The sequence below is a fragment of the Oncorhynchus nerka genome, linkage group LG21 (genome assembly GCF_034236695.1).
Source record: "Oncorhynchus nerka isolate Pitt River linkage group LG21, Oner_Uvic_2.0, whole genome shotgun sequence".
Lineage (NCBI taxonomy): Eukaryota > Metazoa > Chordata > Actinopteri > Salmoniformes > Salmonidae > Oncorhynchus > Oncorhynchus nerka.
This window is the reverse complement of record NC_088416.1, coordinates 24,211,861-24,282,536: the sequence shown is the minus strand read 5'-3', so window position 1 is coordinate 24,282,536 and position 70,676 is coordinate 24,211,861. Positions and strand designations below refer to the sequence as shown.

The window sequence follows — 70,676 nt, the reverse complement described above, 5'->3', positions numbered from 1 at the left end:
CCCACATTTTGTTACGCCTTATTCTAAAATGGATTAAATCGCTTTTTCCCCCTTATCAATCTACACAATACTCCATAATGACAAAGCATGAAATGGATTTTTAGAAATGTTTGCAAATGTATTTTTTTAAATTAACAAAAAAGTTCAAATATAACATTTACATAAGTAATCAAACCCTTTACTCAGTCCTTGTTGAAGCACCTTTGGCAGCGATTACAGCCTTGTGTCTTCTTTGGTATGACGCTACAAGCTTGGCACACCTGTATTTGGGGAGTTATTCTCTGCGGATCCACTCAAGCTCTGTCAGGTTGGATGGGGAGTGTTGCTGCACAGCTATTTTCAGGTCTCTCCAGAGATGTTCGATCGGGTTCAGAGATGTCTCCCGCCACTCCTGGGTCTCTCAGATGTCTGGGTTCAAGTCTGGCTGTGCCACTCAAGGACATTCAGAGACTTCTCCCGAAGCCACTCCTGTGTTGTCTTGGCTGTGTGCTTAAGGCCGTTGTCCTGTTGGAAGGTGAACCTTCGCCCCAGTCTGAGGTCCTGGGCACTCTGGAGCAAGTTTTCATCAAGGATCTCTCTATTTTGGTACCCTTCCCCAGATCTGTGCCTCGACACAAGGGTTTGAATACTTATGTAAATAAGGTATTCAACTTTTTAAATGTTTTAATACATTTCCAAATTTCCAAAAACCTGTTTCCGCTTTGTCATTATGGGGTATTGTGTCCCCAGTCCACCTGACTGTGCTGCTGCTCCAGTTTCAACTGTTCTGCCTTATTATTATTCGACCATGCTGGTCATTTATGAACATTTGAACATCTTGGCCATGTTCTGTTATAATCTCTACCCGGCACAGCCAGAAGAGGACTGGCCACCCCACATAGCCTGGTTCCTCTCTAGGTTTCTTCCTAGGTTTTGGCCTTTCTAGGGAGTTTTTCCTAGCCACCGTGCTTTTACACCTGCATTGCTTGCTGTTTGGGGTTTTAGGCTGGGTTTCTGTACAGCACTTTGAGATATCAGCTGATGTACGAAGGGCTATATAAATACATTTGATTTGATTTGATTTATAGATTGATAAGGGACATTTTTCCCCAATCAATTTTAATAAGGCTGTAATGTAACAAAATGTGGAAAAAGTCAATGGATCTGAATACTTTCTGAATGACCTGTATGAATGTGTTATTCAATGCGTTTCTATAGTAGTAAAGGCCAAATTCAATACTTTATCAAATCTTTCAAACTATATATTTTGACACATAAAAGGGGCCCTAAAATTCTAAATCAAATAGCTAAATGATCCTTCTTAAAACAATTCCATATGTCAGTTTAGAATCCCCCCCCAGCTTAGACTTATCAGAATGAATATTTCTCACCTTGGCTTGTTCTCGGATCTGGTCCACGATGAGACGGTCCACTCTGGAAGGGTTAGGTGGGATTTTGGGGAGGGCACTGCTGGTCACCACAGAAATCCGCTTTCCAGGATAACTCATGGTAAGGACGTCCTCTGTCTAAAACACATCATATAAAAAACCACAACTCCAACCAGTCGAACTATACATTTGAATCCTAGTTCGGGAGACATTCTTACCAAGTATTGTATTGCAGCATAATCAGATAAATAATAAGGGTTTCAAGATGATCACAAGAAGCAAAAACATTCCCACTAAATGAACCACTCATTTTTATTGCTCACCTTCTTCCTCTCCTTCTCCAGGACTCTCCACTGCTCATAGCACTCCTCCAGGTGGAAGTGGAGCTGGCTCATGGGTCCTCCCTGGTTCCTTATTATCCTCGGGGAGCGGAGGCCTCCCATCATCCCTGGGTAGGGGTTCTCTCCGCTGGAGCCCATCATGTCATTGAGGTAAGGGTTGAAAGCTGCAAACTCCCCGTCTGGCAGCAGGTCACACAGGTCCATGGGGGGGGTGGAACCGCCGTAGGGGAAGGAGGATCTGGAGTTGAAGCTGGCAGAGTTCAGAGACATGTGGCAGGAGTTCTGTCTGGGGTCATTCACAGCCTGATACATGCAAGGCAGAAAGGCTGGGTTCTTTCCTGCGTTGACGGTGCCGTTTCCTCCACCGAATCTCTGAGAGCCATACATGCTGCCGGGTAGGTCGAGGTAAGGGTTTTGCAGGAGCCCCTGCTTTTTGTCCCCGTCTCCTGTCATGTGAGTGCTGGTCTGGGGCCTTGTCTTCCCATCCAAGCGCTGAGTGGAGGAACAGCCATCAGCCACCAGTCCAGCCATGTGCATCCTGCTCTTGTCCAGCTGCATCTCAAAGTCACTGTCGCTGGCTCCCCTCCTCATCCCGCCCATGCCCATCCCGACCTGGTTCTGTCCTTCCCTGCTGCTGTGGAGGTTGGGCCCGTCCCCCTGACTGTAGTCCTGGATGCACGGTGGTGGTCCTCTCTGCATCTGGTGGGAGTGCTGAGGTACAAACTCAGGCACAGAGTGGGACAGCATCTTGGACGGCCCAGAGGATAAACAGTTTCCCCTTGGCTGCTGATGCTGCTGCTTGAGTTTGTTCTGCAACTGGTTCTGCTGGCTATAATGGTTAGAGTGCTGGTTCAGACTCAGGCCCGTAGAGAGGGGGTTGCTTCCTTTCTGGACAGCCATCTTGTTTTGGTGAGAAATTGTAGGATTAAAAGACGCTGAGAATGATTTTGGTTGTTGGAAATACTCAACGTGTTGTGGACCAAATCCAGATAAGTCTTTGGAATCAAAGTCTCTCTGTAGCGGCTGTTTGCTCTTCATTCCTCCATCAGTCTCCCTCTGCATGGCTCCATACTCCCCTCCCAGTTCCTTCTTAAACTGCAAGGCTTGAGTGCTTTGCCCAGGCATCCTTGTGTTGGAGAAGTTCCTCTGTTCGGCCATGATGTTGTCATACTGCATCTGCACACTCTGCCGGTTCTGGGGCTCCCTATCACATGCGTTGTCCTGCTCACCCACCATCAGGGCCTGGATGTTGCTGGCCAGCCTGTTGACCTCTTGCATGGTGTACTGCTTGGTCCTTCTGGGTTTGGCGCTGATCTGGCCTGGGAACTCTCCATAGTAGTGGTCAAAGCACTGGCTGTTTATCTTGCTCTGGGGGCAGAAGGAGGGTGCAAAGGCATCCGTGTGGTCAGAAAGAGCGTTCCTAGACCCACAGAAGCCTCCAAACTTCTCAGCTGTGTTGTACTCGTGTTTACTTGGCCTCGTGTTTGAACGGTAGGCGTTCCCCACGTTGGGCAGTGGTAGCCCTGGCGGCTTCGGCAGGTCTTGGGTCTGTAGAGAGTATCTAGTGTCCATGTCTCCATTGCAGGAAGAGAGGAGCCACTGCTGGTCACTGGTATCAAAGCTGTTGAAACGCTGGTAGAATTCTTCGGAACCTCGGTTCATTGGCTGCCCTTGTGCTTTACTGAAAGACTCAGGGTAAACATGGTTCGGCAGAAAGTTGGACTGCACTTTGGACTCAGACTGGAAGTACTGCTGGCAATCGTCGCTCATTGACTTGGGAGACCAGACAGATTTCAGTTGGGATAATGTCCTAAAAGGAGAGTTGAGAAGTTAAAGGTTAAATACAGTTTTTTAAACACAATTGAAAGTCTCAAAGTCATTACTGGCAAACATTGCGGTTTCCATTTCCAATTCCCATTCATTTGACTCCCAACACAATGAAATGAGCTCATATCACTGAAGACAAACAATACCCTCCTAATGAATAACTTACTCTTCAGTATAGTAACTGTCCATTTGATCAGCCTCCTCCAAGATATTTGACACCAGCCCATAGAGATCAGCTTCACTTCCACAGTCATTTCCATCTGGGAGATTCCTCGGAGATTTAAAACATAAGAATTTCAAAAGACGTGAAAAAGAAGACCATTTACATTTCAAATGGAGTGGGACATACAGTATATGACAAAGTCCAGTGGTTATTAGAAGTTCAACTGAATTTCAAATGGACAGTGTGTTCATGAACACCTTGTGTCTTCAAATCACCTCTATGATTTCAGTACAATTAATTAGAATAAACAAAAATGCAACAATTTCAAAGATTTTACTGAGCTACAGTTCATATAAGGAAATCAGTCCACTTAAATAAATTCCTTAGGCCCTAATCTATGGATTTCACATGACTGGGAATACAGATAGGCATCTGTTGGTCACAGATACTGTACCAAAAAAAAAAAGTAGGGTAATGGATCAGAAAACCAGTCTGTATTTGGTGTGACCACCATTTGCCTCATGCAGCGCGACACATCTCCTTCGCATAGAGTTGATCAGGCTGTTGATTGTGACCTGTGGAATGTTGTCCCATTACTCTTCAATGGCTGTGCGAAGTTTCTGCATATTGGCAGGAACTGGAAGACACTGTCATACACATCGATCCAGAGAATCCCAAACATGCTCAATGGGTGACATGTCTGGTGAGTATGCAGGCCATGGAAGAACTGGGACATTTTCAACTTCCTGGAATTGTGTACAGATCCTTGCAATATGGGGCCGTGCATTATCACGCTGAAACCTGAGGTGATGGCGTCGAATGAATGGCACAAAAAAGGATTTAGTCACGGTATCTCTTTGCATTCAAATTGCCATTGATAAAATACAATTGTGTTTGTTGTCTGTAGCTTATGCCTGCCCATACCATAACCCAGTGTTGTAAAATCCTTAAGTAAAAATACTTTAAAGTACTACTTAAGTAATTTTTTGTACTTTAATGTTAATATTGTTGACTACTTTTACTTTTACTTCAATACATTTCTAAAGAAAATGTTGTACTTTTAACTCCATACATTTTCCCTGACACCCAAAAGTACTTGTTATATTTTGAATGCTTAGCAGGACAGAACATGGTCAAATTCACACACTTATCAAGAGGACATCCCTGGTCATCTCTACTACCTCTGATCTGGCGGACTCACTAAACACAAATACTTTGTTTGTAAATGATGTCAGAGTGTTGGAGTGCGCTCCTGGCTATCTGTAAATAAATAAAAAACATGAAAATTGTGCCTACTGGTTTGCTTAATATAAGTAATTAGAAAAGATTCATACTTCTACTTTTGATACTTAAATACATTTACTTTTGATACTTAAGTATACTTACCTCCAAATACTTTTAGACTTTTACTCAAGTAGTATTTTACTGGGTGACTTTCACTTTTACTTGAGTCATTTTCTATTAAGGTATCTTTACTTTTACTAAAGTATGACAATTGGGTACTTTTTCCACCACTGCCATAACCCCACCGCCACCATGAGGCACTCTGTTCACAACATTGACATCAGCAAACCACTCGCCCACACGACGCCATACACGTGGTCTGCGGTTGTGAGGCCAGTTGGAGTTACTGACAAATTCTCTAAAACGACAGAGTATGGTACAGAAATTAACATTAAATTCTCTGGCAACAGCTCGGGTGGACATTCCTGCAGTCAGCACACTAATTGCACGCTCCCTCAAAACTTGAGACACCTGTGGCATTGTGTTTCTCCTGGCAACGGAGAAATGCTCACTAAAAGGGATATAAACACATTTGAGGCCGAAATTTGAGAGACATAAGCTTTTTGTGCATATGGACAATTTCTGGGGTCTTTTATTTCAGCTGATGAAACATGGAACCAACACTTTACATGCTGCGTTTATATTTTTGTTCAGTATAAATTAAGACTTGGTCTTCCTTTTCCCAATACATTCTTCAGACTGTCAATGATAAATACTAGTATGACAAAACACAGTATGGACCAGGTCAGTATACAATTCTGAGAGTTGCATTAGAAATAGTTAGTTTAGTTACCTGCTTTTAACATTGTTCTGGGTGCAATTAATGAGTTGGTATGGATCATCCTGTGCCGACCAGGGTGTGTAGGACATGGGAGGTTCTTCTGACAGTGAGAAATCGGGTAATGGGATGTAAGGATGCAATAGCCTTTCGGTGTCTGCAGTTCCACAGGTCTGCGAGACAATAAAAAAGGAAATTCATGAACCCTAGTGAAAACATCAGCCAGTCTGGTGAGAGATGAGAGATAGCATTCTGATTCCGTTTTGCCTACAATAGACAATTCATACCTAAGACTTACAAAACACTAGCTACTTATTATAAACCATTAATAAACACACCACTTGAATTATTTATCATCTATAGCGTACATTGTAATGAACTGCAGTCTAGAAAAGTAAAACACTTCTTTTGAATGTCTCACCTGATGCTTATTTGAGGAAAAGAATGAGTCTGAACCTGATGATGCACTCTGGAATCGATCAAACGCCATTCTCACTCCTCTTGAACTTGCACTTATTCTATTCTTCACTGCATTATTCAACTAAACATTACAAAGATATTCATACAAACATTCAACAGAACAATACAGTTTCATTGACTAGCTATCTTGATGATTACATATACAGCTAGCAGGGTAATAACATGTTGTTTTGCACATGGCTAACTCGGCCCAAGTCATATTGTAATTAAATGTACGTTAGCTAGCAACAGTAGCGAACGTTAACTAGCTAAGTTAGTTAGAAAGGTAGAAAGAAGGATGCTCGGCAGGTGTCTAGCTAGCTAAACCCAAAACACCCAAAACAAACAACTTTTATGAGTTCAATCGACAACCTATTCTGAATGACACAGTAATAACAGACACGTTTCACTTTTGTCCTAAGTTAGCGTTTGTGTCCCTTGTCTCCCTCAGTCACACGGTTTATGTCTAACTTAACTAAATGTAGCTAGTCAACTGGGCTAGCTAGCTAGCTTACCTCCATAAATTCACTTGTAAACAACGTTTCTGTATGATAATTCCCCAGGTGAAATGTTCACGATTTAAAAATCTAACTTTTCTAAAAAAATAATAATAATAATTAAATCAAACGGACTTTAAACAATGACAGGGGAAATCACTAGTACACTGCGGCTAGCTACAGAAGTATTGATCTCGAGCTTGCCAGTTGCTCTTCTCGCTTTTATAAAGTAGCGTCACGCGCAAGACCTTCAGCGGACATCTCACTCAAGACCTTCAGCGGACATCTCACTCAAGACCTTCAGCGGACATCTCACTCAAGACCTTCAGCGGACATCTCACTCACGACCTTCAGCGGACATGTCACTCAAGACCTTCAGCGGACATCTCACTCAAGACCTTCAGTGGACATCTCACTCAAGACTTTCAGCGGACATCTCACTCAAGACCTTCAGCGGACATCTCACTCAAGACCTTCAGCGGACATCTCAGCGGAGTTTTCACAACAACTCCCCGCGAATAACATGCTCTTCTTTTATCACTGACTGTCTCAAAGGTGATGATTGGTCCATAAAGAAGCTTTTTCACCCAATGGGTTCCAATAGGGATTGTACACATAAAGGGCATAGCAATGCAGGAACAAACACCATTAAAATATGGGGGAATAGCCAATCAACCAAATATGAATAAACTTCCCTTGTACAAGTTTACTATCAATGATGTCTTTTTTATTTTGGAACTATATCATGAGGCTTTGGCAATGTTAACATATGTTTCCATGCCAATAAAGCCTCTTGAATTGAATTGACTGGACATCTTTGGTTACAAGTGTTGCAAATGCATTGTCCTACAATACCCACAAGATGTCGCTATGTCTATAGTTTTTTTGCGTTGGCCAGATAGATAGATAGATAGATAGATAGATAGATAGATAGATAGATATGTCACAAGAAAAGGGCAACCAGTGAAGAACAAACACCCTTGTAAATACAATCCATATTTATGCTTGTTTATTTTCCTTTATGTCCTTTAACCATTTGTACGTTGTTACATATATGTATATATATGTATAATGTATAATATGACATTTGTAATGTCTTTATTGTTTTGACATTTCTGTATGTGTAATGTTTACTGTTAATTTTTATTGTTTATTTCACTTTTGTATATTGCTTGCTTTGGCAATGTTAACACGTTTCCCATGCCAATGAAGCCCCTTGAATTGAATAGATAGATAGATAGATAGATAGATAGATAGATAGATAGATAGATAGATAGATAGATAGATAGATAGATAGATAGAGAGAGAGAGAGAGACCGACAGACAGACAGACAGACAGACAGACAGACAGACAGACAGACAGACAGACAGACATTGCTTCAATTCAGCCACAAGAGCATTAGTGAGGTCAGGCACTGATGTTGGGCGATTAGGCCTGGCTCGCTATCGGCATTCCAATTCATCCCAAAGGTGTTCGATGCGGTTGAGGTCAGGGATATGTGCAGGCCAGTCAAGTTCTTCCACACTGATCTTGACGAACAATTTCTGTGTGGACCTCGCTTTGTGCACAGGGGCATTGTCATGCTGAAACAGGAAAGGGCCTTCCCCAAACTATTGCCTCAAAGTTGGAAGCACAGAATCTCGAGAATGACAATGTATGCTGTAGCATTAAGATTCCCCTGCCCGAACCATGAAAAACAACCCCAGACCATTATTCCTCCTCCACCAAACTTTACTGTTGACACTGTGCATTGTGGAAGGTAGTGTTCTCCTGGCATCCGCCAAATCCAGATTCATCCGTCGAACTGCCAGATGGTTAACCGTGCTTCATCACTCCAGAGAACACAGGTTGTAGCAACCTCATGGTGGGTACAGGGAAATTAGAGTATCATGTAGCAACCTAAACCTATCGATGTTACATTGAACTGGGTGAATGGAATATGAATGGCAGTTATCCAATATGCTGTAATAGAAATAAGGCCATGTCCATAAAAAAAAACGCCCTACGAAAAAAGATTGCAGTTAAACACGGTTGTATAACTGTAGTTAGAATGCAGAATAACTGCAGGATGCTGCAAATACTGCGTCCAATATAACGCAATTGTTTTTTTACTGCAGGCATTTTGCAGTGTAACTGCAGTTACAGTGCAATCACTGCGTCCAGAATACCACAGTCGACTGCAGTTACTGCACTTTTACTGCAATTTCAAAACCACTCTCTTTTTTTGGTAAGGGCCTAAAGCAGCTTATATTCCCTGGCCATACATGGCTAACTATTACTTCCCTCTCCCACAGACTATCCACACTGACTCTAGGCCCATCCACAGGTCTCTACCCACTCTGACACACGCACCTTCACTGTCACTTTTACTCACACACACACACACACACACACACACACACCCTCACAGCCGCACTGCTGCTAAATTATTATTAATTTGATGTATTACTACCATTATGCTGCAGTTCATTGTTCATTGATTACTGATTGCATCCCCATTAATATCGTCCAATTTATCCTGCTACTGGTCACTATTAATCCTGATTACGTGTTGATATTACCATTAGTATATTACCATAGTATTTAAATATTCCTGCTACCAGTCACTTTTCAGCCCAGTTTACACTGCTATATTGTTTATTGTTATTAACATTATTATTATTTATCCAGCTACCAATCACTTTTGCCTCATCTATGCCTGCCTACGTGTACATATCTACTACCTCAGCTCCTCGAGTATCCCTGCTCACTGTAAATTTGGTACTGACACTGTTTTCCTTTTTCTTCCTTTCTTATCTCTTATTTTTCGTGACAAATAACATTTGAAACCTAACTGATATATAGATAGATAAATAGATATATGCACATCTTGGCGTTGTGAGCGAGGCTACACTACAGTATGGTTCATTCAGGGGATGCATACTGTACTGAAGTTACTCAGACTCTCCCAAGTTGATACTGCTCTGCAATTCCATTGGCCAGCAAAACACTGGGAAGGGGTGGGAATCTGTTTCTAGAGCCCCCTTATCCCCATCCCTCCTCCTCCCGACTTTACTTTCAAACCAACCACAGAAAGTTGCAGTGGGGGACTTGAAACTGTCTGATTGGGCCATGCAAGTTGCACAAAGGAAAAGTCAAGCAGCCTCTTGTAGGCGAACAAACAGCAACAGTTATTCGCTCACCGGGACTACTGCAGAAGTTGTATCAATTATTCCATTATTTATAGCCAAAATACCGATGCTTACAGAATATAAAAAGTATCTGTAAATGGCATGACTTTATCGGGTTAAATTGAGGAGATTTTTTTTATTGACCAGCTCACAATGAAAATGGATTTTCAAACGAGTTGTGTGACTTTTTTCGCACTGATCATGCCGTCAATGATGGTATCAGCGCAAGGGGATAATGGCATTGCTTTCCCGGACCACGGATTTTGCCAGCCTATTTCAATCCCACTATGCACGGACATCGCCTACAATCAAACTATCATGCCCAATCTGGTGGGACATTACAATCAAGAGGACGCAGGACTGGAGGTGCACCAGTTTTACCCATTGGTAAAGGTACAGTGCTCGCCGGAACTTAAATTCTTCCTATGTTCAATGTATGCGCCTGTTTGTACAGTTTTGGAAAAGGCCATTCCACCCTGTCGCTCAATTTGCGAGAGGGCAAAGCACGGCTGCGAGGCGCTCATGAATAAATTCGGGTTCCAATGGCCAGAACGCCTCCGGTGCGAGAATTTCCCCGTGCTTGGAGACGGGCACATTTGCGTGGGTCAGAATGAATCTACTGCCACTGCCCCGCCCGTACACATGCCAGTCCCTGGAACCCCTGGCGTCCATGTCTACTCCACATCAGACAGGCCTTTCCGCTGTCCATCTGTGCTCAAAGTCCCCACTTATCTGAATTATTCGTTTCTGGGGGAGCTGGATTGTGGAGCACCATGTGAACACTCCAGGAGCAGTGGGGGCTACATGTTCTTCAATGACAAAGAGATTTATTTTGCACGCATATGGATCCTCATCTGGTCATCTCTGTGCTGTGCCTCCACCCTATTCACCGTCACCACCTACCTAGTGGACATGCAGCGCTTCAAGTACCCGGAGAGGCCCATCATCTTCCTCTCTGGGTGCTACACCATGGTCTCCATAGCCTATATCGCTGGCTACTTCCTGGGGGACAAGGTGGTGTGCAATGACAGCTTCACCCCAGACGGATACAAGACCATAGTCCAGGGGACCAAGAAGGAGGGCTGCACCATCCTCTTCATGATGCTGTATTTCTTCAGCATGGCCAGCTCCATCTGGTGGGTCATCCTCTCCCTCACCTGGTTCCTGGCAGCTGGGATGAAGTGGGGGCACGAGGCTATTGAGGCCAACTCCCAGTACTTCCACCTGGCAGCCTGGGCTGTGCCCGCCGTGAAGACCATCAGCATCCTGGCCATGGGGCAGATCGAGGGGGACGTGCTCAGTGGGGTGTGCTTTGTGGGCCTCAACAGCCTGAACCCCATACGGGGCTTTGTCCTGGCCCCCCTCTTCATCTACCTCTTCATCGGTACCTCCTTCCTCCTGGCCGGCTTCGTGTCCCTGTTCCGCATCCGCACCATCATGAAGCACGACGGCACCAAGACGGAGAAGCTGGAGCGCCTGATGGTGCGCATCGGGGTGTTCAGCGTGCTCTACACCGTCCCCGCCACCATCGTCATCGCCTGCTTCTTCTACGAGCAGGCCTTCCGCCACCACTGGGAGAGAAGCTGGGTCAGCCGTAACTGTAAAGGCTTAGCCATCCCCTGCCCCATGCAGTACACCCCCCGCATGACCCCCGACTTCACCGTCTACATGATCAAGTACCTGATGACCCTCATAGTGGGCATCACCTCCGGGTTCTGGATCTGGTCTGGCAAGACACTCCACTCCTGGCGTAAGTTCTATACCCGACTCTCAAATGGTAGGCACGGAGAGACCACTGTCTAGGGAGGGAGGTCAAAACATGGGACTTGTTTTGGGACATTCGTTTGGATGTTTTATAGTGTGTTTTTCTCCCTCCTATTTGTTTACTCACTGTCAGAGACTCAGTGGTACTTTTATACATTGATCATCAGATACTGTCAGTATTTTTATGGAACGTTGACACAATTTGTAAGAAGTCAAATATTGCATGACAAAATCAAGCTTTAAGGGGGGTCTTGACCAAAGAACAAACTGTTCCTCACCTGAAGAATGGCCAAAACCTCAGAATGAACAAACAAGAAAGGTGTTCAGTGGATGCCATGTGCTGAAGTGCTCTCTCTCTCCTCCCCACTCTGTTCCTACTCCTTTTTTTAAAGTTACCAGCCATAAAAACTCTCCAGTGTGAGTGAGAATCCAGCTGGGAATACAGTGAGCGGGGGAAGGAAGGAGGCCTGAAAGGACAGGCGGCCATTTTAAGAACGTGTGAGATGTAATTAAATGCAACTGTAAATAGGAATTGTAAAATATAAAATTATATATTTGTATTTAAAGAAAGGACATGTTTTGTTTTGTCTTCCGACAGCCGTAGTGCCTGGTTAACTCTAGCACCCCTTCTGAAAGGAGCCATAGACACACTGTCTCTTAGTGCTGTTTTCACTGGCAGTATGACACATACACATTTGAAGTTTCTCCTGTCAAACTCAGATCTGTAATCATTTTCCTTCTGATCTATCAGATCAGGGAAGCTGGGTTGTAGTAAAGGCAGTCTTTGGCTGTGCACATTTTCCCTAGCTTAGCCCTTCTCCTTCCTCTCGTCTCCCCCCGCCAATTAAATCCCTTGGAGCTGAGCAGCAAGAGAAGCTGGGTGGTAGGGGTGAAGACAAGGCTGCAAGGACACTGGTCATGTCTCCAGGGGGGCGGAAAGCTAGCCCTAATTGTCAGTACTATACTCCATTACCAAAAAGTCACACCAAAAAGATCCACTTCTGGAGACTGTGTTGCTCAAAGTGTTCAAATAATTATCTAGGAAAACAAAAAAGTATTTTGACAAAACAGAATCAAAGAAGAATGTGGTATTTTAATGTTGTGGCGTGAAAAGTGGTGTGAATCTGTCAACCACAAATGTATCTCACATGAATTGCTGGGAGGGAAGGGGATGGGAAGGTGACGACAAAATAAAAGACACATGATTTGATTTTTTTTTGGTATTGCTGTGTGTGTGTGTGTGTGTGTGTGTGTCCTGTGTTGTCTTGACTAGCAGGATTATTTTCTTGATCTTGTCTATTTCGTTTGTCTTTTGAATTGAAAAGGGATTTTGTTACCACGACATTACGTCTCAGGATGTGCTAATATCATAGTTATAGTATGGAAATGTTAACAATACAAATATGGTCACTGTCTGAAAGTGAGGGTTTGTCGATGAGGGTTAGAAAAGGGGGGTCCCTGTTACTATATTGTTCTGTACTACAGCACAAACTATGCGGTGTCATTTCGAGAGCTACCGTTATTTCTTATAACTGAGTGGTAACATGTTAATGCACAAAGATGTAAGTGAAGTTACAAAATGGTGGTCTCTGCCCAACTTCACCAGGTTCATCATAAATTCACAGTTCCCTAATTAAATGACCATAAAAAAGGAATATCTACATCATGTTATAAAGTTATGGTTCAACACAAATGTGATAGTGTTGAAACCTGTATGTCTTGTGGCCTGGCTTTGGTTGGAGTGGGCTTAGCTGTAGCTCGGTGTACGTTCCAGGTTCAAACTAACAATGCCCCCTTTGGAAACAATCCAAATGCTGGGCATTATAAACATCACTGTGCCTCTGTTGAAGAGGGGATCACATTTGGGCTCTAATGTATGTCCTGAGGCCACGCAGTTTTACGGGCCGGATCCAATACAATGGCCTCCTTCACTCCAACGTCGTTCAGCTACGATGATGAGGTGCTGTAAGAAGCCCTACTTTAACGTGCCCTCGTGTGCACAACGCGTGGCTGTATGTATGTGAGCCTTGTCTGTCGGTAGACTTGCCCGTCTGTCCGCATCTCTCTCTCAGCTATCTCTCTCTTGCTCTCTCGTGATGTGTGGCTAAAATAGGCCTCTACTCAAGAGAAGTCTCCCATCACGCTGCCCTCGCCAATGTGTTGACAGTTGAGTCATACCCTCAACATCTGTTAGCTCTCAGACTGTGTGGCGACTGCCACGAGGATGCATTACCCTGACGCGGCTCGCCAAGGTACAGGGGGTGATGTAACACTGGATACCTGGAATGACATACCCTTAGATGGAATATTAGCTACTATGCCAATAAGAACTTGAGTATGCTACTTTGTGTGTGTATATTTCTTTGTGAACATGGCATTCGTCTCTGCATGCGAGTGAAACGATGGGAAATAATGGTGCTTGGCTTCACAGAGTACTTTATCGTTCAATAACCTTTTTAAAGTAAACACAATATTGATCTGGAATCCCCCGAGTGATTCATGGCTGAAACTGAACCTCATCTGTGGTGATGTAATGAAATAAATGTAGTGCAGGCTGGAGAAAGGGGATACTCCCCGGATCCCCAACACCTCCAGCACAGAGGCTATGAGGAATACTTCCAAAACATACTGTAAGCATACAGTGCCTTCAGGAAGTATTCACACCCCTTGACTTTTTCCACATTGTATGGTGTTACAGCCTGAATTTAAAAAATCTAATTGAAATTTTGGGTCAGACAATTTTGGGTTACACACAATACCCCATAATGTCAAAGTGAAAATATGTTTTTACAAATGTTTACAAATTTATTAAAAATGTAAAGCTGTAATGTCTTCAGTCAATAAGTATTCAACCCTTTTGTTATGGCAAGACTAAATAAGTCCAGGAGTACAAATGTGCTTAACAAGTCACATAATAAGTTGCATGGACTCACTCTGTGTGCAATAATAGTGTTTAACATGATTTTTAAATGACTACCCCATTTCTGTACCCCACACAAACATGAATCTGTAAGGTCCCTCAGTCGAGCAGTGAATTTCAAGCACGGATTCAACCACAAAGACCAGGGAGGTTCCCCAATGGTTCACAAAGAAGGGCAGCTATTGGTAGATGGCAAAAAAAGAAGCATACAATGAATATCCCTTTGTGCATGGTGAAGTTATTAATTACTAATTAATTACACTTTGGATGGTGTGGCAAAGAAATTAACTTTTTGTTCTGAAAACAAAGCTTTATGTTTGGGGGAAATCGAACATATCACTGAGTACCACTCTTCATATTTTTAAGCATGGTGGTGGCTGCATCATGTTATGGGTATGCTTGTCATCGAAAAGGACTGTGGAGTTTTTTTTATGATAAAAATAAATGTAATAGAGCTAAGCACAGGCAAAATCCTAGAGGGTAACTTCACCTTTCAGCAGGACAATTACCTAAAACACAAGGCCAAATATACACTGGAGTTGCTTATCAAGACGACATTGAATGTTCCGGAGTGGCTTTGTTACAATTTTGACTTAAATCATCTTGAAAATCTATGGCAATACATGAAAATGGCTGTCTAGCAATGATCAACAACCAACTTGACAGAGCTTGAAGAATTTCTTAAAGAATAATGGGCAAATATTGTACAATCCAGGTGTGCAAAGCCCTTAGAGACTTACCCAGAAAGACTTACAGCTGTAATCGCTGCCAAAGGTGATTCTAACATGTATTGACTCAGGGGGTTGAATACTTATCTAAATCAATACATAGTGTTTTATTTTCCATTAATGAATTAATTAAATATATGTTTTATTCCACTTTGACATTATAGAGTATTTTGTTAAGATTAGTTGACAACAAAAAAAGACTAAATCCATTTGAATTGTAACAACAAAATGTGGAAAAGGTCACGCGGTGTGAATACTCTCTGAATAGCTCCTGCATGTAAGAAAGGGATAGAATTGGATGACCAATTTCTCACCTAATCTACAACAAGAAATCTACAGAGGTAGACTTGACGATATGCAGGGCTTGAACAGTTTGTACTCACTGAAGTCTGCCCTGTAAGAGAAAGAAGGGGCAGTGTATGGCATGGTACAGTATAAGTACCAGGATGGTAACAACTGACAGGTACAGTATGTGTGATTTTAGGACAGCAAAAGAGACCATGCCTTGTTGGGGGAAAAATAGATAAATCTACCTGTCCCACTTATGTTCTGCTCCTCCACACCTCTTTGTGCCTCAGCCCTAGCTCCTCCTTTCTTTCTCCTCACTGCCCCCTCTTCTCTTCCCCTCTCCACTCAGATGAATGGGGGGAATGCAGTGAGTCAGTGGAGCAGTGCAGAGGCCTTGGCCCAGTGACAGTCTCCTGTGAGCTGCCTCACTTCAAAAGGGCCGCTGAAACCCGACTAGCTCCTTGTAAACAGGGCTGCCTGGCCTGAAGGCACCGCTTCCTGCGCTTAACTCAACTTAATGGCTGGCTTGTTTGGCTTCTCGCTGAAGCAGAGAGAGAGACGAATGAGGAGAGAGAGAAAAGAGAAGGGGGGAGGTGGGGTGGTGGCAGGTAGAGTCTAAGATTGTTACAAGGGGTGGGCGGGGAGGGGGATTGGAAGGTATTTTGTATTTTGAAAAATTCACTTGAATAGGGGTGTTTTTCTTCTTTCTCTCGAGGTAAAAAAGAAGGGAATAAAAATGAGTATCAGGACATAGAAAGATGTTCCTGCTATTTGTAAATCTGTGGAGAAAAAAATATATATTTTCGGGAACCTGAAAATGAAACAGATGCCCAGATTCACTTTTCAGAATGTTTGAGTTTCGCCAGCAAAGCCCTGTTCACTTGATATTCTCAGTCAGGAAACCTGTCTGATAGCATGACCCAGCAGGGAGACTGTAGACCTTTACATGGTTTATAACTGATAGCTATTGCACATTTGTCCTTTTGTCCTATATGTAGAGGTATGATGACTATCACCCTGTACACAGGTCTCACATGTATTACATAGAGACACATCTATCAAGCTAAATGTATTACAGGAGGGGGAAAGTTATTACCGATATAGACCAGATATTGTCTGTTTTCTGCGCGCTATTGACCAAGTCTCTTCTAGGTGGTCTCAGCTAAGCTTGTCTATGCTGTGGATTAGCTCTCTCTCTCTTTGTTGGTCTGAGATCTGCCATGCTGCCATATTCTCTCCTCGAGGGCAAGAAGGGACAAGCAGCGGATTGGGCAGAAAGAGAGAAAGAATGCTCTTCCAGAGAATGTTAATAATGGGATCTCACATCCCACTGATTGAAAGAAGCCCTCAAGAGGCTGTTAACAAAGATGGATCATGTTGTTGGTCTGAAAAAAAAGAAGAGACAAATAAGGGGAGTGAAAAAAGTTGCTCTCTGTGAAAAGTTAGCATGAAAAAAAGATGGAGAAAAGGTTAAAAAAAAAAAAATTAAAGACCTAGACTTAGGTCTGTTACTCATCAAGTCTTGCTCTGATCTCAGAGAGGAGTATCATGCTCTGAGCGCTTATGCTCAGTTAGTTATAGTCAGACATTAGCCCTGCTAAATGAGGGCAGTTTAGATTTTCCAGCGCTCCCTCCATATCTCTGGATCTCGTTTCCCCCTTGAAATCAAAACAGGAAGTCCAATATGTTCCCTCTCCTCCTATTCCCTGCATGGATTGCTTCCTGAGGCCACCGTATAGATTTGGGGGAGGGGGAAATCAGAGAGTTGGCAGGAGAAAGGGAGGTTAAAATGTGCATTCTCAGTTTCTATGTTACAGAGGCACTCCTCTTCAATATAGTGGTAACCTGCTCGGTCACAGTGCTTCTCTTCGGGCAGACCCATTGCAAATGGCCATGAAATGCATTTCAACATTATGAGTGTTTTTAATGTCTTGTCCTGGTTTTATCAGTAGGCTGTGAGAGTCTTTGTGGACATAGTTGTAGATTTATTAGGCAGCAGTTGAAAAGTTCACAGATACCATGGCTGGACATTATCAGGGGAAAAGATACACCGAAAATGAAGGGAATGGATATCTGGAAAGCCTACTCTCAACTCCTCGACTTTGGATGATCTTACCAACTGGCCACTCAGTCCATGTCCTGTTCTGGGGCTCAGAGGATTTGTAAGTTAACTACAGCAGTAGGGAACGGAACAGAAGCAGACAATAACTGTGGTGGCAGAGCCTCTGTTACAGCCGGCCTCACTTCCTCCACCCCCTCCTTGGCTCACGCTCACACACACCATTTGTCTGGGGTTTTATGACCCACAGAGTACACACAGGCCATTCAGAGGTGGCTTCAGTGAGATAGAAGGGTGGGGCCCAGGCTAGGCAGGCACACACGCACGCACACACACACACACACACACACACACACACACACAGTGTGACTACAGAGTATTTTAAAGGGGCTAACTATTTCTCTGTGCGTGCTTGGAGTAAACCACTCACGTCCCAGGCCCTGTTGTAGAAAACCTAAGGGTGTGTGGTAAAGAGATTCTGGGTGAGTGTGGTAGAGAGAGAGAGGGAGTCTGGGGGTGTGTGGTAGAGAGAGAGGGGGAGTCTGGGGTGTGTGGTAGAGAGAGAGAGGGAGTCTGGGGGTGTGGGGTAGAGAGAGAGAGGGAGTCTGGGGGTGTGGTAGAGAGAGAGAGGGAGCCTGGGGGTGTGGGGTAGAGAGAGAGAGGGAGCCTGGGGGTGTGTGGTAGAGAGAGAGAGAGGGGGAGTCTGGGTGGGGGTGTGGTAGAGAGAGAGAGGGAGTCTGGGGGTGTGTGGTAGAGAGAGAGAGGGAGTCTGGGGGTGTGTGGTAGAGAGAGAGAGGGAGTCTGGGGGTGTTTGGTAGAGAGAGAGCGTGAGTCTGGGGGTGTGTGGTAGAGAGAGAGAGGGAGTCTGGGGGTGTGTGGTAGAGAGAGAGAGGGAGTCTGGGGGTGTGGGGTAGAGAGAGAGAGGGAGTCTGGGGGTGTGGTAGAGAGAGAGAGGGAGTCTGGGGGTGTGTGGTAAAGTGAGAGAGGGAGTCTGGGGGTGTGGGGTAGAGAGAGTGAGAGTCTGGGTGTGTGTGGTAAAGCGAGAGAGGGAGTCTGGGGGTGTGTGGTAGAGAGAGAGAGAGTCTGGGTGTGTGTGGTAGAGAGGGTCAAGAGAGAGGGATTCTGGGGGTGTGTGGTAGAGAGAGAGAGAGAGAGAGAGAGTCTGGGTGTGTGTGGTAGAGAGGGTCGAGAGAGAGGGAGCGCCCCTGAGCTGCTCCAGCTGTTGCCCAGAGTGGTTCTGACAGCTGCGTTACGGATATTTTGGGAGCCTGGAGTTCGCCTGGGATAATAATGGGCTTGATTTGGAGGAGAGAGGGGGGTTGACACATAGCCAGACACCACACTGTGTACACAACCATACCACTCGTCGGGCCATGGCACGAGTATAGGTTAACAATCTGCTGATGAGAATACAAACAGAGCAATGGGGGAATTCTTCTAGTCTATGTCATCATCTTCTATTGTGTTAGTGCAAATGACTCCTATAATAAGAAACTCCAGCAACTTTTGTGCTCCAGGCAGTACATGAAACAGACGAATACAACTGTAATCCAACCTGTATACGACCCAGCCAGTTCTGTTTGACTTGGTTTCCAGCTATTGTTGTCTTGACTCCCGTGGCACAGAGCCCTTGCTAAGACAAACACAAACACCAGTGGTCAGTTCGGTTGAAGGATTGGGGTGAAAGCACTTACTGTCCCACCTCAGTGCACAGGAAGCCCCCTGTCTGACATAGCTGTGTTCACTGGTTAGAGCTCGCTGCCTGGCCTTCTGAATCCGCCCCTGTCTGTATAGTAGCTGTGTGGTACAGCACAGAGAGCTGCTATGGCAACTCAACTGACCTACAGACCTGAAGCTGAGAGAGGGCGGGGTTCACGGTCTAGAATATATCTCCACGCCTGATGTTAAGATTAAGTGGTTAGTTAGCGTGTAGGTTTAGGCTTAGGGTTCTACAATATAGGAAACTAGCGGCACTAGCCTTAGGGTTCTACAATATAGGAAACTAGCGGCACTAGCCTTAGGGTTCCAAAACATATGAAATGGAGCAAAGAGAAGACATGTTTTTTTAGAATATACCCAAATAATTAAATGAGAAAACATTGAAATTTGACATTGTTGTTAAATGTCACAATTATAACGCTCATGTCATCTAATCACAATGCTTCTTTGGCATCTCAACTTAGTTGGACTAAGTTGTATACATCTGAAATGAAAGATACAGTATGTTCTATCCGTTCTATTTCTACAGTTCCTCTCCTCTGTGGTTCTGCAGGCTCTGGAACCCTTCAGGCTCCAGGTTATGACTCATTTCTTCGGCTCCTTTATGGCGAGCGTCGATCCCCGTTTTAATGGGAGCCTTCTTAACTGCTCTTTCAGAGGAATTTACAACCCTGGCCCTCACCGCTCGCTCACTCACTTGGCCCACGAGAGGGGAGGCAGGAGAAGGAGGGGAGCACACTGGCGCATTGTCCTGACACAGCCAGGAGTGGAAATGTACCACTAGAAGCAAGGTGGTGGGACTGGCGGCAGGGCATGTGTTCCTGTGCATGTGATTGCGTGCCTGTATGTGTAAGTGAGTGAATGAGTGAGTGGATAAAGGAGAAGGGCTGGAGCTCTGTAGGTTCTCTCTGTAATTTCTCCCTCCCTGTGCAGCGTAATCACTTCCATCTGAGCCCTGCCCAAAGAGAGAGAGAGAGAGAGAGAGAGAGAGAGAGAGAAATGGTGGAGGCGCCTCGTCAAGGAGGTGCGAGTTAAACACACACACACCCATATCATATGCACACACTCATAAATAACCCATATTCTAGCAGACACACAACACCCACTAATATACACATCCATTCTACATATTCTCATTCCAAAAACACACATAAGAGTTACTAAGAGTTGAAGAGTCACTTTCTACAAAGCTTTTCGGAAAAGCAACAACCCCCTAACGTCATGTCCAGTCTCGCACCACTCATCAGATCCTTCTGGGACATTACTACATTTGCTCCTACTAGCCCTCTAAACCAGTCGTATCAGAAAAAGAAAAAGACATTTCATCTCGTTGAAAACTTTAGCCCACACTATCAGTACAAATTGATTGAGCAACTCTTAGCATTGTGCGGTTATGGTAAGGGCATAAGACCGCATTTTCTCATTTCCTTCCTTCAATCCTGAGGTTTTTTTCTTCCTCTATTTGTTGGGGGTGGTTCCATCTGTCCTGCTGCACATGTTGAGCTGTATGTTGGAAGGCCTTGAGGAGAGACAGACAGACTCTCCAGACCAGACGTTCATGGTCAACGTGCAGCGTAACTAATAATAATCACACAAAACAACAAAAAAAAAACAGGCCCTTCTGCACAGCAAACCCTCTGCCAAGCGGACCTCTCAGATAGATCTCCGCTGTACCACTGACCACAGGGACCACTAAAATAGGCCAATCCTAGTGCCGAATGAGGTCTTATCAGTTCTGTGTCGTCCTTCACCATCCTTCAGACCAGAGGCTGAATGAGAAGATGAAAAATAAAAAGGTGAAAGGAGAGATGCCGTGTGATCTTATCAGACAGACAGACAGACAGACAGACAGACAGACAGACAGACAGACAGACAGACAGACAGACAGACAGACAGAAAGAGAACATTCCTGAAGCGACTGCAGGCTACATACAGGCAGTGAATAGAGGCCCCGAAGGCTTGCATTTAGTGGTGTCTGCTGCCTGCCAGTGCTGCTGGTTTGAACATTTCCTCTGAATCACCAGAAAAAGTATCCTAAATTACACAATGCTCCCCCTTGGCACACATGACAGTATTAAACATTCCGAGGAGAGAAGAGGAGAGGAGGTGCATGACTTTACCGAAGAGTTCTTCTATCTCTAGTGAGCAACATCCTCTGCTGCTCTTCCATCCCCAGTCACTCACACTGGGTTTTGAATGTCTGCATTCTGTGTCTGCCATGTTTCACCAGGCCATTTGGTCCAGGAGGTCCTGTTATCCTGGGTGGCACAGGGGGCAGCCACTCTGTCATGATTTTAACACAGTTACAAATGTCTGCTCGTGCTAAATATGTGTTTTCTTCTGCTGGGTCAATATGTCTAATAATTAATAAGGGTCCTAAAATCCTACAAATTAGGGTTGCTGGCATGGGTGTTGTCTGAATTAGGGATTGGCAACACAATCCTCAATAACAGAAGACTTGCTGGGAGCCCATCCAATTTGGGGATGTTGAGTACTACTACTGACCTAGTTACTGACATTACAGGGGCCGGGCCAGGTAGAGCAGCAGGCAGGCCCCACAGCAGACAGACAGCAGTCTCCTGTCTCCATCGAAGCCAGCCAGAGGCCCAGTGAGCCTGTTTCACTGTAGGCCAGGGAGACCAGCCTTCAGCCCAGCCCGCCGCCATCGGTCAAGCATCTGGCTGACGTGTTACATTTTTCCCGGTGCCTCGGATACACTTGGATCCACTAACAGGCCGGGTGGGGTGCAGTAAGAGTGCTCGTAAAGCACTGGGCATAAAATTAAGGCTTGTTGTTCAGATGGGGGGGGGGGGGTGCTTGGATGGAGAGCGATGGAGGTGGTGGAGCTGTAGCCTTAGCTGATCCCAGCTGTCTGAAGAAACTCTAATTAGCACCACCACACCCTTATCGCTTGGAGGTGACGGGAGCAAATGTTCCTAGTGAACCACCCAGGAACAACCGCCTAAATAACATGGGAGGATGACTGTGTGACAGGTGACTGCCTCACCTCCTGGACCAAATGGCCTGGTGAAACATGGCAGACACAGAATGCAGACATTCAAAACGACAACAAAAACAAATCAACTCAACAGTGTGTGAATTCAAGCTGCACTGTTATTCTTACATCCTTGCCTCCACCACCATAACAAATCTGAACATTCCAGAAAAAACAACAACAACAAAACAACCAATCACTGATAACAATTCAATATTTGGAAAGACAATAGGCTACACAGGATCTAAACTGCATTATGATGAGAGTCACAGCATCTCCCCCGATTTACAATAGAATAGTATGGGCATTGTCTTGACCGAAGCCAGTCCCTCCCTCTTTAACCTAAATTCTCATACACCTCTCTCTTCTTGACATCCCGAAAGAGCTTTATTCCCACGATGCATCCCTCTAACTGATCAAAAAAAAGATAATAACACAGTAAGTACAAGGATGCAACATGTGACCTAAGTAGGATACCTGATATGTTGTTTTACCTCTATGAGACCCAGTATGATGCAGGCGGCACCCAGCCACACCAGGTTCCTCTTCAGGGACACTTTGATCACCTGCACAAAGCCCTGGAGGGACCACACACACACACACACACACACACACACACACACACACACACACACACACACACAGTGTTGTGAAACCTCTCTTCCTGTGACTAAATGAGCTGTTAATGAACTGTCTGTCCTCCGGGGGCCACAGTGTCTGCAGTCAGTCACACAAAGAACCAGCTGATATATATTGACCGTGTTTAACTTTATCCCCTCAAGTCCCTGCTCGTCTTACTTGCTGAATTGCAGACCTCCAGGATCTGAGCTAAGCATGACTAAAAGCTTGTTATTATAGGTTTTAGTGAAAAGACTCAGGGCATTTTAGATAAAGCCTCATTACTCTTTAGGGCCCTTAAAACTTCTCATCATTGTCACAGCAATTCCCATGTAGGGAATCATGATCACCTTTCTGTTAAACTCATCTAAGGCCTTTGTAACCCCCTCGCCCTTCCCTGTGCTGGTTAACATTGACCCTCTGGTAGATGTTGTCTGTGATGACGACATTCACACAGGCCACAGAATCCGCATGGCAACAGGAGTGTGACACAAAACTAATATGCCCATGAGAGCCCTGCAGGAGCCAGTCAGTGTAGTTCTCTGCACCACAACAACGGAACAACCAAGATGTTACTCTCCAAAAGCAAAATGCAAACTGTCTGTCAGACAACGCCCCAATGCTACCCAGGAAGGTGATGATGCCCACCACTACGAGGAGGATGGAGGTGTGAGACAGGCCCTGGGATATGTGGGTGAAAGACTCCATTTCTGTGTAGGTTGGCCGAGACATTGCCCCGACCAGGTCCAGGGCCAAGCCAGACACCTGGTGGAACATTAACACATGCCATGTAAATCACAGGTTAGTCAAACAACTGTAGTTTTCTCAATATAACCTTTACACCTTTTTAATGGTTCACTCTAGAGCAATTGGAGTAAGTCAGGCACATATGAGTCAGTGGTCCAGAGCACCTGCCCAAATTTGTTCTATGAAAGTGTCCAGGACAGGTAGTGGTGTGTATTTGTGCATTTTTTTAACCTTTATTTAACTAGGCAAGTCAGTTAAGAAAAAGTTATTATTTTCAATGATGGCCGAGGGGATTAACTGCCTGTTCAGGAGCAGAACAACAGATTTGTACCTTGTCAGCTCTGGGATTTGAACTTGCAACCTTCCGGTTACTAGTCCAACGCTCTAACCACTAGGCTACCCTGCCTCCCCAGATTAGAGTGTTTAGGAGGATATTTTCTTCCAAACTGAAAAGTATACAGGAATTTTGAAGTCCACGTTCGATATTTCTCATTTTATAGTCACTTCTCGATATTTGTACAACTTTGCCTATACCTATATATTTTTCAATACTATATCAGTTCGGTTAGGTACACGGGAACATTTTGGACTTCTTTGAATCATTTTGACCAATATGCAGATCTAACTCTCCTGAAATTTGTACAAACACCTGGAATTCTTGAATTAACACATCATTTCTATAGCTCCAAATGTCTATATTACTTGTCAGAGCGAGAGAGAGACGCAAAATAAGTTATCAGCAACACGATTTGGATCAAGCAAGTGGACTGTATCAGCTAGGCCTAACCTTGAAATGATCCGGTTGACATCATCAACTACAATGAACTGTAAAACATACTGGATATGATGGGTGTAGTTTCATGAGTTCACCCAGTTGTTGGGATACTGTAACCCTGTTACATGTCAGATAGAGCTGAGTCTCGAGACGTTGATCTAATTGAATTGAATAGAAATAGAAGCAAACGGGAGCTGGGAAGAGTATTCAGGGTTCCCCTCTCTCTCGTTTTTTCTCGGACTGTTATTTATGACGGACTTGTTTTTGTCAACGGTCCAACACTCGGACTGTCGAAACAAACCGTTTAGACCGGGTAAAGTTGACCCTAGACGTTGATCTTGGGCCAGTTTAGCATTTCCCCTACTAATGATTAATGTTAGGACTGGGGAAGGGAGCTGTTGATCCTACACCAGCCACGTAGCCACTGAGCGATGCAAAGAGCTTTTAAACAGTTTCACCCGGCAGTAAGTAAATCTGACTAAAACGGCAGAAAATATCCGTACGAGATGCGGTGCGTCATTGTTGCTACTTGGGTCACAGTTGTTGCGCGTCATATTCCACACACACGGCGCAGTACTATTGGTTACATTTACACTTCGAAATTCCATCCTTTGTCCATTTGGTACATGGTGGAATTCGGGATCAGAGGCCCTGCCACCTCTGGTGCCTGAGGCTTGGCTCTTTTTCCATCTCTCTATGGCCTATTGAGGATCATGCTCTTTTAAGAGGTTGGTTAAATCTATTTATTGTTTAACAATAATCTCCCTTGTTCCACAATAACATATTCGTTTACCATTTCCAAACATGTCTTCAAAGTATTATTTTGGTAAATTTAGGAATTTGTTTGGTAGTGGTATTGGTAGTGGTATCCTCTGACTGGATCCACTACCACTGTCTGGGTTACCAACTCAGTTCTTGATGCCTTCTTGCTTCATACCTATTCTCCAAGGGCACCACCTGAAGCCTTCCAGTTTAGTATAGGCCTATCACTTTTTAGTCCAGCCCTCAGAGGCAGGTGCAGCTCACCTTTTCTTCTGCCAAGCAGTCATATCATCAAACAATGGAGGAAGACAGGAGCTGGAAAGAGGCAAGTCAAGTCACATAGACCTGTAGGGCATGATAAATCACAAAGCTATGTAAATAAGGATACAGTCACCATGATGTTTTCTACGTAATATCTCAATACCTTATTCTGGTATGGTTCTTACATTTACTTCTATCACCCATCTCCCTTGGCTATATTGATATATCAATGTTGTGTTTGGGTACATTTGACCAGTTTTGGAAAAGTACCCAATTGTCATACTTGTGTAAAAGTAAAGATAAACTTAATAGAAAATGACTCAAGTAAAAGTGAAAGTCACCCAGTAAAATACTACTTGAGTAAAAGTCTAAAAGTATTTGGTTTTAAATATACTTAAGTATCAAAAGTAAATGTAATTGCTCAAATATACTTAAGTATCAAAAGTAAAAGTATACATCGCTTCAAATTCCTTATAGTAAGCAAACCAGACGGCACCATTTGTGTTTGTATTTTTTAAATTGACGGATATCAAGGCGCACTCTCCAACACTCAGACATCACTTACAAACGAAACATGTGTTTAATGAGTCCATCAGATCAGAAGCATTAGGGATGACCAGGCATGTTCTCTTGATAAGTGTGTGAATTAGACCATTTTCCTGTCCTGCTAAGCATTCAAAATGTAACGAGTACTTTAAGGTTTTAGGGAAAATGTATGGAGTAAAAAGCACATTATTTTCTTTAGGAATGTAGAGAAGTAAAAGTTGTCAAAAATATAAAGTACATCTACCTCAAAAAACGACATAGTATGTTCAAGTATTTTTACTTCAGTACTTTACACCACTGAGGTTTACTTTGCTAGTGACATTTATTGGAGGGTTTGTTCTCTCAGGAGGCCCAGAAGAAGGTGTCAAGCTTCCTAGTGAAGCTGAGGCTGAAGAATCCTTTGCAGATTACTGATAACAGGTCCAGTTCGGAGTCAGAGCGAGCTAACGCTGAAGTTCGCCAGGGGGCAGTCATGCAGTCTTCAGTAGAGGGCAAAGCTCTCCGCAGCACACAAGGAACCATCCATAATAACTCACCGCTGCACTCCCCACCCACTGGCACTGATAAGAGTTGCAGAGGGGCAGAGGGATCTACATCCCCAGATAACATTGACAGCGACAGGAAGAAGATCAAGTTCCCACTCCTCTTCACCAAGACAGCCGTGGCTGGGACCACCACCAACCCCCTTCTCACTGAGAATGACCAGCCCAGCGGGAAGCTTTCTGCCAAGGCAGAAAAGGCCCACAAGACTGTGATGGTGACCGGTATCCCAGAGGAGATTGATGTTGGAGCTAAGGTCATGCAGAAGACCTTACCGGCTATATCCAAGTTCATTTGGTCACGGCCCAGTCCAAGTGAAGAAGATGACAAAGTCCAGGGCAAAGTCAAAGACTTCCACAAGACCAAACTAGGTGAACAGAAAGAAGATAACGTCGAAGAAGGGTCCTCCCATGGAGCAGAGCAAGGCAGAGGCAGGGACTATAGCAGGAGGAAGGAGCCCCTCTCCTACGACATACAACACAGACTCAACCAAGCCATGACAGATTCAGACAGACTCAAAGCTAGAGAGGTCATCAAGAGAAGCGGAACCATCCGCTGTGAGAATCTCCAGCAAAGGCCCAACCGACAGAAGCCAGAGTTGGAGCGATTCAAACCCAGGGATATCACCAAGAGGAGGGCCATCATTCCATGTGATGAGCTGCAGCAAAGGCCCCATCAGCCAATGCCAAAGCCAGATAAAGCTGCCCTGGTTAAACTCCCAGCGATTCCACGGTGGACGGGCTCCATCTCATATGAGGAGTACCAGAAGCTGAACCAGATGCCAGACAGCACCATCAACACAGAGGACCTGAAGGAGTTCTTAAACTCACTGTCAGTACTTGCCCTCTGCTCCATACTTACCATTCATACCTATTCTATTCCCCACAAATCTCACCGTTATCCCCTAACACCACTATCTGCTTGTGCCTGTTTGCCTGTAGGGGCATTACTCATATTGAAGACCCGGCAACTACGGTGCCTGACGATCCCCTGATCGATGCCCAGTCTGATGGTAAGTAGCATGCATACTGTTAGCCTGTCTTATATTGTCAACTAATATTACCTACCAATACAAAAACATGTTTGTAATTAATTAATTGACGATCTTCTATTGTACATGCATTTTGAAGTGATGTTCCCTATGTTATGGGCAACAATCATATCTATTGTCTTTTCTGCCCCATGCAGCCTTCAAAGAAGTCTTTGAGCAGTTTGCAAAGAACAGTGATGGCTCTCTCAATGAGGAGGGCCTGGCGTCCACGCTGGACAGAGTGGGGATCAGTATCAGCCCAGAGGAGGTGAAGAAAGCCCTGCAGAAGGCTGACTACGACAGTATGTTTCTGCCTCAGTATCTGGAATTACCCCAAAATATAACAACGTGCTTTCCATTATAAACATGTTAGAACAGAATACATACAAATGGTTTGTGTCCCAAATGGCCCCCTGTACCCTATATAGGGCGTGACATTTGTACCCATATAGGGCTCTGGTCAAAAGTAGTGCACTATAGATTGCCATTTGGGGTGCAGCCATACACATTCCCTTAGTTGACATGAGTTGACAGGCTGGCTGACTGGCTGTTTTTGTTTCTTGGCTTCAGAGGACGGAGAGGTGGGGTTTCAAGATTTCCTGCATGTGATGGCGGACAGCCAGCGCTTCTCCAAGTGCTTGAAAGGTGAAGATCCCCGACTAAGATGTTGCCTTGTTGACTAAACTTATCTGGATTCACACGTAAATATGAACATACGACTCACAGAGCTGCCATAGCGTTTGTGAGACTGTATTAAGATGGTGCTTACTGTCCTCTCTCTCACTCCTTTCTGAGCTGAAGGAGCGGACCCATCCCAGTCTGTTGAGGTGTGTGAGACAGTGTTTTACAAGGCCCTGACCAGGATGCTGGCTGCTGGTATCCTGTCCAGTGGTACTACAACAGAGATAGTACAGTAAGCCATTCTAAGTCATGCTACTTTCTTCTCGTGTATGAATAGCCGGCCGACATCATGTGAAGCTATACATGAGTGTGTACAACTGTATGTCGTGAAAGATTATGTAGGGTTAACAAGACATTTTCAGGGATAAAACAAAGAAAAACTTTTCATTGCAGTGTCTTATGAATTTTCAATAAACGTTATCTGTTTACACAGAAATAATACATTCTTGTGGTCAGCTGTGTCAGCCATATTTGACTGTCCCCTACCTCTGACCAGGTACTACCATAAAAAGACTCTGAGGCTGATCCGGCAGGCCGTGCGACCAGACAGGGAGGACGGGGACCATGTTCTCACCTACTACACCAAGGGAGCTCATCTCATAGGCCTGAAGAGCAAGCAGCTCCTCAAGTACATCCAGCCAGTGGGTGAGATAACACATGATAACACCCAGCACATACAGTACTCCTTTCTCCCTCCTTCCTATATCCATATTGAACTACTTCAGCTTTCATACTCTCCTAGTCAAATTTATATTGATTGGCAGAGGAGTGATGAGGGACTGTTGTTGTTTTGATGTGCAGAGACAATTGCCCAAAGCCAGAAGGTGAAGGACAGCCCGTACTTGAGGTGTCCCAGCCTGAACGTGGCCTACACCTCCTGGGACCCCCGGCGCATGTCCCTGAACCCTGCACAGAGGGCCAAATTGGGCCACGTGAAGTCTGTCAAGACCTGGAAGACCGCTGAGATCGAGGATCGCATCAGACAAGTAATTTTCAAAAAAACTTTTTCACATATTGAATTATGTGAGGAAATATAGAAAGGCAGCGAATATATGTTTGCTAATCTTCTTGTATTTGTACCAGCTGTCAATCAAGCACCCCGGGATGGAGAAAATGGAGATGATCACGCCTGTGAAGATGAAGGTGAACATGTCCATGAAGGAGAGGGACCACCTCACTTACAATGAGATCAACCAGATAAAGCAGATGGTAAGACGGGATTTGAACTGAATGTATGACAATATTGATGCAGTCAGTCCCACATTGAAGCTCTCTCTGTCTCTGTCTGTCCAGTCCAAATCAAGTCTGAACGAGTACCTGAAGGACCTGACCCAGCTGAAACGCAGGGACATGTGGATCTCCTGGGGCTCCCTTCAGTGTTACTGTGCCCTCCACAGCCGAAAGGACTTCCACAAAACCTTCACCACCTACTCCTGGTCCTGGAGCGGCTGTCGCAACATGATGGAGACTGGAGACCTGGACGCTCCCTGTAGGTCCGCCCTACGCCCCCATGTAGCCAACCACTGGAGCCCATCGCCAGGATCGGCGTGCCTCGTCCAATCAGGGAGACTAAAAAGAGAAGACCCTGGCGGCAACCCCGTTGACAGGAAGAGCAGTACACTGTAGAAAAGAGGAATAACACCAATAGCAATCATAACAATACTGATACGATCAATTACTTTAACCACAAAGATCCCAGCCACCCCCACTTCCTCTGACCACAGTCTCCACTCCCCCACCCCTCCTGATCCCAGTCCCAGACTTCGACCAGAGCGGCTGTAGTTATGAGTGCAACAACCCCCCATGTTATGTGTACAAACAGGACCGGCCCCCTAGCTGATCTGTTGCTCTGGGCCTAACTTACATTAGCCCTCCACTGAGGCCCCATGAGAGGTGGGGGAGGGGGGTGGAGGAGAGGTCATGCAGTGTCTCCCTGCTCAGCAGAAATAAACCCATCATCCCTGAAAAAAATAACAGAATGAGTCAAACGAGTGTCACTGGTTTGTTTGAAAACTGCACCGTGCAAAAGTGAGGAGGAGGAGGGATAGGTAGGGAGGGATCTGGGGTCGATCTGCATGAAACCATGAAGGGAACTGAAAGAGTGTTATGGAGAGGGGGAAGTGGCAGTGCTTTAGATGTTAAATAGAGCTAAATATATAAATAAATATATGTTGCCTGGATGATGTGTCCCAACAGTCATTTCCAATAACTCCCACATCAAAGAGCCACTTCTCCACTCTAGACAACCCATATTAACATCAGTCTATGAATAAATCTAAGGGTCCTACAAGGCCAAGGCATGGAGCCTAGGAGGAGAGCCAGGACTACTCATCCCCTTGGCCTGCTCCAACTGACTGGGTTACACTATAGTCTGCCGATTAAGTCCCTGACTAGTCCAGGTCCTGATAGGGTCCTCAACCCTGATATCAGGCCCAATTGAGGAAGGGATCAGCGCTGGTCTGTTCCATTCATTATGAACAGTCTCAGTCTGATGTTAACCAGACATGCCTGAGCACACACACACACACACACAGCGTACGTTAGCCCTCCGCCTGGCTCCCATTAAGAAGATGACAGGTAATAAAATAAACCACAGTGAAACAGGGAGCTCTGTTGTTAAAGCTGTTGTGCTTGCATGTGTCTGTGCATTTGGCGACACTGACACTGTTTACTCAGACTACGAGTACTTGGCCTGATGGCCCCTGTCATCCTGTAAACCAGATGCTTGAGCAGTTTCCTTCTCCTCTCTCGTGTTTACTGTATGCCGAGACCAGATAAGCGCTATTATGGCAAACACAACAGTTTGGGCTCAATATTTTCTCAGCTAATTGGATAGTAGGACAATGGTCCTGCCTGGGAATCTCACCATCTTTTTCTCCAAACAAATCGATCATTGTTTGGAAATGTAAAACTAGGTAAGGCTGGCCCGTGTCTGTTTCTCTGGATGTCATGGGGAAAGAGAGAGGGCCCCCTAGTGCCTTTGACTGGTTCCTAAAGGATTATTGTTGTTTGACTGAGACCACCTCTTCAAATGGTTTAACACAAGGGGGTGCCAGTGTATCAGCCCTTATTGTCTGGTTCAGTCGCTTCACTTCCTCAGATAAGCTCATTGACTTGATAATGACTTTAATGTGTCTCCGTCTTGTGATAAAGAAGACATATATTTGATGGTCTAATGAATCTACCCTTTAGTATAGTAGTTTATTACTGTTGATATGAAGTCATAATATACTGTAGTGGCCCTGAAAGCTCTTTCAAATGTTACGCTTCAAATTCCTGATGTCAAATCTGTCAATATCGTGTCTGTAACATGATCTTAATGTTGTCAATGATGTTCACACCAGGCTTTTGGCTTCTGAAACCACTTCCTTATCCTCACCAGATGTTATTTCCACAGAGGAAACTTCTATTGATGTGTTGTTCACTAATCAGAGGTGAAGTCCAAGCAACAGCAGCATTGTGCCGGGCTTCCGCCTATTCATCGGTCCTCTCTCAGCTTTCATTCTTACATTCTGTATCTCAGATCTTTAGTGTTATTCTGTTTCTCTCATTCTCAGTTCTCTCTCTGTACCTATTTAGTGAGATCATTCTCTTTCAGTGGGTGTTCCATGACTTAGTAAACGGCGACGACGTATATCAGGTACACATTTCCAAACATGTGAAAACGCCATGAAGGCCATTACCAGATTCTTAACCGTCAGCTGCCTATCTGGCTTCTGTCTTTAGAGACGTTCCTTTCAAAGTGACCGAAAGCAGCTCCAGCTGCATGTTTATCTCCAGACACATCTAGATGATGTTTAGACTGAAGAGTCACACTCAGCCACCCCAGGAGAGATATAAAGGCCCTTTGGACGTATCACTGGAACCGTACATTTAGATAGAGGGAACGTTAAGACCCCGCATGCCAGCTGGGTGAGAGAGAGTAGGCCTCACTAAGGACAGACACAACAAATGTAAACCGTTTAAAAGTCATTAAGTCAATTGGTGTCATTGGGGCTGTAAAGTTTTGATTGTCTGTATGGATGCGGCTCCCTCCCATGAATTACCCAGGAGCCTCTCTGTCCTGTCTGTCGTTAGAGGCTCCCGCTGATGAATGAAGAAGTTTCACCCTCTTTCCTCATAACGAGCTGCTTCCAGCATGACTTGCCAAATGTTTCTCCAACTCTGTACTGTATACTGTCCGTCTGTCAACACTGTTCTGATTCAAACTCCTGTGCAGGCTTTTGTTTGGAAGCCAAATTTGGTTAGCGAGTACAAATAGTTAAAAAAAAAAAAAATCTGTCCTGCATAATAGGGCCTATATGAATGGTCCTGTGTATTAGCAAAATTGAGCACTTCTCGCTCTAGCGTCTATTTCGGATGCCAAATTAGATGTGTGGATGTGTGCACGGTCTACTCCCGTGTGTGTGTGTGTGTGTGTGGCCTCATATGGAGTGTGTTGTAGCTGTGTTGTTGGACGAGGTAATAGGTTTAGACATGAGGTTATCTTATGGATTTATCAAAGAGCCCCTATTACCTGGTTGACTCACACTCTGGAATCTGCCTGCAATCTGGACTCAGGGGTAGACGTAAGATAGTAAATGAAAATCCGGGACACTCAAATGAATATGATATGTTACATTTGGTATGGTACCTATTCATTTGTGGATGTCCATCATCCATTTCGTATGGCATGTTACGAATTACAATTCATATTATATGTTACGAATTACAATTAATATTATATGTTACGAATTACAATTTGTGTGATATGTTACGAATTGGAATTTGTATGATATGCTATGAATTGCAATTTGTACAATATGTTCAGAATTTGCCATACGTATATGTCACGAATTCCAATTGGTTGTGGCTAACGTTAGCTAGGTGGGTAGGTGGCTTACGCTAATGTTAGCTAGGCTAGGGTTAAGGTTAGGAGTTATGTGAAGGGTTAGGGTTAGCTAACATGCTAAGTAGTTGCAAAGTAGCTAAAATACTAATGTCCGTGATGAGATTCAAACATGCAATCTTTGGATTACTAGGCGTCAGCGTTGTATACCAATCCATCCACCCCTATCAACCACCCTCCTTTCGTTTTTGCCTTAAGTAACCTTCCGTCTTATTTAGCCACACCAAACGTAACGAATCATACTAATTCTAGTGTCCCGGATATTCATTTACTATGTTACATCTAGTCTATTAGACCAGCCTGGGAATCTTTAGTGCCCTTCTAGTAAAGCGTCTCAGCTTCATCTTCAAGTTGGCTTGTGAAATAAAACGACAGACTGCCCTATCTATGAGGACTGAGGACACAGTGTTGAGTAATGCCATTCATATTCATCTGGTAAGAGTCTTAAGTCTAAATCCTAGTGGATCCCACTAGAAGGACTTCTAGGGAATCTACCTGCCTGTACACATGGTCTATTTTTATTACATCACTGTCATTCTAGTAGAAATGTGATGGTTGGTTAGCATGCACCTCCAGGCAGCACACCTTGACACATGCAGACATATTTTACATTTACATTTAAGTCATTTAGCAGACGCTCTTATCCAGAGCGACTTACAAATTGGTGCGTTCACCTTAAGACATCCAGTGGAACAGCCACTTTACAATAGTGCATCTAAATCTTTTAAGGGGGTGAGAAGGATTACTTTATCCTATCCTAGGTATTCCTGAAAGAGGTGGGGTTTCAGGTGTCTCCGGAAGGTGGTGATTGACTCCGCTGTCCTGGCGTCGTGAGGGAGTTTGTTCCACCATTGGGGGGCCAGAGCAGCGAACAGTTTTGACTGGGCTGCGCGGGAACTGTACTTCCTCAGTGGTAGGGAGGCGAGCAGGCCAGAGGTGGATGAACGCAGTGCCCTTGTTTGGGTGTAGGGCCTGATCAGAGCCTGGAGGTACTGAGGTGCCGTTCCCCTCACAGCTCCGTAGGCAAGCACCATGGTCTTGTAGCGGATGCGAGCTTCAACTGGAAGCCAGTGGAGAGAGCGGAGGAGCGGGGTGACGTGAGAGAACTTGGGAAGGTTGAACACCAGACGGGCTGCGGCGTTCTGGATGAGTTGTAGGGGTTTAATGGCACAGGCAGGGAGCCCAGCCAACAGCGAGTTGCAGTAATCCAGACGGGAGATGACAAGTGCCTGGATTAGGACCTGCGCTGCTTCCTGTGTGAGGCAGGGTCGTACTCTGCGGATGTTGTAGAGCATGAACCTACAAGAACGGGCCACCATCCATAGTCTCTGCTTTATTTCAGTTACTGAACCAATGGGTTGCACGCGGTGTAATTGCAATTTGTCTTAGGTTGTCAAAGTGTAATCTAGCAAGAATGTACTTATATCACAACATGGTAGCTTAAACAACACCACCTCGCAATGTGTTTCTCTCTCTCTAATGCATTTGCTTTGATAATTCTTATCCCAGATTCGACAGAAACCCAAACAGCCCATCTCATCACAGACCTTGAACATGGCAGTCGTTCTGTGTGGTTAATGATGTGGAATTTGGGAGGGCTGGAGCAGGGATGGAAAGTGAGGGGAGCAGAGTGATATTGAGTGAATGATCTACTACAGTATCACTGCATAATGGTACCTGAAATCAGGGCAGTGAAACACAAATGCTCTGTGTGTGAGAGGGATGCAGAGGCATTAAGCTAGGTATTAATAAGTAACTCTATCCGTAAAGGTATCAACAGTTCAGTGAACAGTTTCAAGAACTACGATAGGCAAACGTCTAGTGTATTTGTTGGTGCCAGTGCAGCACACTGCGTCACAAGGCCGGAACACAAGACTTACTGTCGCCGGGTTGACGTATTGTGCTGTAGTGTACTGGCTTACTGTGCTGTGTGAAAGAACTGACTAGACCTACATTAGGTCGTACTACTATTACCAGGGATGCTCATAGTAATAGTGTGTACAGTAAATGTACTGTAAGGCTTCTTCTCTACTGAGCCCGAGGGAAGGGAACGCAGAGCTGCTGGTTGCTGCAGTAGCAGCCACTCGTTCTACGGTCTGTGTTACCATGGACACGGCTAACTGTGGAAAGATCTCTAGTGGCTGTCTCTCTCTGGGATTTATGTTGACTGTTATGGGGGCGTGGCTGTTGTGTTCAATACTCTCACCCACCGGTGTGAAATTATACATACAGTACGTAACATAGATGTCACACACATCCAAAGTTCAGTCTCCACACTGATAAGTGAGCACTCAAACAGTAAGACAGGTGAATGTGAACAAATCAAACACTTGACAAAGCAACCTTTGGCTGTGTTTATGCATGGATAAGCTCTCTCTTTCTGTATAAGTGTGTGTGTGTGTGTGTGTTTCTATTAGCTGTGGGGTTAGTGAGCATAGGGGGTGGGTGGGTGTGAGAAGGGGACAGAGATACACAGACACACTGATAGGGACAAAGTGAAAGGGAGAAAGAGAGAGCGAGGGGCATGAGGGAGGAGACTAACTATGACTGAACTATGAGTTGGCTGTGAGCATGAGAGAGCAACAGTGACCGAGATAGGGAGAGGATGTTTGATAAGCGGCTTGGGAAATGACTGTTTAAGTTTGTGCGTTGAATGCAGAGACATTGTGGAGCCGGACATGAGCAGTGACAGCAGCTCCAAGAAGCGCTATGTATCAACCCTCAGGATGTACATCGGCCCCACCAACACTTCCCCTGGGCAGGGTAAAAACATCCTGGCAGCCAGTATCACTTCTGCTACTGCCACTAGGACTGGGATAGACACAGCCTCTAGTACAGGTAAGAGAGTGTGTGTGTGTGTGTGTGTGTGTGTGTGTGTGTGTGTGTGTGTGTAATGTCTGTCAGCGTGTAGTGGTGTAGTATGTGGCAGTGATGGAGGGGTCAACATTGTAATAGACAAGTTAGAACAGACATTTATCCCAGAGGCTGCATAGCTGAGTGAACCCTAACCACACACCATGACAAAGCACTTCGCTTTCATTTGCAGACAGTATATTTGCTTGTTTTACATGACAATGATAGTTATTGGTTTGGTTTCTGCTTACCAGTTTGATATTGTAGATAACATGTTGTATTGTGTTTGGACTCTGTACTTCTTGACCATTGGCTTTTGTTTTGGCGTCGTTTATAGTTACCGTGCAAAACGTCCGCTGCCATCCGCCTAACAAAATACTTCAGCATGTATGTATCGAGATTTATTGTGTGTACTTCCTCGTACGTGCACCATCAAAGCGCACAGCATGTACAGCATTTCATGTATTTCCAGATTGCCCTAATTAGCATTGGCTTCATGCCCATTTACCAGAGAAGTGAAGGGTGCAGGAATCTACACGTCCAGTTCTTGTTTGTGAGTGCACTTAAAAAGGCCATGTGGTTCTTGTTTTGAACAGCCTGAGGAAGGGGTTTGGAGAAAAAAATCATTAGTCTCCCTCAGCCTCCTTTGTACATGTTTTGTGACTGTGTTTCTCTCAGAGTGCAGTATCCTAAACGCCTGTACTGTAGGATGACATCACTGTGACAGTTCCATCCGCACTTGAAAGTTAAAGAGGCGTGTAAAAGCAGAGTGAATTATATCGTGACGTTCGGGGGGGCTAACATTTTTACTTTACATTCAGGAATGACGTGATAATCACAGCTAAATCAGTTCTAGAAGGCAGATGGATTTTGGAGGATCTGGAAGAGCTCACCAAATGGTCCAGAATGGAGTTCAAGCCTGAAAAAAAGGGAAGTGTCCAGGAACGGTACCGATTCAAGATTGGAGAGGAGACCATCCCCACAGTCAGGATGGGTATGGTCCTGGGGAAGTGCTAAAGTTCTCTGGTCTAGAGTTACCAAGGTGGTCCACCTCGAGCCTGGGGAAGTGGGAAGAGCCTGGGGAAGTGGGAAGAGCCTGGGGAAGTGGTACAGGGCTGAGCTCAATGACAGAGAGTGTGAAGGAGATGCTCTTGCAAGCTGACATGTGGATGACGTGGATGACATCTCTGAAGAAGAGCGGCCTGCCAAGAATGTTTAAGGCATGTGGCTACCAACACAGGGTACTTCCCAGACTCCTCTGGCCACTGCTTGCCTATGAGGTACCTCTTTCAACAGTGGAGGCACGAGACGAAAATGAACAACTTCCTCAGGAGATGGCTGGCGGTCCCAAGAAGCTACTCCTTCATCTGCCTGTACAGCACAGACAGCAAGCTGCAGCTGCCAATACATTTTTTTTTGTAGAGGAGCACAAGGTAACAAAAGCACGTCAGGCTATGATGCTATGGGACAGCAAGGACGAGAGGGTTTGCCAGGCAGAGATCGAGGTCAGGAAAAAACAGGGCAGCTGGACATGCTGGAAGACCGTGCAAGAGAGGGCACTCACCTGGCAAGACATCTGGAACATGGAAGTTTATGCTTTTCTCTGTGTGTGATGTGTTGCCCACACCAACAAACCTCCACACATGGGGGTTGGCAGAGAGCCCCAGCTGCACTCTATGTGGATGACCAGCCAACCTGGAGCGGAGCACGTGTCCTCTTGACAAACAGCTCTGACCAATGAAAAGTTCAGGTGTCAGCATGACCAAATACTGACTCTGGACTGGCCGCGGGACTGGCTGCGGGAATGGCCGCGGGACTGGAGCAAGCAGGGAGAAAGCCCAAACAACTCCCCTAGGCCCCCTTTTTCATCCACTTCCTCAGGCCAGGAGAGAGCGCAGCTAAGGGAACAAGGACCAAAGGGATCCTTTTCACAGTAGGTGACTGGGAGATGTCGGCCAACTGCAAGAAGCAACTCCAATTCCCAGAGAAGATAGCCAGCACAAGCCTCAGACCAGATATCGTTCTCTGGTCTAGAGGACCAAGCAGGTGGTCCTCATCGAGCTCACAGTGCCCTGGGAGGAGAGGATAGAGGAGGCACATGAGTGGAAGCTCGAGAAATACCAGTCCCTCATCGTTGAGTCAGCAGAATGGATGGAGAGCCTGGAATCTATCAGTTGAGGTCGGCTGCAGGAGCTTCGCAGGCCAATCACTCTAGAGAACCCAGGGGGTGCTCAGCATTGAAGGAGTGGCAAAGGAGAAGCTAGTGGCTGACGTCAGCAAGCAGACAGTGTCATCCCGTTGCATCTGGCTGAAGATTAATGCCAAGGATCAATGTTAAGATGCAAATAAAGATAAAAGTTTATTGTTGTCAATTTAATGTGTATTGTTGCATAACAAACAGATTTACAATTCAGATACTGTGAGATGTTTTAGTGCCAAGATGTTGGCTGTGTGCTACTGCGCGCTTTATACTAATTTGGTGATCTGGTGGAGAAACAGAGGAAGTGTCTCAGTGTTTCTGCTGCAGATGTTTTGGTTCAGGCTTATTTTCCCAATATACATGTGTGGGTTTGGGCTATTTGTGTCTGCGTTGTAGACAATATAGTAGGTGTCACGGTATGCTGGAGTCTTTCCTGTAACAGGGAGAGCTGATAAATACTCTGCTAGATGAGAGATGTGGTTAGCACAATAGAGCAGAGGAAGACCAGAAACACAAAAGCAGCGGTAAGGAAACGTTGTCAGTAATGCAAGATGACAGGCCAGGCTGAACACCCCGCTGTTAGTGCCGGCAGGCTGACCAAAAGTCTTTTAGAAGTTGTTTTCCCCCAGGGTGAGAAAACAGAGTGGCCAAATTCCACCCAAATTAGTAGGTCTACCGGTATCCAAGTGCTACAGTACATGTACAAATTACCTCGACTAACCTGCACCTCCGCACACTGACTCGGTACCGGTACCCCCTGTATATAGCCTCGTTATTGTTACTTTTTATACTTTTTACTTTAGTTTATTTGGTAAATATTTTCTTAACTCTTCTTGAACTACTCTGTTGGTTAAGGGCTTGTAAGCATTTCACAGTAAGGTCTACACTTGTTGTATTCGGCGCATGTGACAAATAAAGTTTGATTTGAGTGTTGATTGATTGATTAACTTCAGAGCACATGCACAAAGACGTTATATGTACGTGTGGTTGTTTCACATGCCAAAGCCACACAGCTATAGGAGCCTGCGTATAAGGCTGTCATAGAACAGATGGCCTGCTGTATGAATTTCAAATGTCTTATGATACTCTCTGTCCCCTGACCCCCGTCCCACTCACCCCCTGTTACCCCGTCTCTCACCCCACCTGCACCATCTCATCCAGGGAGCAGCTGCCCCACACCTAACCCCCTCAGAGGTCTGGATCCACCCCTGTTCACAGAGCCATTGGAGGACTGCTCGGCGGATGAAGGAAGTGACATCACACTCCGAGGGGTTATCACAGGAAGTCAGCCAATCAGTGTGTCCTGGCTGCACAATGGTGAGCTGAGGACAGGCCTTATTCTCCATGTTCTGCACAGTTTGGCTCTATGCCATTTAGAATTCAACATTATGTCCTGGCTACACAATGGTGAGCTGAGGACAGGCCTTATTCTCCATGTCCTGCACAGTTTGGCTCTATGCCATTTAGAACTCAACATTCTGAATTTGAATAGAAAATGTCTTCATTAAAATCTATTTCCACTATGACATTTTATATCCACTGCCAAATGGACTTGAACGCCCAAACAACAAGGTAAATAAAAAGCACATTTGTGTCACTCTGCTGCCCATGTTGCAAATTAGTACTACCTTGTGATGTTTTTTAGTTCTTTATATATCACCACGTTAGAAGGATAAGAAACTGCTTTCAAGTGATACTGCTCACGCTCCTCCGTTAACGCCTTAATTCAATTTTAAATTTCAGGGTAGTGGGTGTTCACCCTCCCACACACTCAGTTTTTCTCCCTTTATGCCGGTCTCTCTCTTTCACATTCAAACTCTCTGAGACGAACAGACACACACACTGAAGCTGAGGACCAGTGTCAGTGGCCTGAGCTCTGAGAGAGTTTCATGTGGCTGTATATGGGTGTTCCCGTGGGCAGGCGAGGCAGTGTTCTTTGGGGAGCCCCTCTTCGATGGCAGTGAGACGAGGCTGGTGGTGAGGGAATGCCTACCTGAGGACGCGGGCGCCTACACCTGTGTGGCAGAGAACCGAGCGGGCAAGACCTCCAGCAGCGCAGCTGTGTGTGTGAGAGGTAAGACGACACACACACACACAATGCTGAAGTGAGCTCAGATCACTGGTGTACCACACACAGGTCAGCGAAACTTTAGTATGTCACTTGCTCAGATGATACAGCCTGTGGCTTTATTTTGCATGAACACCAACAACACAAAGGGTTAACTGCACTCCAGTAAAAGTTTAGATTCTGATTGTTGTGGGGTTTTTTCTCTTCTTTTGTCCCTTCTGTTACGGGATACGAAACTGAAATTGTTCCCTGATGGAAACAATGTAGACTTCGAGACTATCTGCGGAGTCTTGAACGCAACTTCACACACTTCCCCTCCCCTCAACAACAGCATAATGGAGAACAGAGGCTCAAAGTTACTACTGTCATCCAACAATGACAGTGTGTTCAGACAACCCAGCTCCCCAAGAAGCTCTAACACCCCGAGCCCAGGAGGACCCCGAAAAGGTAGAACATTAACTCATTATAGACTATCTCTTATACCCTGAGTGTACAAAACATTAGGAAAACCTAAAATTGAGTTGCACCCCCTTTTGCTCTCAGAACTGCCTCAGTTTGTTGAGGCATGGACTCTACAAGGTTTTGAAAGCGTTCCACAGAAATGCTGGCCCGTGTTGACTCAAATGCGTCCAAACAGTTGTGTCAAGTTACCTGGATGTCCTTTGGGTGGTGGACCATTCTTGATACACACGGGAAACTGTTGAGCGTGAAAAACCCAGCAGTGTTGCAGTTCTTGACACATTCAAACTGGTGCACCTACTACCATACCCTGTTCAAAGGCACTCAAATATTTTGTATTGCCCAGTCACCCTCTGAATGGCACACATACAATCCATGTCTCAAGGCTTAAAAATCCTTCTTTAACCAGTCTCCTCCCCTTCATCTACACTGATTGAAGTGGATTTAACACGTGGCATCAATAAGGGATCATAGCTTTCACCTGGTCAGTCTGTCATGAAAAGAGCAGGTGTTTTTAATGTTTTGGGCACTCAGTGTATATCTATTTCATATTGTATACAACTCTTTAAAAGCAGGCAAGGTTATTTCTGCAAAAATGATACATTTACTTTTGGCTCATTTCCAAAGACATTAATATGCTTTCTGTCCAGCACACTATGGGTTATTATGGACACCTGGTTATTTTCTCGTCATTCAGAAGAACCACATCAGCCATATTTGGCATTAATCACTTCAACCAATCAAGGCTTAATTCAACAACGGGAGTGTCTGCATGGACGTCTCATCCTGCTGACTGCCTTTGTACCGTGTCCCTTGTTCTGTATATCAATGCTGCTTTGTTCTGCTCTCTGTCCAGCACCATGTATGGGAAGACACAGTCCACAGTAGCATAGCTAAACCTAGAGACAGTGGGTGTGTCCAAATACCCATACTAGCGTAGTACAAGGTAAAACTGCATAGTCATTTTGGCGTTTCAACTAGTAGGCAGGTAGCCTAGTGGTTAGCGTGTTGGACTAGTAACCGAAAGTTTGCAAGATCAAATCCCCGAGCTGACAAGGAACAACTCTGTCATTCTGCCCCTGAACAAGGCAGTTAACCCACTGTTCCTAGGCTGTCATTGAAAATAAGAATTTGTTCTTAACTGACTTGCCAGGGAAAAATAAATAAAAACATTAACTCGTCTTTTCCAACTCATGTGTTTGACAAAAACTGATAATCAGATAACTTGATCTGCTGTACCAAAATGAACGAATGACAAGAGTCAACGCAATCGCGCATTAGATGACGAAATTTCACATACTATAAAACATTATTTTTTCTCGCATACTATTTAGTACGCTGGTATTCAGACCATTTTGTCAACAGAAACTGTAATTGTTCATTTGCTACGTGAGGCTTATATGATCGAATAGAAGTTTTGCAATTGTTAGGTTGTTACGAATGCTCTGATAAGTGGACAAGTGTCCATAGAGATAAAGGACTCATCATGGATATAACCCAATTTTAGCATGTATGTTGCCATTGAGGGCTTCCACCATTTTAAACTAGTCAACCAGGTGGAGATTGCAATGAGTTGGGAGCAATCAGCCAATGATGAAGGAAATTGACTACTTTAAAATGGAGAAGCCCATGCTGTCACAGACACTATAATGGCACAGATAAAAATATGAGCCCTCTATTTATCTCTATGGCCTGGTGTTCACACGCCCTCTCATTGGCTAGAATGGTCTGACCTGATCTTGCTTGCCTTCCATATTTGAGGACATGTATTTCCATTGTTAGAGCTTTCACTTGAATATCTTGTCAATATAATAGACCATCTTTGTTTATGGTCCAGAGAGAGCTTAGCCACGCCCCTCCCACACCCCTATCACTAACTACCTGCACCTGTGATCTCATCTCACATCACCTCTGTTCCACCAGTCTCCACAGAAGTCACGCCAAAGAAGAGAGCCAGCTCGGGGACAGGTAAGATACACACTAGTCTTTCTCTCTCCCTTCCTCTGTGAACAAGCCAAGAGCTGCACCCGTCTCTCTTTCATTGCATTTATTCTGTATATCATGTCCAGTTGTTGTCCTTGCTTTCATCTATTGTGTTAATATCAACCCACCGCTTTTGAATCCTATTGTCGCCCAGCCTCAGATACTAGAGCTACACATTTAGTTTGACCCTTTGTACTTCTCTGTAGTGCCAGTGTGTATTGTGCTGCTGTGGTGAGGGACTTTGCTCTGGTCTGGGTAAGGCTAGAGTGTTATTGTGTATGAACTGGGTAAGGGTGTTACCAGGTAGAACCATAAAAGGATGTATAGTTCACACGGGCCACCAGTTGCCCATCCCTGACTTAATTGCATACTTTTGTGTAGGTAACTTTTAGGCTTACATCGTTCTGTGGATTGCCCAGAATCTGATTTGTCATAATTTAATGTATGCTGGCTGTCCAGTCTTATCAGTTGCCTCTAATCTGTGTGTAAGAAAGAGGAAAGTTGTTTACAATTAGGCCAGTAAATGAATCATTTTATTCAATTTGAAATGGAGTGATTTTTAAAATAGGGCTGTTTGTTAGGCTAGACGGGCATCAGTTGAATGCATTCCATGGGAGGTGGTGACGTCAGTCCCTCTCGTCTCAAAGAGAAAGTGCTTTATACACTCACACCAATTAGAACAGAAGTACAGCTTTATCACAGTGGTTTTAGTCAAATGTACCATACCGATTTGACTACTGACCAGAAAGAGGCCTGTGTCCACAAAGCCCTTTGGGTATTTGCTCTTAAAATGAATTCTCTTCTGTAATATAATGTCAGGGTTATAAGGAAGTCATCTGTCCCTGGTTATAAATGATATCTAACCATTTCTATCTTCAGCATACTTGATAACAGTATTGGCATTTAATTTACATTGAAAATGAATGTTTGGTCTGTATCCTTTACCATGTTATGTACTGTGTGTGTGTGTGGACGTTTTGTAGTTTAACTTGTTGGATCCTCATGGTTTCATAAGGACTGCTCCTGCTTGTGTGGTATGTCATCTGTGTTTGGTCATGAAAACCTCCCTGCAGACCCGCACACTTAAACCCATACACACAAACACAACATCCGTACAAACAAACAACCAGAACCACTCATACACACACCATAACACTTTTACATGTACAAGAACGCACACAGTTCTCACACGCAGTTATAATAATGTTTTGTAAACAAATCATTATTGTGGCCTCTTGAGGCCTCTAGTGGACTCTTCAAAACGGGGTTTACCCTGTCGTTCGCAGCCTTGTTGCAGTTTAAGGATCCCCCATCCCACATTGAGGCACGGCTAGGAGAGACAGCCCGTCTGACGTGTGTGTTCAGTGGAAGTTCCCCTGTGGTGTCCTGCTGGATACGAAATAAAGAACCGGTACCAATATTATTTTCTGAAGAGTAAACAAGTATCACTAGCCTTCTTTTCCAAGCCTTCTGAGTGTGTGAGTGTACAGTTTGTCTTTTTGCCTCTCTCTTTCTCTCTCTGTCTCTGTGTGTGTGTGTAGGTTGTAGATGGGTCTGAGTTGTGGGTAGAGAGCAGTGATCAGAGCAGTACGTTGGTGATAGCAGAGCCAGGACCTGAGCACTCAGGACGCTACACCATTGTAGTACGAGACCGCAGGAGCTCGGCGCAGCACACCCTCACTCTTTCTGTCATAGGTAAATAACACTTGCAAAATATGTCTGTGTTTTTGTGCCGAACCTGTTTGTAACCTGTGCCGTGTCTTCCTGGTCCCAGAGCGGCCCCAGTCCCCAGCTTCCAGCCCTGTGGTGTCTCTCCTCTCTGTCTCTCCTCTCTGTTTGGTCCTGTCCTGGTCTGGGCCCTGCTACGACGGAGGCAGTGCTGTCCTGGGCTACGTGGTGGAGGTGAGGAGGAAAGGCCCCGCTGAGTCTGGGGGCTGGAGTGAGCTCACAGCCCATTGCAAGAGTACTTCTTACAAGGTGCGCGCCGGGCTTGAGCCTCAGGGGGAGTACTGCTTCCGGGTGAGGGCCTACAACGTGGTGGGGGTGAGCGAGCCCAGTGAGGAGTCTCCGCTTATCAAGATGGAGCAGATAGGTGAGCCATGTCGGTGTCTAGTTGATTGGTTCCAGCAGGAGTCGTATACTGTGAACTTCATCATGTGTGGCTGTATATTGTGTGGCTCAGTTGGGAGAGCATGGCGCTTGCAACGCCAGGGTTGTGGGATCGATTCCCGCAGGGGACCAATACAAAACATTTATCCACTCACTACTGTAAGTCGTTCTGGATAAGAGTGATTGCTAAATTACTCAAATGTAAAATGTTAATCGAGTTTGTTTGTCACATGGACTTCATGCCAGCTGCAGAGAGGAACGCATTTCAACAAGATTTCAACTCAATCTGTTTCCTATAGATTTGTGTCAATGGCGAGCATTAGGTGTATCGGATGACTGACAGCTCACATGTCTGTCTCTGTGTGTGTGATCTGTAGCTGAGCCACAAGAGGAGGAGTCTCCTCGGACATATGAGGACGTCACCATCGACTCCACCCACAAGGTCACTGATCACTACAATGTACTGGAGAAACTGGGAGTGTGAGTATCTCCCATGAAGCATTACACAAAACACACACATGCCTGTGTATAATGCAGTGTAGATAACAAAATGAGTTCAACTCACTGCCACCAGATCAGCAGGTTTAGCGATAACCTCTCTTATCCTCTGGTAGGTTGACATGAACAAAGATGTCTGTTCATCTAGACAAGGGACACTCACTATCTCGTTTCATGCCAGCTCTTGTTCACAAATGTTTTTCAAGTGGGGGAAAAAAAAAAAAGTTCCCTCCCCTCTGAAATGTCAAAGACATGACTGATCTAGCCTTGACAAAAACACTTGTTGGTTCAGTGTTTAGTCAACAGAGAGGGGAATATTGCGTCAGAGGAGAGAGAGAAGTGTTCAAACAGCAACCCTGATCATCTCCGTTTAGTCAGAATAAGGGATGTGGTTTAATTTTCTGACCCACTCACTCTACCATGTCTTTTACACGTGTATGTATCTCTACTGACACCTAACTCCCAGAGAGTTGTCGAAGTGATTTAGTCGTTAGGACCATAGAATATAATATTTTAATTCTAGTACTGTAGTTAGAACACTGAGTTTTTCCTGACCATGAAGTCCCTAGTGAAACCCCCAGTTTTTCTTGGTCAGGTCTCGTGGTCAGGGATAACTTGGAGACAACAATCCTTCCTTTACATTCCTGGTCAGATCTCTATCTCAGATCTCCAGATGGAGAAAGTTGTTCTGGAGCCTTGATTATACAAACGGTTTGGCACCGATTACCATTGCATTATTGTCCATGGGGTTCGCAGCTCTGTGTGTCTATGTACTGTATGTCTATAGCAGGGGTGGGCAAAGTATAGATCCATCCCACGAGGCCATTCGATCCGGCCTGCGGGAGGTTTGAGAATTTATACATTTTTGGGGCAAATTATTGTCGGTAAAAAAACAAACACTCCAGGCGACTCTTGAACATCTGTCACTAGATATAAAGTTTGTAGAAATGATAATGGACCGATATAACTGCCCTTTTTCTGGCCCGCAAATTAATTTTGACAAACAAATCGGTCCCCCAAAAAATCTGCGGGGCCCTTTGTTGAATTTTTAAATCCAGATGTTTGCCCACCCACCTACACGCATTAATGTAATCATAGACTGATTCTGATTTGTATGGTCAAAAGTGTCTCATCAAGCCATTGCATGGATGGCAATATTAATGCAACTCTATTCGCTCTGTTTATGTGTAAAGCAGTTAAACTACTCTGTTGGCCGGACTTATTCTTCCGCTGCCACCTGTAGGGACAAAACCGTAAAAGCTACCAACACCAAAACAACTTTAAAATGTGCAGGCTGACCCTCCGCAGTGTTTTTTGATACCACTTATACTTTTCAGTTCCATAGGCTTGAACCATTTAAAACGACCAACACCAAAACAACTAACAATTGCAGTGGTACTGTTGGTAAAATAAATAAAACAGTTTTGATACTACATATACGTTACACACTACCACACTATTTGCATGAATCCCAATGGATTTCAGGGGTAATAGACTTGAATGGGAAAAATGACTACAAGTCCTCCACCGTTTAAGCTAGAAACGCCATTGAAAGTTTAAAACGTGCAGACCGGTCTGGAATAGGTTGCTTGTATACTGACCACAACCACGCAACTACTGACCACCGCTACAAACCCCACCCTGACGTTGACTTGTGCAGACTGACTCAATATAGATAGATCCCTTCAACACAACTTGTTGCTATCATTCCTACGTCACAAACTATAAAGCTGGTTGTATCCCCGTTCATTTCAATGGCGGAATGCAGGCTTCGACATCAACTGAAATCAGTGCCACAACTTTTAGACAAAACATGTTGAGAGCTTAACACTTTATATGGCTTATGATGATATACTGTAGTGCTCCCTCTACCCTACTATACCAGCCCACAATAACCCATTATAGTAACTCCACACCTACAGCCAATCTAAAATAGGTCACTATCACTAACCTGTAGCCCATGAAAAACGTATTACTACCATTATTACTACAGCCGCCACTACCACCTAAAGAGGAGCAAGCAAACCACATTTTCTTTTTAATGACGTCGATCCCATGTGACACTCCGCAGGGGGAAGTTTGGCCAGGTGTTCAAACTGACTCACAAGGAGACGGGTCGTGTGTGTGCCGGAAAGTTCTACAAGGGCCGGCGGGCCAAGGAGAGGGAGGCGGCCCGTAAAGAGATAGAGCTGATGAACTACCTGCACCACCCCAAACTGGTCCAGTGTCTGGGGGCCTATGATCTCAAGCCAGAAATGGTCATGGTCATGGAGTTGTAAGTATAGAATCTAGACAACAACCATTGACCACAATACATGGCAGTGGAAGCCATGGAGCCCTATAGAAGTAAATGCATGACGTCCCCTGTCACTGATGTGAATTGAGTTGGATTGAATCAAGTTGAAAATACAACCTCATTGATCCTGTGATTGTATGTGTGCAGCATTGCCGGAGGTGAGCTGTTTGAGCGTATAGTGGACGACAGCTTTGTGCACACAGAGCCGGCCAGTGTGCACTACATGCAGCAGATCGTGGAGGGGATGGGCTACATGCACCAGCAGAACATCATCCACCTGGACCTGAAGCCTGAAAACATAGTGTGTGTTGACCACACTGGCACGCGCATCAAGATCATTGACTTTGGCCTGGCCAGCAAGCTGGGTGAGTGGGGATGGCTGGGGGACAGAGCCCTATACAGAGCCCTATGAATGGTGCTGCAGGTTTTGGAAGCATTGTTGGTTTGCATTGCAACACCTGGAAATTGAATGTCTGCCTCTGTGTTCACTGTGATATATGGGCTGTGTCTTAAATGGTACCCTATTACCTATATAGGGAATAACTTTTGATCAGGGCCCATAGGGCTGTGTTTAAAAAGGCCCTGGTCCAAATTAGTGCACTATGTAGGGAATAGGGTGTCATTTGGGAGTCATCCTCATTACCCTGAGGTGTTGTCTCTCCTCCAGACCCCTCCACTCCCCTGAAGGTGATGCACGGGACACCAGAGTTTGTGGCTCCAGAGGTGATTGGCTATGAGCCTGTTAGCTTAGCTACAGACATGTGGAGCATTGGAGTCATCTGCTATATATTGTGAGTACTAAGGCAATTTTCTGTTTCATTCGTTCTCAATTAGACATTCTTTACCTACAGCAGGACTTGACAAAATTGAGCTTTTCCGCCACCTAGTGGCCACACATTGCTATTGCTCATATATCAAGTTCAAATGCGTGTGTCTGCATACGTGTGTGTGTGTGTCTGCATGCGTGCGTGTGTTCAGACTGAGTGGCGAGTCTCCCTTCCAGGGTAACAGTGAAGCAGAGACCCTGGCCTTGGTGACTGGTGCTCAGTGGGAGTTTGACGAGGAGAGCTTTGAAGAGATCACTGACCAGGCCAAAGACTTCATCAGCTCCCTGCTCAACAAGGAACCAAGGTCTGGGACAACACCATATTCCATATACCTGTACCAATATATAGTCTCTGAGTGACTGTCTATGGATGAGCCTAGCTCCGTCTCCCCTCTAACCCTCCCCATCTGTCCTCTAACCCTCTCTCTGTCCCCAACCAGGCGCAGGATATCCTGTGACGAGGCTCTGGTCCACTCCTGGATAGCTGAGCCCATCTCAGCAGACCCCAGCACCACCAAGTGTCTCTCCAAGGAGAAGATGAAGAGGTACCTCGCCAAGCAGAAGTGGAAGGTAGGTAGTGGGTTCCCCACCAAGATGACACTTTGTATTTTACTTTTCAGTTCTTTCATTCTTCCATCATCCCCCAGTTGGTGTGTGAAACTGACTGAAGCTTCTCTGTGTATCTCCTGTAGAAAACAGGGAAAGCCCTGCTGGCGCTGAAGAGGATGGCTCTCCTGTCTAAAGCCGATGGGCCTGGCTCTTCCACCATCCCTGCCGAAGGTGAGACCTCCCTCCATACTTCCAAAACCTGCCATACCCAATACAAACCATGGCAGTTTCTCATAACCCTACCATTCCTCATGTGATATACAGGGGTGCAACTTTTCATTCTGAAATTGCATTTTTGCCCCCCCCCCCGCAATGGTGTGCTTTAGGACCATGCGGACCCACTTCTAAAACCAAAGTTGGGCCCCTAGTGACATATGACCCTGTTAGCCCGGTCAACCAGATGAGCGCTACGCATGCCATTGGTTGACCTGTCCTCAGTCTGGCTGACCAGGCTATGACTCTGATGTGAGCCTTGACCCTGTGTCTGACCCCTGCCCTGACAGACAGCCCCCTGAGTCCTGAGGCAGAGCAGGCGTTGCAGTCTCTAGAGGTCAAACTCCAGGGGGTGCCCCAGTTCTCCCTGACCCCAACGGACCAGACTGTCTCCCAGGGCTCCACCGCCCGCCTCTCCTGTCACCTCACAGGTACCAACCTATACACTGCATTACACTACAAACGGCTCCCATCTCAATCGCTTTATTAGACATGTTTGGTTTGACCTGAATTACACGTTCAGCTGGGGCTTGTAAGGATTTTAAAGGCTTTGTTTGAAAGTTGGACATGGATTAAGAGCCATCAGGCCTTACTAAGTTCCTTGCTCAAGGACACACCTATGCATCCTGCGGTGTAAAACACGTTAAGCTTTTTAGTTCAAGTGTGTAACTACATTCCATTCCTGAGCTCTTGTCATTGGATGTTTCCTCTCTCTCCTACTCCTCCTTTCAGGCTATCCTGACCCAGAGGTGGTGTGGTTGAGGGGGGAGGGGCCTCTGGAGGAGTCATCCCGGGTGCAGATAGAGTATGAAGAGGATGGGCTCTGCACCCTGGTCCTGGCCCAGGTCGGGCCAGAGGACTCGGCTGTTTACACCTGTCGGGCAACCAATGACCAGGGGAAGGCACTGTGTTCAGCCAAACTCATAGTAAAGGAATAGGTTTGTTCAGAACTGTGACTATGTATTGAAACACAAACGAGCAAATGTGCAGGAATTCAGACGCCCATGTTTGTGAAATGTCTTTCAATCGTTCCAGAAAATGGTGTGTAGCGCTTGAACCACTAACTCTGTACTTTACAGCTCTGGTGAAACAACTCTCTGATTTCTGATTGAAAACCTCTAAGTCCTGCTAGTTATTTTGGACATGCGTACGGGTTTGAAAATAGTAATCCTGTGAATTAAGACGACTATTAAGACACTGACTCTATTGACAGTTAAATGAATCTTTTTGCACCAGGTATGGTTGTTAGACATTTGCCAGATGTAAGTTTAATGTGATGTATTGTAACTGCTATGAATTTGGAATCATGTCTTTTTCCCAGTGAACCATTACTGTACAAACATTTTATAGTTGCCTCTAAGACCAATGGCTTTTAATTTTTTTACAGTTATGTCCACCAGATGACAGCATATTCTTTTGAAAAATAGTTTGTCTTGTGGTGGAACAGCAGCCTTGTGGAAAGTGTGACAATAAAAGACAGGAAGCATAATTCCACAGCATTGTAACCCCACTGTGTTACAGATGACTATTTTGTGTCTACTAACTTACGGGCTGGATTCAGATTCTTTGAAACTTTAAAGGCGATTTCCAATTGAGGCAGTTTGCTGTAAATGCAGTTGCCACTGACATTGCCTTTTAAATGTCAATCGGGCTACAACGTGGAACTTGTGCGATACGGATTGAATACAACCCTTCTATAAAGTAATTTCAACAATTTAGCTGTTGAAATGTGTTCCATGTAAACATGGGGAAGAGCAGGAATCCGCTGAAGGTGTTGTCATAGACCAGCCTGTTATCCTGTAACTCAACATGGACATGATCTCCCACCTCCAGAGGAATGACCACTGAGTTGCTGCCACTGTCATGGGCATCGGTTCCTACAGTGCCCCAGACAGACACCAGCCTCTGGCCATTCTTGGTCAAGCACACCACAGAATTAGGAGGGGTGTTCAGGTTGTTCATCATCGTGAAACAGAAGTAGTAAATTCCTTTGACAGTGGCAGTGAAGATACCTGTAGGGACATAGCGTTTACTAAACACAACACATGATGCAACACACACAGATAATATCTAGTACCTGTGGCAGGGTTGTAGGTTTGAGAAGACCTTGTACTGCATGGGAGCGGTGAGAGGTCCAGTGTCCCCTGTGCCTGTCTCCCGGAGAGACCTTGTACTGCAGGGGCATGGGAGCGGTGAGAGGTCCAGTGTCCCCTGTGCCTGTCTCCCGGAGAGACCTTGTACTGCAGGGGCATGGGAGCGGTGAGAGGTCCAGTGTCCCCTGTGCCTGTCTCCTCGAGAGACCTTGTACTGCAGGGGCATGTGAGAGGTCCAGTGTCCCCTGTGCCTGTCTCCCGGAGAGACCTTGTACTGCAGGGGCATGTGAGAGGTCCAGTGTCCCCCTGTGCCTGTCTCCCGGAGAGACCTTGTACTGCAGGGGCATGTGAGAGGTCCAGTGTCCCCTGTGCCTGTCTCCCAGAGAGACCTTGTACTGCAGGGGCATGTGAGAGGTCCAGTGTCCCCTGTGCCTGTCTCCCGGAGAGACCTTGTACTGCAGGGGCATGTGAGAGGTCCAGTGTCCCCCTGTGCCTGTCTCCCGGAGAGAGATACAGGATGGATGAGATTATCTATCTTGAACTGTCAGTTGTATTAATATCGTCAAAGATCAGAGGCTGTTAAATATAGGATCATCCCTGTAATAGAGGCAATGGGTGGATAGGAGGTTGGTGACATGTGAAAAGCGCTATATTACCTCCAGTTAGTCTCTTCAGCTCCTCCACTTCATTCGCACTGGTTTGTAACCGGGTCTCCATGAGTCTTGTTATCCCCCATAGTTCCCAGTTTCTCCCCCATGGCTCCTAGTTTCTCTCCAATAGAGATCAGTTCTTTCATCAGAGGACCAGTGTCAGATGTGCAGCATTCTTTCTGGTCCTTGTGGTCTCCCTGACCCTGTGTCAGACAGACAGCAGCATAGTGCCAGAAAAAAGACTGCAATACCCTTCATTCTCAAAGCCTTCTGAAACCTTTCCTGCAGCATCATTCTGTATTGTTTCTCAGCCCAGTCTTCCTCTGTATATTGTGCACTTGTCAAAGCACAAGATGCTGGAAACTTTGTGGTTAACAGAGGGAAAATACAGACTTGCTCAAAAAGACAAATGAACCTGCTTTGAAAAGAGTAATGAAAAGTAAAGTCTGTCCTCGTGCTCCTAGACCTTAGTGCTGCTTTTGATACCGTCGATCACCACATTCTTTTGGAGATTGGAAACCGAAATTGGTCTACACGGACAAGTTCTGGCCTGGTTTAGATCTTATCTGTCGGAAAGATATGTTTGTGTCTTGGTTTGTCCTCTGACAAATCAACTGTAAATTTCAGTGTTCCTCAAGGTTCTGTTTTAGGACCACTATTGTTTTCATTATATTTTATCTCTTGGGGATGTCATTTGAAAACATGTTAACTTTCACTGCTATGCGGATGACACACAGCTGTACATTTTGATGAAACATGGTGAAGCCCCAAAATTGCCCTCGCTGGAAGCCTGTGTTTCAGACATAGTGGGGCAAAAAAGTATTTAGTCAGCCACCAATTGTGCAAGTTCTCCCACTTAAAAAGATGAGGCCTGTAATTTTCATCATAGGTACACTTCAACTATGACAGACAAAATGAGAAAAAAATCCAGAAAATCACATTGTAGGATTTTTAATGTATTTATTTGCAAATTGTTGGAAAATACATATTTGGTCACCTACAAACAAGCAAGATTTCTGGCTCTCACAGACCTGTAACTTCTTTAAGAGGTCCACTCGTTACCTGTATTAATGGCACCTGTTTGAACTTATCAGTATAAAAGACACCTGTCCACAACCCCATAGAAAATCTTGAGGGAGTTGAAAGTCCGTGTTGCCCAGCAACAGCCCAAAAACATCACTGCTCTAGAGGAGATCTGCATGGAGGAATGGGCCAAAATACCAGCAAGTGTGAAAACCTTGAAGACTTACAGAAAACATTTGACCTCTGTCATTGCCAACAAAGGGTATATAACAATGTATTGAGAAACTTGTTTATTTTCCACCATAATTTGCAAATAAATTCATTAACTTTCTCCTATAGAGCTCAATTTTTATGGAATGGTCTGCCTACCCATGTAAGAGACGCAGACTGTTTAACCTTTAAGTGTTTGAAGACTCATCTCTTCAGTAGGTCCTATGATTGAGTGTAGTCTGGCCCGGCAGTGTGAAGGTGAACGGAAAGGCACTGGAGCAACAAACTGCCCTTGCTGTCTCTGCCTGGCCAGTTCCCCTCTCTCCACTGGGATTATCTGCCTCTAACCCTATTACAGGGGCTGAGTCACTGGGGTGGGGGGGACCACATCAGCGACTTAACCCACTCACCCATCCTAGGGACAGCATGGAAGAGCACCAGTAAGCCAGCAAATATGCTACAGGGTTTACATTTGAATTGTCTTTCATCTCTTGGCAAATAGCCTAAAAGTGTCAGGTCAGTTTACAATCAGTCTTCAGGGCTTTTGTGTTCCTTCCTGGCTCTTACACAACTAATTCTCAAGTCATGTGCCTTCCTGGAACGGTCCTGATGGAACAGAACATTGGTAGACAGTAGGAAAACAGGTTACAACAGGACAACTTTCTCTTAATGGAGCCGAGTTGTTCTCTTGGCTGTTGAAACAATACTTTCTACACATCTGTAATCCTACCAACTTTAACCTAGCTCCATCTTGACGATTACAGTAATCAACAATGAACAGAAGACACGCAGTTGACAACATACAAAATAAATGCATGAGGCACAAAGAGTATCAAAATATGAGCTTTAATTTCAGTCACACACCAAAAAAAGTTGTATTAGTGTCGGAAGAAAAAGCTGACCGCTCAGATGTTTCTGAACACCGCAAAGGAGTCACTTCATCTGCTGTAACGCATATAAGCAGGTCCCTTTCAAACACGAACATTTAACAAACATCCACTTCCATCCCAAATAAAAATAGTATGTACAGTCAAGTAAATTAACGTTTCTGTAATGCAAATAAATAGGTGCTTTTGTGTACATAACAAAATCCAAAAGAGAAGACCCAGTCTCTTGCATAATGCATTCCATGTTGAAATAGAGTGGTGAGGGGTTTCAGGTGGTGGTGGTAGGGAGTGGGACTTAGTCCATGTGTCGGTGAGTGAGAGGCCAGGTAGGCGTCTTCTCATGCTGCTCGCCTCCTTGTTGGCACCTCCTGGAGGGGACCGCGGTGGCCCCCATATAGTTTGGCTGCCCGCGACTCAAAGGCATTCACCATCTGCTTCACCACCTCGTCAAAGAACAGGGTGGCCAGCTGGGAGTGCAGCGGGGACCTGAACTCGAAGCAGATCTGAAGAGAGAAGGGGAGAAAATAAGTACACTCAAACGCCATAACCATGCTGCTGACACAAGTCTACCTATCCATCTGAGGAGTATTGTTCCCTTTGAGGACAGTGCTCATATCCAAACGAGGGACCGCCATCTGTATTCCTGATTTAATGGCTGGCTGAAAGACAAACAATGAACTCATTCCATACTATTCATTATTCCTGCCAAAAGGCCTTTTTTTAAATGAGGCCGTCCAAAAAGACAGTCTGTCCTCCCATCTCCCTCACCCCATTTCCACTACAGGCAACCTGTCCCAATATCTGGGTCACGAAGTAGAGAGGGAGAGATATCGCTATGACCTCTCTGGCCAGATATATGAAGAGACTAGGAACACTAACAACTGTACTGGATATAAATAAAACCCTAATTGCCTTTACTCAACTACTTCCTCCAACAACAAAAAGTATCTTTATAGGTTGAGAGAAATGCAAGGCCCGGTATAAAACTATCCCCTGGCAGGCAATTTGATCTCAAGCCCTAAAGTTCATTAGTAATCACTCATGTTCGCGTGAGTAGACCGACGTAACATTCATAAATGTTAACACTAAGACGACGTGTACTTCAGTGGGCTATTATCTAACCTTGCTGACTTTTAGTCTCAGGCTGACACCAAATGAAACTGTTCTGGTGGACAAAATGGTGGTACTCACATGGAAGTCGATGTTGCAGGAGTCTGGTTGGTCCTCGGCCGCAGGGGCAAACCTCCATATCGTCTCCAGGTGGCTGAAGAGGGATCCGTCTGTACACACGGCCTGTGTGACAACATGCACACTCATCATTACACACTGCTCTTGTCCAGGACATGGCCGACAAAGCCGCTCTAATCCATGCTCTATGGACGTAGGAGCACAATGTTAGCAGCTAGGTGATTAAAAAAAAAACGACTTAGTATTTATCCCCTAGGAGGATCTAATCAATGTATTACAGACGATTTAACCCATTCATCCGGTCCCACAGTACATTTAAATCCCACAGGTTAGAGTACTGAAATGCCACATGATATGCCTTCAGAAAGTATTCACACCCCTTGACTGTTCCAACATTTTGTTGTGTTACAGCCTGAATTGAAAATGAATTACATTGGGATTGTGTCACTGGCCAACACACAATACCCCATAATGTCAAAGTAGAATTACATTTTTAGAAATTTGAACAAATGTATAAAATGTTAAGCTTTAATGTCTTGAGTTAATAAGTATTCAACCCCTTTGTAACAACAAGCCTAAATAAGTTCAGGAGTAAAAATGTTGCTAAACAAGTCACATAAGTTGCATGGACTCACTGTGTGCCATAGTGTTTAAGGGAACCTATTGGTATTGATAAGCAGACATTGAATGTCCCTTTGAGCATGGTTTTGTTATCAATTACATTTTGGATGGTGTATCAAGACACCCAGTCACTACAAAGATACAGGCGTCCTTCCTAACTCAGTTGCCAGAGAGGAAGAAAACTGCTCAGAGATTTCACCATGAGTCTAATGGTGACATTAAAACAGAGTTTAATGGCTGTGACAGGAGAAAACAGACAATGGAACAACAGTGTAGTTACTCCACAATATTAACATCATTGACAGAGTAAAAATAAGGAAGCCTGTACAAAATAAAATATTCCAAAACTTGCATCCTGTTTGCAATAAGGCACTAAAGGAAAACTGCAAAAAGTGGCAAAGAAATCAATTTTATGTCCTGAATACAAAGTGTGTTGGATTTGCCCCAAAACATAACACGTCATAACACTCTACATATTTTCAAGCATGGTGGTGGCTGCATTATGTTATGAGTATGCTTGTCATTGGCAAGGACTAGTGAGTTTTAGGATAAAAATAAACAGAATAGAGCTAAGCACAGACAAAATCCTACAGGATTCCCAGACACGGGGGAAAAAACCCCCATCTAAATTCAGCATGACAATAGCATAAAACACAAGGCCAAAGAAGACAGTGAATATTCCTGAGCGTCAGAGTTACAGTTTGACTTAAAAATAGTCTTAAAAATCTATGGCAAAACTTGGAAATGGCTGTCTAGCAATGATCAACAACCAACTTGACAGAGCTTGATTTTTTTTTTTATGTGCAAATATTGTACAATCCAGGTGTGCAAAGCTCTTAGATTTACTCAGAAAGACTCACAGCTGTAATCACTGCCAAAAACAATTCTAACATATGTTGACTTAAAATATATATTTCTGTATTTAATTTAATAAATTAGCTAAAATATCATGTTTTCACTTTGTTATTATGGGGTATTGTGTGTAGATGGGTAAGAATTATTATTTTTTATCCGTTTTGAATTCAGGGTGTAACAAAATGTGGAATAAGTCAAGGGGTGTGAATACTTTCTGAAGGCACTCTAAATAGGGCACAATTTCCATATTCATACAGGATGTCTACCCTCTTCGTGCTATAAACCGTGTTGTACAATGTTATCGGGGCTTACCCTGACTTGGTGGTTTGGGACAACCGTGACCTCTGAGGTATAACGCTCCACGATGGGAGGGAACCCAATCTCCAGGTAGGCCCGGACATCCCCGTTCTTTCCCTTCACGACCCGGGACTTCTTACACCAAGGGACAAAGTGCTGGTACTGGTCCACACTGGCCACCACACTGTACATCTGCTCTGGAGTGTACCTGGATGGGGAAGGAGAGGGGGATCCATCAAGAAGATGCTCAAAGGACTACCCATGTACACTTCAAAAATACTAAGTCAGGAGTAAACATTGGACTGTGATATAGGAAAGATACAATATGCTCCGCTCTATTTCAAGCCAACCACATGTTAACTGAAGGTCATTGAAGTTGAGAATAGGAAAGTGGGGCTTTAGAGTCACCTCTGGTCAACAGGGGCTGACAAGACAGAGGGGCAGAGAGGAGTTGTGGGTGTGTGATGATGTCTCACCCTAGTGTGCGGCTCTCAGAGTACTCCATCCTGCGGGCAGTGATGGCGGCAGCCAGGTTAATGAAGCTGCGGAACGGTGTGGTCCGGAGGAGGGGGGAGGATAGCGGAAGGGCGGCACGCCATGCTGACAGGACCACACAGCTGCCCAGGTGTCTGGGAGGAGGAGAAGAGGGAGAAAATGTGTTCATCTTTGGTAAAGCACACTGGTCTTAAAAAAAGTCACCACAGCAGGTGACTAAACCTGTTTGATAGTCAATCTTTACAAACTCCAGAATAAAAAAATAACAGTTTTAAAGTATCATAACAAAGACAATCTAAATGATTGTCCCAGTTTGGTGAAAATAGTCTGGTTGTGTGTTTAAATCCCAGACTTAAAAACAATGAGATCAGATCAAACCCTTTCAAAAAGCTCTATAGCTTCCACTATGTAGTAGGCCTATCTAAAATAGTTACTGAACTCAGATGAATTTGATGGATAAAGTAAAACACCTGAGGGTTATGAACAGAGCATGTTGAATGCACCTTGTGTAGGAGCCTAGAAGACCTGCCCCCCCGCACCCCTAATACAGGAGTAGTAAAAGGTCTAAATATTGTTTAAGGGGGCCCTACTTCCCACGGCTCTGCATGCCCCCCTTTTCATCATGAGGGAACATTTCCTGCCCCCCACAATTCTAGCCTTCAAATTTGTATTCTAAACATAATACAGAGGAATGGTTGATTCTGCTGGTCAGAGTCTGGGAGACAGGTAGGCTGCCTCTTACTGGGGAGAGAAAGACATTTGAGCCTACTGCCTGACATTCAGAGAAACAGACATGTTGTAATTATGTAGCCTAATGTACGCCAATATAGAACAAACCGTTATAAAGCGCGAGATGTGCATCTTGTCACTTCGCAATATAAACCATTTGGATTTTTTCCCCCCATAATTCTTAACATGTTCAATTGTACTGCACTATTATTTGTTCCAAATTAGCTCAGGATTTTACCAATCTTAATTGTAACCGGACATCCAGCTAACTTCTCTACATTTTTTTGTTTTTGTTTTTTATTTTGTTAGTTTATCATTTACCTCTCTGCTGCCCACCTGCAAACCCTAGGGGGAGCGTCTCAGATTTAAAACATTATTTTATGTACATTTTATTTTAAAATTTTATTGCCGTTGTATTCAACCATTGTGAAAAATAAATAAGCTAGTTGAGGAATGATCAAAATAGCCTACACGTCACCGGTTGTTGCAAACTTGCTGGAGGATCGCTCACCGGCATTTTTGCACTTACCTGATATTTGCTCTGTTGGAATTTCCTCGTACAACTTTTGAAGAGTGTACTTCAGACATCTCAACCAGTGCCCGGAAAAGAAGAGGGGTGGTTTTGATGGCCATGCTCGAGGTTTGTGGGAATGCAAATTCTTAAAATTTTGAAGAGAAGCGTTCGTTTACTCCCGGCGTAGCCCGGCTTTGTCCAAGGTCTGCTATAAAATCATGTGTCACTCAGGTTGCATAAAATGGACCAAAAATGTGTGACGTGGAGGGGGGGTATATGTCAGACAACCAATCGGAACGAAAGATAGGAGTGTTATATGCTATTGAGTATTCATGATTGATCAATCAATCATCAAGCTGTGAATTCCCATACAGACCATTCATTATTTTGGGTAGTTTCAGTTTTTTCTGTTCGGCATATAGAACTGTCTCTCTCTCTCTCTCGTACACACACGCACGCACTCTCATTCCAGTTGTCGACTGCAGGTATGAAAACTATTTGCGCCATGAGTTTTCGATATCGCTCATTTGCACTTCACGTCAATGATATCATGTCACCGTGTGGGACTGTGGGTCAATTAACCTTGTCGGAGTGGGCGCCCTGAGTCTAGTTTGTGAGCTAGGCAGGCTACTGCCTGGGAGGGTCTCCCACTCAGAAGTGCGAGATGGGGAGGGGGGACGAGGGCAGGTTGACCTCAGGTCTCCCCACTGGAAGCCCAAGGTAGGGGGAGCAGTGGAATCTATCAAATAGCGCGCCTCTAACTTTGTACAGTACAAATGCAATTAGTAAAATCAGTCACACTAGGAAATGCTACCAAATAAACCACAATTCATTCATAGTACTGTGAATATATAGTTCCACAGACATATTGTTGCATTTTTTTCTGGTTTGTGTGAAATCGTTAAGAATAATATAAAAGCAGACTGCACACCACCAAGGTGAATTGGTTTAGTCTTGACTCTTGGTTGACAGTGTTGGAGGATGGGTAATGTATTGATGCTCCAGTGCAAATCAACAAAAATGTGTTTCTATTTGTTATTTCTTTTTGATATTAGTCTTATTTTTGTATATATTTTTTATATTTATATAGTTTTAAATTATATTATTTATTTGTGTTGTTCCAAATGTCTGAATTAAAATTACAGTTAGTGCAGAATTGTTCTTTTGGGGGAGTGGGGGGTGAAGGGGGTTCGCCCAGGGAGCCATACAAGCTAGAACCTTCACTGGGCTGGACACAAGTAAAAGTGGCTGTGCCAACATTTTCCAGTAATAATACAGCACAAATCCCCCCCAACATATTTAAGTGAAAATGTGTACAATCACAGTACATAATTTAACACACAACACAGGATAAATGTGACCAGGAAACATCACAAATTTCCCTTGACAAACGAGCACGTTATTATTGCAAAGTAGTCCGCGCAAAGTGCACAACTGCGTAACTACACAACCGCTTACAACATAATGAAATATACAGCGTGTCTATCCCCTACATATTCAGAGAGAGAGAAGAGGAGGAGAGACGATTGGGAAGGAAGGAAGAATAGAAAGCCCTGAAGGTGTTTTCATTCAGCCCAAAAGAAAGCCCACCATTTTTACCATTTGAAAACAGCCACACACAATACAATACAAAGCCTATAGGGTTACACCTTGGACTGTATGGCAGGTATGAAATGACTAGCTCACTTCAATCAGCAAACATAAACCTGGCCTACCAAGGCAGGCATGAAAACATGAAATCATCATACATGAATTGTCACAACCTGATCTGTTTCACCTGGCCTTGTGCTTGTCTCCACCCCCTCCCTGAGCCTGCCTGCCGTCCTGTACCTTTGCCTCCTCTGGATTACTGACTCCTGACTGCTCTTGACCTGTCTTTTGCCTGCCCCTGTTGGATTAGTAAACTGTTGTTTATTCGACGTTGTCTGCATCTGGGTCTTACCTTCAAACCTGATAGTACGAACTGGACATGACTGATCCAGCAGACCTGGACCAGCTGTGCACCACCATCTCCTCCCAAGGAGCCACCATCAGTAGGCATGAAGAATTGCTTCGTGGTCTTATGGAGGGGGTTCAAACGTTGGCTGAACGTCATGACCGGGCATTGGACATTTTGCTGCCGCAATTCCGCTGGTTGTCTGGGAGGCAGCCTACCACAGTGGTAACCCCACAGCCCCTCTGTAACTCAGCTGTTAGCAGCGCCATCTCATCAGTCACTCCACCTTCTCGGGAGCCCTGCTTATCTCCCTCGAAACGCTTCAATGGAGAGTCGAGCACCTGTCTGGCGTTTCTAGCTCAATGTTCCCTCATCTGCGAGCTTCAGCCCTCCTTCCCCTCGGATTGCTCCAAGATAGCCTACCTCATCAACCTGATGTCAAGGAGGGCTCTCATCTGTGCTACTGCTGTATGGAAACAACAGCCGGCCATATGCGTTAGCGTGGAGGGGTTCGTGGGAGAGGTGAAGAAGGTTTTTGATGCCCCGTTCTCCGGGAGAGAAGCTGCACGTAAACTAATCCAGCTTCAGCAGGACTCCCACAGTGTGGCCGACTATGCGGTGGATTTCCGCACGTTGGCAGCAGCGAGTGCTAGGAACCAGGAAGCGCTGTTCGATATGTTCCTATACGGCGTCTCGGAGGAGTTACCTATGGATCTCGATTCCCTTATCGCTTTGACCATCCGAATGGCTGGGCGATTACGGGAATGACGGAAGGAGAGGAAATTCGATGAAGCTCGCTCGTCCAGGGATTCCACCTTGCCTCAGAGTCATCCCGGAAGTCCCCGACGATCCCTTTGCCGAGAGTCACCAAAGACTGCTGAGTCACCTCTTCCCAAGTCTATGCAACTAGGCAGAGCTGGGCTGTTATCAGCGGAATGGCAACACAGGATCAACACAAAGAGTTGTCTGTATTGCGGGACTTTGGGTCATTTTGTGGCCTCTTGTCCTTTAAAAGACCAGGCTCACCAGTAGGAGTGAGTACTCTGGTGGTCATATGGGAAACTTTTCTGCTTCCCTTGCTCGCACCCCTTTTCATGCCATTCTGCTGTGGGAAAACCAGTCTAAATCTATCCGGATCCTCATTGACTCTGGGGCCGATGACAGATTTTTGGACGCTACCCTGGCTTCCAAGCTGAACATCCCCATTCAGCCCCTCTTCATTCCCATGGATGTTAGAGCACTGGACGGGTGCTCTATAGGCCGGGTCACTCATAATACCACTCCCATAAACCTACGGGTGTCAGGGAATCACAGCGAGACTATTCAATTTCTGCTTAAGTCTCCTCAGATTCCCGTGGTTTTTGGATTCTCCTGGCTCCAGCGACACAATCCCCTCATCAACTGGTCTACGGGTGCCATCATGGGCCGGAGTCTGTTCTGCCACGCCCATTGTCTGAAGTCAGCGCAGCATGCCCCGTGACGACTTCCTGTGGGCTCGGAAGGTGCCCCGGACCTCTCCACCATCTCCGCGGAATACCAGGACCTCCGGGAGGTGTTCAGCAAAGCCTGGGCCACGTCGCTTCCGCCGCACCGACCCTATGACTGCGGGATTGACCTTCTCCCTAGCAACACGTCACCCCGGGGTTGTCTGTACTCTCTGTCGGTACCGGAGACTAAGGCTATGGAGACCTACATTGGGGACTCCCTATCTGCTGAATTTATCCATCCCTCTTCCTCTCCCGCCGGCGCAGGGTTCTTCTTCGTGGAGAAAAAGGACAAGACCCTGCGCCCGTGCATTGACTACCTGGGACTCAAATACATTACAGTTAAGAACCGTTACCCGCTACCACTCATTTCCTCGTCCTTTGAGCTGCTCCAGTTGGCCACTGTGTTTTACAAGCTGAATCTACGGAACGCCTACCACTTGGTGCGGACATGAGAGGAGGATGAGTGGAAGACTGCCTTCAAGATGGCCAGCGGCCACTACGAGTGTCTGGCCATGCCCTATGGCCTCACCAATGCCCCTCCTGTGTTCCAGGCTCTGGTAAATTATGTTCTCCGCAACATGTTGAACCGGTTAGTCTTCGTCTACATTGATGACATCCTCGTCTTCTCCTGCCCCCCCCCCCCCCCAGCTGCAACGTTTCCTAGAGTTTTCCAACATTTATTGCAGTTTTATCCAAGGTTACAGCACCCTGGCTTCCCCCCCTGTCTGCACTCACCTCTACCAAGGTTCCGTTCACGTGATCCTCTGCTGCTGACCGGGCATTCTGGGACCTCAAACACCACTTCACCACTGCTCCTACCTTAGTTCATCCTGACCCTTCCCGTCAGTCCGTGGTGGAGGCTGATGCATCGGATGTCGGAGTGGGGGCTGTCCTGTCCCAACATTCTGCCCTGGACCTTAAGCTGCATCCCTGCACCTTCTTCTCCCACCGCCTCAATGCCACGAAGAGGAACTACGATGTGGGGAATCAAGAGCTTCTCGCGGTGAAGATGGCGTTGGAGGAATGGGCGCACTGGCTGGAAGGGGCGGAACAGCCGTTCATTGTATGGACCGACCACAAAAACCTGGAGTATCTCCACACCTCCAAGCGCCTCAACTCCAGGCAAGCGAGATGTGCCCTGCTGTTTACCCGGTTCAACTTTTCCCTATTACCGTCCGGGGTTCAAGAACGTCAAGCCGGATGCCCTGTCTCGCTGCTATAGCCCCACGGTTACCACACTGGAGCCCGACACAATCCTTCCCACCTCGTGATGGCAATCAGCTGGGATACAGGGAAACAAGAGGCGCAGCGGTCGCAGCCAAACCCTTAGGGGGCCCAGATAACCGGATGTTTGTGCCTGACGCTGCCTGCTCCGCAGTTCTGGAGTGGGCCCATTCCTCCAGGCTTGCCTGCCTGCTCCCATCGGACCCTGGCCTTCGTGCGACAATGCTTTTGGTGGCCTATCATGGTTCCGGATGTCACCGCGTTTGTCGTGGTCTGCGCTCAGAACAAGACTCCTCAACAAGTTCCGGCTGGCCTTCTGCGACCACTGCCTGTCCCTCACCGTCCCTGATCCCACATATCTCTGGATTTCATCGCGGGTCTCCCGCCATGTCAGGGCAACACTGCCATCCTGACTGTGGTCGACCGGTTTTCCAAAGCTGCCCACTTCATTCCTCTCCCCAAACTACCCTCGGCCAAGAAGACAGCCCAACTCATGGTGCAGCATGTCTCCCGGATCCATGGACTGCCCGTGGACATGGTCTCCGACCGGGGTCCTGAGTTCTCGTCCCGGTTCTGGAAGGTGTTCTGCACACTCATTGGGTCGTCGGCCAGCCTGTCCTCTGGGTTCCACCCCCAGGACCGGAGGAGAGGTGCTGGGTCCCCACTAGAGACATCCTGGACCCAGCCCTCATCGCCAACTTCCAGCACCGGCACCCCAGTCAACCAGGTATGTGCCCCCTAGAGGGGGGATACTGTCACACGCTGATGTGTTTCACCTGTCCTTGTGCTTGTCTCCACTCCCCTCCAGGTGTCACCCATCTTCCCCATTATCGCCTGTGTATTTATACCTGTGTTGTCTGTCTGTGCCAGTTCGTCTTGTTTGTCAAGTCAACCAGCGTGTTTCTCTCAGCTCCTGCTTTTCCCCAGTCTCTCTTTTTCTCACCCTCCTGGTTTTGAACCTTGCCTGTCCTACCTCTGAGCGCCTGCCTGACCACTCTGCCTGCCCCTGACACTGAGGATGCCTGCCTGACCATTCTGCCTGCCCCTGACCCTGAGCCTGCCTGCCGTCCTGTACCTATGCCTCCTCTGGATTACTGACTCCTGACTGCTCTTGACCTGTCTTTTGCCTGCCCCTGTTGGATTATTAAACTGTTGTTTATCCGACGTTGCCTGCATCTAGGTCTTACCTTCGAATCTGATATGAATACAGTAGCTCACTTTGAATCAAACACATATAGGCCTGGCCTACCAAGTCAGGGATGAAAACATTAGGCTAAATCATAAATAAACAGTATTCAGGTTGACCTTTCTTGTGTTTCACATTTTACAGCATAAGGCGTAGATGCCTAGGCTTGGTGTTGAAAATTGAGATTATTTAATCATACTGTAGTCCAAAGAGTCCTTTCAAAGGACAACAGAGCAGTCAGCATGCAAGATACGGCCTGGAGTGGAGAAGAGTCTCTCAACACTTCATGAAGTCATAGGAAGGGTGATGTTGGCCCTGAGTAGTCTATTGAAGTTAGGGGAAAATGTCAGGGCTGCAGCTGTCCAAAACTTAAATAAGGAATTGTAATTCCTGACCTCTCCACAATCCAGCATCCTCAACAGAGATATGATAGTGATTACATGGGGTCAGCAGTGATTATTTCAGTGCATAAGTCCTATACCCTATCAGGCAGGCCACTGCTGCTCTCATTAGTCCATACTGATCCTCCTGGAACCAGGTGTGCAGCTCAGTCAGACCATTTAGAATTTGTTGATCATATTTCGATATGAATTTATAAAACTCCCTATCCTTGGCTTTTTGAAAAGTTTACATAACTTATGACTAGCTAGCTCTAGAATTGCAGGGGGGGTACCATATGATTGTGATACAACATTAGATCCCAGGAACCTCCTATGCATGGGTGGGCCAGTGTTCAATCTGGCAGGGCCTCTGCCCAGACAGGCCCTGACATGGCTTTGCCTATGGTCTCTGCGCTCCGCCCCCAATTGAATGGTCAAATTCCAATGCAGTGTCCTCAACACTGTCACAGTGTTGCTCTTGTGGAGATTCAAAGTCCAAACCCACCATGCATGATGTGGGTGGGTGGGTGGGTATTTCGTGACGGAGGGCATGACTGAGACAAGATGACGGCCTGTCTGGTTATGATGCAAACCTGGACTTTAGTACGCTGTCTGGTACTATCTCCAACTGTGGGTTCAAACAAACTCAGGGCAACTTGCAAATGATAGCAGGTTGACATGGGTCACATGACATGACCTACTGTACTGCAGGCTAGAAAAAAATATCCATATTGGTATTACCAAATTCAAAGGCCATAGGGCTATGTGCTATAAGTGGCATTCAGAATAATATTGCTTTAATCCACTGTTTGATAAAAATAATTGTGGCTATGCTGTGTGTTGACCTCCCACATTAATTCATGTCCTATAGCTTAGGCTACTATGGTAGGTTAGGTCAGAGGCCATAGCTCGCTCTGTGCTGTAATGGTAGGTTAGGTCAGAGCTCGCTCTGTGCTGTAATTGTAGGTTAGGTCTGAGGCCATAGCTCGCTCTGTGCTGTAATGGTAGGTTAGGTCAGAGGCCATAGCTCGCTCTGTGCTGTAATGTTAGGTTAGGTCAGAGGCCATAGCTCGCTCTGTGCTGTAATTGTAGGTTAGGTCAGAGGCCATAGCTCGCTCTGTGCTGTAATTGTATGTTAGGTCAGAGGCCATAGCTCGCTCTGTGCTGTAATGGTAGGCTAGGTCAGAGGCCATAGCTCACTCTGTGCTGTAATGGTAGGTTAGATCTGAGGCCATAGCTCGCTCTGTGCTGTAATGGTAGGTTAGGTCAGAGGCCAGGTTAGGTCAGAGGCCATAGCTTGCTCTGTGCTATAATTGTAGGTTAGATCTGAGGCCATAGCTCGTTCTGTGCTGTAATTGTATGTTAGGTCTGAGGCCATAGCTCGCTCTGTGCTGTAATGGTAGGTTAGGTCAGAGGCCATAGCTCGCTCTGTGCTGTAATGGTAGGTTAGGGCAGAGGCCATAGCTCGCTCTGTGCTGTAATGGTAGGTTAGATCTGAGGCCATAGCTCGCTCTGTACTGTAATGGTAGGTTAGATCAGAGGCCATAGCTCGCTCTGTGCTGTAATGGTAGGTTAGGTCAGAGGCCATAGCTCGCTCTGTGCTGTAATGGTAGGTTAGGTCAGAGGCCATAGCTCGCTCTGTGCTGTAATGGTAGGTTAGGTCAGAGGCCATAGCTCGCTCTGTGCTGTAATGGTAGGTTAGATCAGAGGCCATAGCTCGCTCTGTGCTGTAATGGTAGGTTAGGTCAGAGGCCATAGCTCGCTCTGTGCTGTAATTGTATGTTAGGTCTGAGGCCATAGCTCGCTCTGTGCTGTAACGGTAGGTTAGGTCAGAGGCCATAGCTCGCTCTGTGCTGTAATGGTAGGTTAGGTCAGAGGCCATAGCTCGCTCTGTGCTGTAATGGTAGGTTAGGTCAGAGGCCATAGCTCGCTCTGTGCTGTAATGGTAGGTTAGATCAGAGGCCATAGCTCGCTCTGTGCTGTAATGGTAGGTTAGGTCAGAGGCCATAGCTCGCTCTGTGCTGTAATTGTATGTTAGGTCAGAGGCCATAGCTCGCTTTGTGCTGTAATGGTAGGTTAGGTCAGAGGCCATAGCTCGCTCTGGTGTTGTAATGGTAGGTTAGGTCAGAGGCCAGGTTAGGTCAGAGGCCATAGCTCGCTCTGTGCTGTAATTGCAGGTTAGGTCAGAGGCCATAGCTCGCTCTGTGCTGTAATTGTAGGTTAGGTCTGAGGCCATAGGTCGCTCTGTGCTGTAATGGTAGGTTAGATCTGAGGCCATAGCTCGCTCTGTGCTGTAATGGTAGGTTAGGTCAGAGGCCATAGCTCGCTCTGTGCTGTAATTGTATGTTAGGTCAGAGGCCATAGCTTGCTCTGTGCTGTAATTGTAGGTTAGGTCTGAGGCCATAGCTCGCTCTGTGCTGTAACGGTAGGTTAGATCAGAGGCCATAGCTCGCTCTGTGCTGTAATGGTAGGTTAGGTCAGAGGCCATAGCTCGCTCTGTGCTGTAATGGTAGGTTAGATCAGAGGCCATAGCTCGCTCTGTGCTGTAACGGTAGGTTAGGTCAGAGGCCATAGCTCGCTCTGTGCTGTAATTGTATGTTAGGTCTGAGGCCATAGCTCGCTCTGTGCTGTAATTGTATGTTAGGTCAGAGGCCATAGCTCGCTCAGTGCTGTAATGGTAGGTTAGATCAGAGGCCATAGCTCGCTCTGTGCTTTAATGGTAGGGTAGGTCAGAGGCCATAGCTCGCTCTGTGCTGTAATTGTATGTTAGGTCTGAGGCCATAGCTCGCTCTGTGCTGTAATGGTAGGTTAGGTCAGAGGCCATAGCTCGCTCTGTGCTGTAATGATAGGTTAGGTCAGAGGCCATAGCTCGCTTTGTGCTGTAATGGTAGGTTAGGTCAGAGGCCATAGCTCGCTCTGGTGTTGTAATGGTAGGTTAGGTCAGAGGCCAGGTTAGGTCAGAGGCCATAGCTCGCTCTGTGCTGTAATGGTAGGTTAGGTCAGAGGCCATAGCTCGCTCTGTGCTGTAATTGTAGGTTAGGTCTGAGGCCATAGCTCGCTCTGTGCTGTAATGGTAGGTTAGATCTGAGGCTATAGCTCGCTCTGTGCTGTAATGGTAGGTTAGGTCAGAGGCCATAGCTCGCTCAGTGCTGTAATGGTAGGTTAGATCAGAGGCCATAGCTCGCTCTGTGCTTTAATGGTAGGGTAGGTCAGAGGCCATAGCTGTAATGGTAGGTTAGGTCAGAGGCCGCTCTGTGCTGTAATTGTATGTTAGGTCTGAGGCCATAGCTCGCTCTGTGCTGTAATGGTAGGTTAGGTCAGAGGCCATAGCTCGCTCTGTGCTGTAATGATAGGTTAGGTCAGAGGCCATAGCTCGCTTTGTGCTGTAATGGTAGGTTAGGTCAGAGGCCATAGCTCGCTCTGGTGTTGTAATGGTAGGTTAGGTCAGAGGCCAGGTTAGGTCAGAGGCCATAGCTCGCTCTGTGCTGTAATGGTAGGTTAGGTCAGAGGCCATAGCTCGCTCTGTGCTGTAATTGTAGGTTAGGTCTGAGGCCATAGCTCGCTCTGTGCTGTAATGGTAGGTTAGATCTGAGGCTATAGCTCGCTCTGTGCTGTAATGGTAGGTTAGGTCAGAGGCCATAGCTCGCTCTGTGCTGTAATTGTATGTTAGGTCAGAGGCCATAGCTCGCTCTGTGCTGTAATTGTAGGTTAGGTCTGAGGCCATAGCTCGCTCTGTGCTGTAACGGTAGGTTAGGTCAGAGGCCATAGCTCGCTCTGTGCTGTAATGGTAGGTTAGGTCAGAGGCCATAGCTCGCTCTGTGCTGTAATGGTAGGTTAGGTCAGAGGCCATAGCTCGCTCTGTGCTGTAATGGTAGGTTAGGTCAGGGGCCATAGCTCGCTCTGTGCTGTAATTGTATGTTCGGTCTGAGGCCATAGCTCGCTCTGTGCTGTAATGGTAGGTTAGGTCAGAGGCCATAGCTCACTCTGTGCTGTAATGGTAGGTTAGGTCAGAGGCCATAACTCAGTCTGTGATGTAATGGTAGGTTAGGTCAGAGGCCATAGCTCTCTCTGTGCTGTAATGGTAGGTTAGGTCAGAGGCCATAGCTCGCTCTGTGCTGTAATGGTAGGTTAGGTCTGAGGCCATAGCTCGCTCTGTGCTGTAATTGTATGTTAGGTCTGAGGCCATAGCTCGCTCTGTGCTGTAATGGTAGGTTAGGTCAGAGGCCATAGCTTTGCTCTGTGCTGTAATGGTAGGTTAGGTCAGAGGCCATAGCTCGCTCTGTGCTGTAATGGTAGGTTAGGTCAGAGGCCATAGCTCGCTCTGTGCTGTAATTGTAGGTTAGGTCTGAGGCCATAGCTCGCTCTGGTGCTGTAATGGTAGGTTAGGTCAGAGGCCAGGTTAGGTCAGAGGTCAGAGCTCGCTCTGTGCTGTAATGGTAGGTTAGGTCAGAGGCCATAGCTCGCTCTGTGCTGTAATTGTATGTTAGGTCAGAGGCCATAGCTCGCTCTGTGCTGTAATGGTAGGTTAGGTCTGAGGCCATAGCTCGCTCTGTGCTGTAACGGTAGGTTAGGTCAGAGGCCATAGCTCGCTCTGTGCTGTAATGGTAGGTTAGGTCAGAGGCCATAGCTCGCTTTGTGCTGTAATGGTAGGTTAGGTCAGAGGCCATAGCTCGCTCTGGTGTTGTAATGGTAGGTTAGGTCAGAGGCCAGGTTAGGTCAGAGGCCATAGCTCGCTCTGTGCTGTAATGGTAGGTTAGGTCAGAGGCCATAGCTCGCTCTGTGCTGTAATTGTAGGTTAGGTCTGAGGCCATAGCTCGCTCTGTGCTGTAATGGTAGGTTAGATCTGAGGCTATAGCTCGCTCTGTGCTGTAATGGTAGGTTAGGTCAGAGGCCATAGCTCAGAGGCTCTGTGCTGTAATTGTATGTTAGGTCAGAGGCCATAGCTCGCTCTGTGCTGTAATTGTAGGTTAGGTCTGAGGCCATAGCTCGCTCTGTGCTGTAATGGTAGGTTGGTAGGTTAGGTCAGAGGCCATAGCTCGCTCTGTGCTGTAATGGTAGGTTAGGTCAGAGGCCATAGCTCATAGCTCTGTGCTGTAATGGTAGGTTAGGTCAGAGGCCATAGCTCGCTCTGTGCTGTAATGGTAGGTTAGGTCAGAGGCCATAGCTCGCTCTGTGCTGTAAGGTTGTAGCTCGCCTTGCTGTAATGGTAGGGTCTGAGGCCATAGCTCGCTCTGTGCTGTAATGGTAGGTTAGGTCAGAGGCCATAGCTCACTCTGTGCTGTAATGGTAGGTTAGGTCAGAGGCCATAACTCAGTCTGTGATGTAATGGTAGGTTAGGTCAGAGGCCATAGCTCTCTGTGCTGTAATGGTAGGTTAGGTCAGAGGCCATAGCTCGCTCTGTGCTGTAATGGTAGGTTAGGTCTGAGGCCATAGCTCGCTCTGTGCTGTAATTGTATGTTAGGTCTGAGGCCATAGCTCGCTCTGTGCTGTAATGGTAGGTTAGGTCAGAGGCCATAGCTTTGCTCTGTGCTGTAATGGTAGGTTAGGTCAGAGGCCATAGCTCGCTCTGTGCTGTAATG

At 45.7% G+C, this 70,676-nt stretch overlaps 4 protein-coding genes and 1 pseudogene across 5 annotated transcripts; 3 read left to right on the top strand and 2 right to left on the bottom strand.

The window, feature by feature from the left end:
• The window catches only part of LOC115104136 (meiosis-specific coiled-coil domain-containing protein MEIOC-like), a 6,986-nt pseudogene extending 3,196 nt beyond the window's left edge, over positions 1–3,790 (bottom strand).
• Positions 3,791–9,792: 6,002 nt separating this feature from the next.
• On the top strand, positions 9,793–11,894 carry LOC115104135 (frizzled-2-like). The gene has a single exon (XM_029625374.2). The coding sequence runs from the start codon at positions 10,041–10,043 to the stop codon at positions 11,688–11,690; it is 1,650 nt and encodes a 549-aa protein (XP_029481234.1). The 5' UTR covers positions 9,793–10,040; the 3' UTR covers positions 11,691–11,894.
• Positions 11,895–25,838: 13,944 nt separating this feature from the next.
• LOC115103614 (spermatogenesis-associated protein 21-like) lies at positions 25,839–30,201 on the top strand. Its single transcript, XM_029624456.2, has 10 exons — positions 25,839–25,847; positions 26,416–27,440; positions 27,551–27,621; positions 27,798–27,941; positions 28,210–28,284; positions 28,441–28,552; positions 28,817–28,965; positions 29,122–29,306; positions 29,404–29,529; positions 29,614–30,201. Exons 1-10 carry the CDS (start codon positions 25,839–25,841, stop codon positions 29,944–29,946), a joined length of 2,229 nt encoding a protein of 742 aa, XP_029480316.2. The 3' UTR covers positions 29,947–30,201.
• A 5,505-nt stretch (positions 30,202–35,706) lies between these two features.
• On the top strand, positions 35,707–50,832 carry LOC115104134 (myosin light chain kinase, smooth muscle-like). 2 transcript variants are annotated; one of them, XM_029625372.2, is made up of 17 exons: positions 35,707–36,046; positions 39,423–39,578; positions 40,183–40,335; positions 40,597–40,776; positions 42,712–42,756; positions 44,058–44,182; positions 44,313–44,466; positions 44,546–44,863; positions 45,258–45,360; positions 47,450–47,653; positions 47,822–48,039; positions 48,342–48,465; positions 48,653–48,805; positions 48,941–49,070; positions 49,193–49,280; positions 49,613–49,753; positions 50,055–50,832. In XM_029625372.2, the coding sequence occupies exons 1-17, from the start codon at positions 35,887–35,889 to the stop codon at positions 50,258–50,260; spliced, it is 2,658 nt and encodes an 885-aa protein (XP_029481232.1). In that variant the 5' UTR covers positions 35,707–35,886; the 3' UTR covers positions 50,261–50,832. The 2 variants fall into 2 exon arrangements, with proteins under 2 accessions (XP_029481232.1, XP_029481233.1); XM_029625373.2 differs by lacking the exons at positions 35,707–36,046; positions 39,423–39,578 and having other exon boundaries at positions 40,271–40,335; positions 40,661–40,776.
• Positions 50,833–54,125: 3,293 nt separating this feature from the next.
• Positions 54,126–59,120, bottom strand: si:ch73-141c7.1 (coenzyme Q-binding protein COQ10 homolog, mitochondrial). Its single transcript, XM_029624454.2, has 5 exons — positions 58,900–59,120; positions 57,623–57,775; positions 57,162–57,354; positions 55,377–55,478; positions 54,126–54,688 (listed from the first exon to the last, which is right to left on the bottom strand). Exons 1-5 carry the CDS (start codon positions 59,001–59,003, stop codon positions 54,524–54,526), a joined length of 717 nt encoding a protein of 238 aa, XP_029480314.2. The 5' UTR covers positions 59,004–59,120; the 3' UTR covers positions 54,126–54,523.
• Between the last annotated feature and the right edge of the window lie 11,556 nt (positions 59,121–70,676).

Excerpts from the sequence above, each read along its gene's own strand:
- LOC115104135 (XM_029625374.2), top strand. The coding sequence starts at position 10,041 with ATGAAAATGGATTTTCAAACGAGTTGTGTGACTTTTTTCGCACTGATC.
- LOC115103614 (XM_029624456.2), top strand. Across the intron at positions 28,966-29,121 it reads CAAGTACATCCAGCCAGTGG|AGACAATTGCCCAAAGCCAG; the intron begins GTGAGATAACAC and ends TTTGATGTGCAG. Across the intron at positions 29,307-29,403 it reads TCGAGGATCGCATCAGACAA|CTGTCAATCAAGCACCCCGG; the intron begins GTAATTTTCAAA and ends TATTTGTACCAG.
- LOC115104134 (XM_029625372.2), top strand. The coding sequence starts at position 35,887 with ATGAGCAGTGACAGCAGCTCCAAGAAGCGCTATGTATCAACCCTCAGG. Across the intron at positions 42,757-44,057 it reads GAGAGCCAGCTCGGGGACAG|CCTTGTTGCAGTTTAAGGAT; the intron begins GTAAGATACACA and ends TGTCGTTCGCAG. Across the intron at positions 48,806-48,940 it reads CTGCTCAACAAGGAACCAAG|GCGCAGGATATCCTGTGACG; the intron begins GTCTGGGACAAC and ends GTCCCCAACCAG.
- si:ch73-141c7.1 (XM_029624454.2), bottom strand. The coding sequence starts at position 59,003 with ATGGCCATCAAAACCACCCCTCTTCTTTTCCGGGCACTGGTTGAGATG. Across the intron at positions 57,355-57,622 it reads TCTGAGAGCCGCACACTAGG|GTACACTCCAGAGCAGATGT; the intron begins GTGAGACATCAT and ends TTCCCCATCCAG. Across the intron at positions 55,479-57,161 it reads TCCCAAACCACCAAGTCAGG|GCCGTGTGTACAGACGGATC; the intron begins GTAAGCCCCGAT and ends GTTGTCACACAG.